Raw genomic sequence first — 72,089 nt, 5'->3', positions numbered from 1 at the left:
ACCAGAGTCGCGACCAGGAAAAGGGTCGCGACCTGGCTCTCATGAGGTCGCGACTACTGACGCTTCTGGAGCCGAATTTTCCAATTTTTTTCCAGTTTATCCCAATTTTTCGCCATTTGACTGAATTTGAACTTTAACACTCCGGGAACCTGAAATAATGAAAATCAAGCGTAAAACTGCTCCGAAAGACACCAATAGACGAGATAATGCTAACTTTAAAGACCCAAAACATAGGCTAATTATAACCTAACAAAGTCCCCCAAACTAGATTCTTACTCGCCCCCGAGTAAGATAAAAAAAAAACTAACAACTACGCTATCAGATAATTACTATGCTACTGACTCATGTTCTGTTTTCTTCCTTGCATAAACTAGAATTTTGACCCTACTAACTCTAACAATTAACTCGGATGCTCAATTAATAACACTATGTACAACTGCAACACTTTATTCAAATGTGAAACATTGTTATAAAAGTTTTACTCTTTCCAACAGTTCCACAATCCGATAACTCATAAGCTTGCATGCTTACCTTTCTCCACTAATGTTGACAGTATTCTTTGGAATCATTAGGTCTTTTAAAGGCTTAAGTATAATGGCTCAGATATTCTGGGATAGGCAAAAGACAATTTTTTTGGCTCAACATATCATAAGCACACAAATAGAACCCACAAGCTTCTTACTTTTCTTTTTCTAGAATCCCATAATGTTCCCCACTTTACCAAGATTGATAGAAGACATCTCTATTATTTTTCCAACATCACTGAATCTTTTTTTTTTCAAACATATTTTTACTTTTTATTGTTCTTTTTTTTTCGTATTTCATATTTTTTTTTTCAGTGACATTGAATTACAATTTCTTTTCTTCTCAATCTTACAAGTTTTTCTCCCTCTCACTAATTCCTCTCACTAAATGTTTCTTCTCCCCCAAACTAATTATGTAGCTTATGATATCATGGATAACATGGTGAAGAAAAAATCATTAGTGTGGTTGCACAATTTTTCAAATCAACGGGTGAAAAACAAAACAGGTTTAGGCTCAAAAGGTTCACTAGGGATACACATTATTATGGTAGGCTTGAAAGGCTCAAACTATCCAACAAATGCCTAAGTCATATTCCAATTGAACACTATCAAGGATTTCGCCTCAAAAGAATAAACATGCAAGTTCTAAGCTATCCTGTCAATCTTACCACAAACCATAGTAAAACAGTTATAACAATTTTCACAGATTGAGTATTTGCAGAAAAACACAAGTTTCAAAACATCCGAACTAATCCAAAGAGTTAACAAAATCAAGCACACAGTTATTTTACAATTTCAGATCACATCACACTAATCAGCAGTATACAACTATCATCAAGCTTATTGCCATTCCTTAACTAAAACAGAAAATTAAAGTGTAGAAAATAAAATTTTTTAAATCTCTCCCCCAAACTAAATATGACATTGTCCCCAATGTATACAATAGAATGCAGAGAGAAGAGACTTACCTGAGATTCTCTCAAAAAGGGTTGGGTGGACCCTTTTCATCCAAAAGATCCCTCGTACTAAATGAAGAAAATTGACCACCAATAGTGTTGATTTCAGAGTTTTGCACAAGAGTAAGCTCCCCTTCAGAACTACCACACATCAATCTTTTCCAACGACACCGAATCGTTCGAAGTCGCTCTTTAGGCTTTGCTTTCTTCTTATCAGCTTTAACAAAAGGACCCTTCACCATCTCAATCTTGCAACAGGTAGCAATGTCGGTTGGGGCAAAAACATTAAAACTGACCTCCTCATCTTGCACTCGCAACTTTAACTCCCCCTTTTGAACATCTATTAATGCTCGGCCCGTGGCTAAGAATGGTCTTCCCAAAATAATGGGAATAGTTGAATCTTCCTCCATATCAAGAATTAGGAAATCAGCAGGGAACATAAACTTACCAACCTTCACCAGTACATCTTCAATTATCCCACGAGGATGAGTCAAAGAACGATCTGCCAGTTGTAAAGTCACTGTTGTAGGCTTTGCTTTTCCCAATCCTACCCTTTTGAAGACAGACAATGGCATTAGATTAATGCTTGCTCCTAGATCACATAGAGCTTTAGTTTCCACCGAACCCCCTATAGAGCATGGAATATTGAAACTACCCGGATCTTTAAGCTTGGGCGGTAATTTCTTTTGCAAAATGGCGCTACACTCCTCAGTTAATGCCACTGTTTCATAGTCCTCCATTTTCTCTTCTTAGACAGTATCTCCTTCATGAACTTCACATAACGGGGCATTTGTTCCAAGGCTTCAGCAAAAGGAATGTTGATGTGTAATCTTTTAAAGACCTCTAGGAATTTTGTGAACTGCTTATCTAGATTGGTCTTTCGGAGTCTCTGAGGATAAGGTATCTTCACATGATGATCAATACTGATTGGTGGAGACTGTTGTGGTGGTGCTGGGCTATCAGTAGCCTTCTCTACTGTTGGTGTTGGGGTTGGCACTGGTTGAACTTTAATCTCCTTATCTACATCAGCTGGTTGTGTCAATTCAGGCCCAACATATTTCTTACCGCTCCTCAGGGTAATTGCTTTGCAGTTTTCTTTGGGGTTTACTTCAGTTGTGCTAGGCAGATTCCCTTGAGGACGGGTTGCTACTTGAGTTGCTAGTTGGCCCATCTGTGTCTGCAAGTCTTTGATTGAAGATCTAGTTTCAGTCATGAATTGAAGCAATAAATCTGTTTGCAAACTAGAATTTCCACCAGAGGTTTGTTGCTGATTAAACTGTTGGTTCTGATTCTGGTTCTGATTTCGTTGTTGATAGAACCCACTGTTTCTTCGGTTATTACCCTGGTTAAACCCATAATTATTGTTGTTATTCTGTGAATAATTTCCAATGGCTTTAGCTTCATCCATTGGCAAATCATCCACATCTGCTTGACACTCTGAAAAGTGATGACTTCCTCCACATAACTCACAAATAACTTGGGCTTGTTTAGCTTGCCCTGCAATTAGCTTTGTCAATGCCTTAACCTGAGCTGTCAACTTTGTGATGGCATCAACCTCTAACACACCAGCTACCTTCTTTGATTGACTCCTTTCAGTTGGCCACTGCTGATTGTTTAGAGCCATCTCCTCCAATAGATCATAAGCCTCATTAGCACTCTTTCTCATAAAGGCTCCACCAGCTGCTGCATCTATCGGAGTTCTCGTGTTTCCCACCAATCCGTTGTAGAAATTGTGGACAAGCATCCACTTCTCTATACCATGATGAGGGCACTTTCTGATCAGATCTTTAAACCTCTCCCAAGCCTCATGGAGAGATTCATTATCTTGTTGGCAAAAGTTGTTGATTTCTCCTCTCAGCTTTGCAAACTTTGCTGGAGGAAAGAACTTTGACAATAATTTTGTTGCCAGATCATTCCAGGTGGCAATAGAGTTGGGTGGCAAGGAGTTTAACCAACTCTTGGCTCGTTCTCTGAGCGAGAATGGGAACAGTCTCAGTCGAATAGCATCATCACTAACTCCATTAACTTTAAAAGTTTCACAAAGTTCCATGAAGTTAGAGAGATGCAGGTTAGGATCTTCAGAAGGGAGGCCACCAAACTGAACTGAAGACTGCACCATTTGAAGTATGGCAGGTTTGATCTCAAAGTTGTTCGCATCCACTACCGGTGGCCTGATACATGACTGCACTCCCGTCAGAGTAGGGAGAATGTAATCTCTCAAGCTGCGGCCATTAGCTTGATCTTCCACGGCACCACCATTATTACCGTTATTACCTCCGTTGTTTGCAGCATTAGCATTCACATTAGCAGCCATGATTTCTGAAGTTTCAGCAGTTGCTGAAACTCCTTCTTGCCTCTTGTTCTTTCGGTTTCTCCTACAAGTTTTCTCGATTTCAGGATCAACTGGTAATATGACAGCTTGTCCTTGACGGCGCATACACTTAGGATTCCTGAAATGGATCACAAAAATATTGCAAGAAAAAGGTTAATAAAATCAGCAAGAGAAAAATATACCAAAGTAGAAGTTAGTATAATTTTGTGTAATATTAATCTTTAAACAATTCCCCGGCAACGGCGCCAAAAACTTGTTACGAAAATTATGTTTATTACGCAAGTGTACGAAATCAAGTAGTATCTCACGCAAGTGAGGTCGAACCACAGGGAATTGGATTAAGTACTACTAAACTATACTTATGATTCTATTTGGTAAAATAATAAGTTTGCAATTTGAAAGTAAATTACTCAGAAAATTAAAGAGAAAATAAACGAAGATTAATCAAGATGAGAGATTAGGGAGGTGAATCCTGTTGATAAGCTACCAATGTTAATACCTAATTGCTATCCTTATCTCAATGTGAATGACAGATTATGAATTAACCCTAACTCTTTTCAGATCTTTTAGGTTCTAAATAATATGTTCTCTAATTAACTTCTTAATTAAATCAACACAAAATTAGCATTAAGCAATAATCTTTTCGTCACTGAGGCTATGTAAATACTTTCGTTTCACATCAAAACCTAGACTATCCAAATTTTAGCATTCTCAATTCTCACTTTTCAGATTTCGAATTGAGATCATTGAACATGTAAAAGGTGATCAAGCTCGCACATGGAATTAAACACAAATAAAGATAGTATTCACACATAAGATGAAGGAATGGCAATTATTTATTAACTAGGCATAAACTTAAACAACATTCATCATCCTCCCTTATTGGGAAATTTAGTTCAACATAACTCTAAAAAAATCCATGATTAATTCAGAAACAAAACTAAACATCAAAGAAGAAATTAAGGGTAAAAGAAAGAAACTAGAAGGTGATATCGCTTCGGGTCTTCAAGATAGCTTCCTCTCCAATTGCATCCACTATTTAGGTCTATTTCTGCTTACTTTTGACCTTCAGTGTCGTATTCCTTATATAGGGATGAGAAGTGTGCCTCCAATTGAGAGAAAAATCGAAATTAGGTCAAAACTACGACGTCCGTACCAAGTCGCGACTAGCCCTTAAGCTGGTTGCGACTACAGGCAAACCTCAAAAATCAGAGGTTCTGCCAAATCTCGAAGTCGCGACCAGAGTCGCGACCAGGAAAAAGGGTCGCGACCTGGCTCTCATGAGGTCGCGACTACTGACGCTTATGGAGCCAAATTTTCCAATTTTTTTCCAGTTTATCCCAGTTTTTCGCCATTTGACTGAAGTTGAACTTTAACACTCCGGGAACCTGAAATAATGAAAATCAAGCGTAAAACTGCTCCAAAAGACATCAATAGACGAGATAATGCTAACTTTAAAGACCCAAAACATAGGCTAATTATAACCTAACATCTTCCCCCTTGTGTGTGATGCCAGTTATGGATTCTAGGGCTCGTGTTTGGGATTAGGTTAAATTCCTTTGACGTTTGAAGTCTAAAGGAGTGGATGTCCAAGAGTTGTTCCTTTATGCTTCGATTGTGGTGTACACGATCTGGAAAACCCGCAATGACAAGGTTTAGAATAATTCTATATGTAAAATTAAGCATTGTGTTTACTCTATCTCTATGTGTTACATAGATTATGGCTCTTGTTTGGTTCCTTTGCTAGTGACAGTTGAGTCTCTTGTGTAGTCTCCTCCCAAAAGATTGGGTCAAAATCAACTATGATGTGAAAGTTGGTTACGGTTCAATGTGCATGGTGGCTTTGGCTAGGGACAACACGGAGTCGATTTTGTGGGTGGCTACCAGCATGCTCAACTTCTCTGACCCACTTATTGGAAAAGCTACGACCTGTTTGTTAACCTTGGAATCAGTAGTCTCTTTGAAGCATACTTTTGTGTTGATTGAGTGTGACTCTGAGACAGTTATCAACACTCTGAAGGGAACTTGTTCTAGTTGGGGTATTGGTAACTTTGTGCTTCAATGTAAACATCTCTCTAGCATTTTTTTAAGTTGTAATTTTTTGTTTATTTCAAAACTTTCTAATTTTGCGGCCCATAATATGGCTAAGTGGGATTTTTCCAGAAGTAATTGGTATGGTCGATCCTTCCTCTATACCAGGTAACATATTATGTAATGACCATGAGGTGTAACTCTATTTGGTTTTAATATATTTACGCCTTTTATTAAAAAAAACCTAACTAGCATAATTAATAATAACTAACACCCCCTCAAATTGAGCTGGGCCAAGGAAGACAAACTCATTTTTCCTGTGAGAAACAAAAATCTAGTGTTAGAAAGGGTTTTAGTTAGAATATCTGCAACTTGATCATGGACTGTTGTGTGTTTAACTAGAAGTTGCTTGTTGAGTATTAGTTCTTTGACAAAATAAAGGGTCCAGCTCAATGTGTTTACTTCTGCAATGCAACACTGGGTTAGCTGACATGAGAACAAAACTCTGGTTATCATACCAAATAGTAGGGTAGGCAGCAGTGGAAATCTAATTTCAGCAAGCAAGGACTATAACCAAACGCGTTCAGTTGTAGCATTAGTAAGACACCTATACTCAACTTCAGTGTTGGACCTAGAAACAATCTTTTATTTCTTAGAGGTCCACGATACAAGATTGGATCCCAAATATATGCAAAAACTAATAGTTGAACGACTATCATCTAGATCAGATGCACAATCAACATCACAAAAACTAGTAAGAACCAAGTTAGAACAAGGCTGAAGATGTAGGGCATAATCAAGAGTCCCTTTGAGATAACATAAGATTTTCTTAAGCACTTTCTACTGAGACTCAAGAGGTTGATGCTTGTATTATGAGACTTTGTTAATGATACATGAGATCTTTTTGCATGCCATAAAGCACTAACCAAACTCTTGAAAAAATGAGGATCTATGATGGGATCACCATCATTGGTAATTAACTTCTCACTGCCTGCCATAAGAATAAGCAATAAATTGGCATTATCCATTTTAGCACGACAGAGTAATTCAATAATATACTTCTTTTGACTAAGGTGTAAACCTGTAGTGCAGTGATGAATCTCAATACCAAGGAAATAATCAAGTTCACCTAAGTCTGTGAAAGAAACAGAGGTATTGAGTAGAGCAATTAAGCTAGTAATGATTACTTGTGAGCGGTCAGTAACAAGTATATCATCAACATATACCAACACAAAATTTTTTTGAGAAGTGGTGATTCTAGTAAACGAGGACTAATCTGCTTTAGAACAATCAAATCGAAGGTGTTTGAGAGTTGATTTGAGCTTGCCAAACCAAGGAACGAGGTGCTTGTCTCATCCCATAAAGGGCCTCATTAAGTTTACAGACCAAGTTAAGGGAATTCTTGTTTATAAATCCAAGAGGTCGTTCCATAAAGACCTCTTCAGTAAGCTCCCAATTCAAAAATGCATTATTGGCATCTAATTTTCTAATGCACCAACCTTTAGTTAAAGCAATTGTCAAAATAACCCTGATAGTTGTAGGCTTTACCATAGGACTAAAAGCCAATTTAAAATTTTGGAATGGTCTACAAGCTTTTTTAGCGATGGCGTCAGAACATAAGGATTCTAATAGAAGAATCAAATGCTCTTGTGTGAGATGTATAAATAATAAGTTTGAAAAATTAGAGAATGTGACAGCACACGTGTTTGATCGAGGTTTTATGAAAGGATATGAGAAGTGGACTTATCACGGGGAGCCAGAGCATGTTGTTGATGATGAAGAGGTTAGGGATGATGGAGAGGATGAAATAATCCCTATTCTGCAAGACTTCTTTCCTCGGACAACAGAGGATGTACAAGAGGGACCAACCACAAACTAGCATTTTGATGACTTATTTGAGGAAATTGAAGCTGAATTGTATCCTGGTTGTGACTGGACTTCATCTCTCAACATTTTAGCGACGCTATAGAACCTAAAAGTTAGAGGAAAAATTCCTAACAACATATTTGATGAATTGTTGAAGTTGTTAAAGTTTGTATTTTCAAAGAAAAATAAAATTCCATCAACGTACTACGAGGTGAAGAAAAAATTGAAGAAATTAGGATTGGGTTACGAGTCTATCAATGTATGTCAATACAACTGTTGCTTATTTTATAATGAGAATGCATCTAAGGAGGCTTGTCTAGTTTACAGAAGTAGTCGCTGGGTTACTTCTGAGAACAGTAAAGGGAAAAAAGTTCCTTGCAAAGTGATGCAATACTTTTTGTTGACACCTCGACTCAAAAGATTACATAGTTTGAGGATTACAACAAAGAGCATGATATGACATCATACTGATAAATCAAAAGATGATGGAGTGATGCGACACCCAATTAATGGTCTTGCTTGGTAAGGCTTCTATGCCAAGCATCCTGAGTTTGCAAGTGATCAAAGAAATGTTTGATTGGGGTTAGCTACTAATGGATTTAATCCATTTGGCAACATGAGTCTTACATAGAGTATGTGGCCGGTGGTGTTGCCTAACTATAACCTACCACCTTGGTTATGTATGATAAAGACAATTATTTTATGTTAACCGTCCTTATTCCTAGTGCAAAATCTCAGGTAAAGACATGAATATATTTCTAAGACTATAGGTAGACGAGTAAAAGGAGTTATGGAATAATGGAGTACTTACTAGAGATAGTTTGACTAACACGATATTTACAATACGTGCATCGCTTTTGTGGACAGTGAATGATTTTCATGCTTGTAGTAGCTTGTTTGGATGGAGTGTTCAAGGTTATAAAGCTTTTCCTACTTGTAATGGAGACACAACTTCCATTCGAGTAATTGGGAAGACCTTTAATGTTGGCCATAGAAGGTTCTTGCCAAGTAATCATGCAATGAGAGGTGATAACTCTATGGTATAGAGTTAATTTTTATGCTTTTAAACTAAAGTATTGTGAGGAGAGTAATGAAAATGTGTTTATTTTGCTTAACTTTAATTAGTTTTAGTGTTATTTTCTATTTAGTAATCTAACCTTTAAGTTTTGTAAATATTGATATTGTTGGGTGTGTTTTTCCAATTAACTGTGCTTATTTTGTTGAAAAAGGAGGAACTAAATTGACAGGTAAAAGAGAAAGAAGCAAGGAAGAAAAGGAGTACAAGCTGGAACTGGGTTGATTGCTGAAGCGATGCTAAAGCAATGCTGAAGTGAATTCAGCATCCTGGCAGTGACGTGGAATCACGAATTTCACTTATCCACCTCAGCAATTTCGGTCCAATCACTCAAATTGCATCAGCTAGCTGACATGGAAGAAAGGAGTCTCACCCTAGTGGGCCAAAGTGGAAAAGTTTGGGCTTCTATTTTGGGTGAGGAGGTTGGTACCCTAAAAACCCAACATCAAAAAGAAAAGAAAAGAAACAAGTACAATATAGTCATCTTCATCATCTTGTATGTACAGTACGGGGCAGCTGCCATTTTTTCTATGGAGGAGCTTTAATTGCAGCAGGAAGTACACGAAGAAGAAAGAAGAGGGGACCAAGCCTAGTGTTTGAATTTTCTTTTACCCTTTCTTGATAGTCTTCTTTATTTTTCTCTTTGTTATTGTTGTTGTACTTAGTATTCAAAACTTCTTGAGATTGTAAAATTGGGCAGCAGCCATGGATGAAGTATTTTTAGCTTGGATTTTATCTTTTTATTTGAATATGAGCTAAGCTTTTGAGGCTTGAATGACTATGAACTTCTAAGTTGGGTATGATTAAATTTTAAGCTTACTTTAGTATTTGTTTGCCTTTGTTCATTCAAGTGAGTTTCATTTTAATTGATTGTTGTTTTTTTGGCCATGAATAACAATTTGCTAAGCTAGATCTTGTACTGGAAGGGCTAGATCTAGTAGTTCAACTTGAATGAAGCAAGTGAAAACCTAGATTTAGGCTTTTCTTTGTAAGTGGAATAGGAATATTTCATTTACCTTGCATAACTTACCAAATGAATGTTTGAATGGTGTCCTGCTCGCTGGTTTGATATAGGAATATATTGAGCTTGATGGTAGGATTAAAGTTGTGAGTGTTGGAAAATTCTCACAAGCCTAGAGGAATTTGTTGTTATCTCTGTGCAGAATGCTAAAGTAATGCTGAACCAATGCTGTACTGACTGTAAAAAAACCTGACTAGAAGGAATTAGTTATTCAAGCCATTTTTGCCATATTATATATTTTTCTTATCTTGCAACCAATTTTTCTTAGCAGCAGTAGTTTAATTCTAACAAGTTTAATTCATGTCATTTTTAATTTTGAACCATTACTTAACCATTTGCATATTATTTCTTTTTATTTTAAGTTGTAATTAGTTGGTTTTACAAGATATTTTTGTTTGCAATCCCTGTGGAGACGATTTTACTTATCACTTTATTACTTGTGTGACTGCGTATACTTGCGTATATAATTTTCACAACAAGTTTTTGGCGCCGTTGCCGGGGATTGAAACTAAATATTGTGTATTATCAACTATTTTGCAATTTATTTTCTGGTTTAAGGTTTTAATCCTATTTGGTGCGCTGAATTTTTATTTTTCAGGTGTAAACTAGTGTATGAACGAGCAAGAAGAAGACCTTGAACTTGCTCCTATTGACCCCGAAATTGAACGCACTTTCAGACAAAGGAGGAAGGAACAAAAGGCTAAAAAACACTGCAATATGGCCGATGGGTTTGAAATTGGAGGTGCTCATAATGAAGCCAATCCTATTGCTTTGGCCGATGATAGAGCCCGAGCAATAAGAGAGTATGCAGCCCCTATGTTCAATGAGCTAAATCCGGGTATTGTGAGACCCGAAATCCAAGCACCTCACTTTGAGCTCAAGCCTGTGATGTTTCAAATGCTCCAAACGGTTGGTCAATTTGGTGGGTCGCCAACGGAAGATCCTCACCTCCATATTCGCTCATTTTTGGAGGTGAGTGATTCTTTCAAGTTACAAGGAGTAAGTGAAGAGGCTTTAAGATTGAAGTTGTTTCCATTTTCCTTGAGGGATCGGGCTAGAGCATGGCTTAACACTCTTCCTCCCGATTCGGTGACTAATTGGAATGACTTGGCTGAAAAATTCTTGAGAAAGTACTTTCCTCCAACAAGAAATGCAAAGTTTCGAAGCGAGATCATGTCCTTTCAACAATTGGAAGATGAGACTACTAGTGATGCATGGGAAAGATTCAAGGAGTTGTTGAGGAAGTGCCCACACCATGGTATTCCCCATTGTATCCAACTTGAGACATTTTACAATGGTCTCAATGCGGCTTCTAGGATGGTGTTGGACGCTTCGGCTAATGGAGCCATTCTTTCCAAGTCTTACAATGAAGCTTTTGAGATTTTGGAAAGGATAGCTAGCAACAACTATCAATGGTCAACTAATAGAGCTCCGACAAGTCGAAAAGTAGCGGGTGTCCTTGAAGTAGATGCTTTGACCGCTCTAACCGCTCAAATGGCCTCAATGACCAACATTTTGAAGAATATGAATATGGGAGGAAGTGTACAACCAGCCGCTGCCATTCAAAGGGCAGAAATCTCTTGTGTGTATTGTGGTGATGGGCATACTTTTGAAAATTGCCCCTCAAATCCAGCTTCGGTGTGTTATGTGGGTAATCAAAACTTCAACTTCAACAACAATCCATACTCAAATTCCTACAATCCGGCATGGAAGCATCATCCAAACTTTTCATGGGGAGGTCAAGGGGCAAGTTCAAGTGGAGCACAAGGACAAGGAAAGCAATCATTCCCACCGGGTTTTTCTCAACAACCAAGACCTCAACAACCTCACCAACCTCAAGGCTCTCAAACTAGTTCTTTGGAGAGCTTAATGAGAGATTATATGGCCAAGAATGACGCTGTAATTCAAAGCCAAGCAGCATCTCTTCGGAATCTTGAAGTTCAATTGGGGCAATTGGCCAATGATTTGAAGAATAGACCACAAGGCACTTTGCCTAGTGACACCGAAAACCCAAGAAGAGATTGCAAAGAACATTGCAAAGCGGTAACCTTGAGAAGTGGAAAAATAATTGAGTCAAATGTGGCTGCAAGAAAAGAAAGAGCCCTCTTCAATCCAAAAAGAGGGGGAAATGAAGAAAAAACCAGCAACTTCAGCTGCTGAAATTCCCCCAGTAGTTACAGCATCCAGTCAGCATTCTACTGCAGAAAAGTCTTTGCAAAAGCCACCGCTACCATTTCCTCAACGGTTCAAGAAGCAACAAGACGATGGTCAATTCCGGAGATTTCTTGATGTTCTAAAGCAGCTCCACATCAATATACCTTTAGTGGAAGTTTTGGAGCAAATGCCAACTTATGTGAAGTTTTTGAAGGATATTTTGACAAAGAAAAGGAGGCTTGGCGAGTTTGAAACGGTCGCTTTGACGGAGGGATGTAGTGCTATGTTGAAAAGTAAAATTCCACCCAAATTGAAAGATCCGGGCAGCTTTACAATTCCTATTTCTATAGGGGGTCGAGATGTTGGAAGAGCTCTTTGTGACTTGGGAGCTAGTATTAATCTCATGCCTATGTCTATTTTTAGGAAGTTGGGAATTGGAGAAGCAAGGCCAACCACCGTCACTTTGCAATTAGCGGATCGTTCCATGGCTCATCCGGAAGGGAAAATTGAAGATGTGTTGGTACAAGTGGATAAGTTCATTTTTCCGGCCGATTTCATTATTCTTGGCTATGAGGAAGATAGGGAAGTTCCAATCATTTTAGGGAGGCCATTTCTTGCCACGGGAAGAACTTTGATAGATGTTGAAAAGGGAGAGCTTACCATGAGAGCTCAAGATGAGCAAGCCACATTCAAGGTCTTTCATCCTATGCGTGCTCCGGATGCAATAGGAGAATGCTTAGCAATTGGAGATATGGATCCTAACATGGTTGAGGAGTCCAAATTCAAAAATAGTAAGAAGGTGAGAAAGAAGATTCCCCTTAAAGAAATTGCTAAGGATCACGAGCCGCAAGAAAGCAAAGACAAAACATCATTTGACCCTAAAAAACCACCCAAAAAGAAGAGAAAGAAAAAGAAGTTTAGTAGAAAATTTTGGTCTCAAATGTTTGAAGTTGGGCAACAAGTGATTTTTGCTAACTCTTTAACGAAGGCTACTCATGGACGACTAGATTCAAGGTGTGATGGATCTTTCTTGGTGGTGAGAGTGTACCCCGATGGGGTGGTAGAACTACGTGATGCACTTTCAAGAAGAAAATTTTTGGTGAAAGGCCAAGGAGTGAAGTTTGGGAGTGGTGAGGTTGATCGAGCAAAGACCTCCATCACATTGGAAGAGGCTTGAGGAAGAAGGGTCTCGGGTTGTCATGGCTTTAGTGAATCACATTTGGGCAACCCAAGAGCGGAGGAACAGGATTATATTTAGTTATATATATGCTATGTAATAAGTTTGGGGTGTGCCACCCCTTGAAAAAAATATATATGTATTTACAATTAAGTTTGGGGTGTGCCACCCCTTGAAAAAAAAAAGAAAGAAAAAAGGAAAAGAAGAAAAAGAAAAAAAAAAGAGGAAAAGAAGAAAAAGAAAAAAAAAAATCAGTATATACATACTTATATAATTACATATATATATAACTTTTAATTTCTTACATTTACTAATGATTTTGCTGTAGTGTGGTGATCTTTATTGCTGGTGCAAAGCAGGGAATGACAGAAAAAAGGGGCTGCTGCAATATGGTGTGAGCAAATTTGTATGTTGAAGCAGTAGGTCCCAGTACAGCATTGGATCAGCATCGCTTCAGCATTTTGAAGCAGAGACTCTAGTGGGGAAGAGTTCAAATCTTGAGGGAGTTTTCTTTTTTTTTTTCCTTAGTTAAATTGTTATTGCTGGTTGTGTTTGATTGTTTACTTAGTTTACTTTTATTGTTGTCTTTAGTTGTCTGAGTAATAAATATTATGTGGATTAGATGTGTATTAATCATGTTGTTTTGTCATGTTTGTGATGTTATTTTTTAGCTTGCAAATGAGAAAAATACTGCATGTATTTTCAGCTTGGTTTAGGGTAGCGCTCGATGATGAAAAATATCTATTTCCCTCCATTTGTGGAGTGCCTTGGTTTGTGTGTTGAAAATGCTAATTTTAAGTGTTATTTTTGTCCAAATGCTAGCCTATGAGGAATGCTTTCAACAATTGTGTGCTTGTGTTATTCCACCATACCTTGAGTTTTTAGAATAGCTAATACTTTGAGAGAGTTTAAGCATCTAGAATTAGCTAGTGTAATCCTTGAGGCAAAATCCTAGCGAGCTTTATAACTTAGAAATGATTTAGGCCATCTTTGGACGTTTGAGCCTTTCTAACCTTCCCTATGAATTCAATTTTTCCCTAGTCACCCAAGTTTGAGCCATTTAGCCTATTATTTTTGTGCAACCCAATCCTACATCTAACACCAATCTTAATTTAGATTTCCACATATGTCCTAACTTAATTACTCACTTGTCAAGAGCCAAGTTTCACATTAAGTTTGGGGTGAGTGTGGTGAGTGTAACTTGTGGCGAGCTAATTCAAGGTTATACTTTTAGCCACATTGGGGATAATGTTGGGTTGTAAGTTTGGGGTGGGGGAATTAGCTCACAAAGTATATGAGTATGAATTTTCAATTAACCTTCTCTTGCTATTTATTATATAAGTATAATATAGTAATAAATGTCTTTCTAATATATGAAAAAAAAAAAAATCAGCAATGAAAAAGAAAACAAAAAAAAAAAAAAAAAAGAGAGTAAACATAGCAAGAGAAGTCAATTTTAATATCAAGTACTCGTGAGTATTGAATTAGGGAAGAGGGTCAAGAGAAAAATTTTTAAGGAAGAGGCTCGGTTTTTGACAAGTGAAGTGGTTAGGTGTTAAGCTAGTTTAAATACATCCTATACCATACCCTAACCCAAGCCTAACATTCAAGCCTAGTCAAGTCCTTTTGATCTAAGTTGTAAAGCTAAGCTACATTAGTGGAGAGGATTACACTAATTCAACTTATGGAAGCAAACTTTTTAAACTTGAGGATCGAGGGGTAGTTGTGATAGAAATTCAAAGTGTTGGTGGGAAGTATTTGCACACTTTATTGATTGAATTACTCTTGATAAGTTTTAAAGACATAAATAGCATGCAAAATTCTGTTGACACACACAAGTTCAAGGCATATTCACTACTGCCAATTACACTTCCATTTCATCTAATTCTGAGAGCAAATTTTGTCCCTAGACCAAGTGTGAAAGAGCAAGATTTTCTCTGCTGCAAGCATGTTAGTGTCGCTGTCATTTTCTGTTTTTATTGTTTAGTTCTTTTTGTTTTTCATTACTCGAGGACGAGCAATACTCTAAGTTTGGGGTGTGATAACTCTATGGTATAGAGTTAATTTTTATGCTTTTAAACTAAAGTATTGTGAGGAGAGTAATGAAAATGTGTTTATTTTGCTTAACTTTAATTAGTTTTAGTGTTATTTTCTATTTAGTAATCTAACCTTTAAGTTTTGTAAATATTGATATTGTTGGGTGTGTTTTTCCAATTAACTGTGCTTATTTTGTTGAAAAAGGAGGAACTAAATTGACAGGTAAAAGAGAAAGAAGCAAGGAAGAAAAGGAGTACAAGCTGGAACTGGGTTGATTGCTGAAGCGATGCTAAAGCAATGCTGAAGTGAATTCAGCATCCTGGCAGTGACGTGGAATCACGAATTTCACTTATCCACCTCAGCAATTTCGGTCCAATCACTCAAATTGCATCAGCTAGCTGACATGGAAGAAAGGAGTCTCACCCTAGTGGGCCAAAGTGGAAAAGTTTGGGCTTCTATTTTGGGTGAGGAGGTTGGTACCCTAAAAACCCAACATCAAAAAGAAAAGAAAAGAAACAAGTACAATATAGTCATCTTCATCATCTTGTATGTACAGTACGGGGCAGCTGCCATTTTTTCTATGGAGGAGCTTTAATTGCAGCAGGAAGTACACGAAGAAGAAAGAAGAGGGGACCAAGCCTAGTGTTTGAATTTTCTTTTACCCTTTCTTGATAGTCTTCTTTATTTTTCTCTTTGTTATTGTTGTTGTACTTAGTATTCAAAACTTCTTGAGATTGTAAAATTGGGCAGCAGCCATGGATGAAGTATTTTTAGCTTGGATTTTATCTTTTTATTTGAATATGAGCTAAGCTTTTGAGGCTTGAATGACTATGAACTTCTAAGTTGGGTATGATTAAATTTTAAGCTTACTTTAGTATTTGTTTGCCTTTGTTCATTCAAGTGAGTTTCATTTTAATTGATTGTTGTTTTTTTGGCCATGAATAACAATTTGCTAAGCTAGATCTTGTACTGGAAGGGCTAGATCTAGTAGTTCAACTTGAATGAAGCAAGTGAAAACCTAGATTTAGGCTTTTCTTTGTAAGTGGAATAGGAATATTTCATTTACCTTGCATAACTTACCAAATGAATGTTTGAATGGTGTCCTGCTTGCTGGTTTGATATAGGAATATATTGAGCTTGATGGTAGGATTAAAGTTGTGAGTGTTGGAAAATTCTCACAAGCCTAGAGGAATTTGTTGTTATCTCTGTGCAGAATGCTAAAGTAATGCTGAACCAATGCTGTACTGACTGTAAAAAAACCTGACTAGAAGGAATTAGTTATTCAAGCCATTTTTGCCATATTATATATTTTTCTTATCTTGCAACCAATTTTTCTTAGCAGCAGTAGTTTAATTCTAACAAGTTTAATTCATGTCATTTTTAATTTTGAACCATTACTTAACCATTTGCATATTATTTCTTTTTATTTTAAGTTGTAATTAGTTGGTTTTACAAGATATTTTTGTTTGCAATCCCTGTGGAGACGATTTTACTTATCACTTTATTACTTGTGTGACTGCGTATACTTGCGTATATAATTTTCACAACAAGAGGGGACACTCAATTTGATGGAAATGTTGAAAGAAGACCTCCTCCAAGACAATTTACTTGTGAGGAGATATTAGAACAAGTCAATGCTCTCAAACCACAAATTTGAGGATATCATCAAGATTTTAGGAGCGTAAAATATAGAAGAGTTGCGGAAGATGGTAATTAGAGGAAGAAAAGTATTTTCTACGAGCTTGAGTATTGGGGAACAAACATTTTAAAGCACAAAATAGATGTCATGCATCTTGAGAAGAATGTGTGTGACAGTCTCCTTGGCACCATCTTAGATAATGATAAATCTAAGGACATGCAAGACATGATTTAAAAAAGATGGGTGTCAGAGAATTGTTGTGGATTTATGAAGATAGGAATGGAAGGTTAATGCAACTTATTAAGGTTATTTTTATGAATTTTTTAGAGTCCAATTTAGGGAGTGTTGTAGGAAAAATGTTTGGAGATCTTCAATTGTAGTAATTTTAGTGTTCATCAAGTCTTTTTGAGTAAAAAAGAGAATATCTATTGAAGAAAAGAAACTTCTTTTAGCTTGGAGTAATTTCCTATTTCTTAAAATGGGTGAAAGATTGCATTTTCAGCCCTTATTTTCGTGGTCAAGAGTCAATAGTGACCACTTTCTAAAAATAAATTAAAATTTCTATGTTTTGGATGTTCAACATGCTCCTTTTGTGTTTGAAAATAAAGTCTGAAACTTCAAGCTAATTTTTCACTATGATCCATTAACTTTTAGGAAAAACTTTCATAATGAAAGTTCTAGATCTCTCTTTTATCTTTCTAAAACTTCTTTAATCGTCTAATTCCTAGTTATATTGAGAGAGTTATGACCAAAATACTATTAGTCGTCACAGTAAGAAATTGAAAATGGGAAATTGCAAAAATTAGTGCAGAAAATGGGAAATTGCAAGCAAGGTTGCGGCCTTAGTGAGAAAAAAATGAGAAACTTCAATTTTTGGCTCAATTTAAAGGGGGTTGATGGCAAAGCTTTGATACCATTCAAAAATTAAGAGGACTCTGAGTGTAGAAGGAGAGCAAGGAATAGAAGGCACCGGTGGAGGACTCCAAACAATGTTCTTTCTCTTCCATCTCTATCTTTTATGCTTTTTTATTGAATTTCTTTTGTTTTAGAATGTCTTTTAGTAGCTAAGTTGTTTTTAAGGATTATTATGCGGACCACTTCAGATTATTTTATGGATTAATGTGATGATTCAATTTCTTCTTCTTCTCTTTATTCAATTCCATTCAATTTGTTCTAATTTTGTAATTATTGACTGATCAACTTTAATTGTTATTTATGAATTCAAGTCAAAATTTTGAAAGGTGAACTTTAAATATGCTCTGATTGATATGGATGTAAATTGATTTAGGATGAAAGTACCTAGGTTGTTTGTATGATTTTATTAGTTGCTATGTTTATTGTTAATTATGTGATTAAACTTACCATAAAAATATAGGAAGTTTTCACATAGATTGAGTTTATAAGTCTTAACCAGACAATAAATTTCTTAACTCAACTTATCAATTGAATAGGAAGAAAAGAAATTAGGTAATTACATTATGAAGTAAAATAAAAGATAGTTGAGGATCATAACAATCTTTATTTTTATTATTGTTATTTTTCTAAAATTTTATTATTTTTTATCTTATTTACCTTCTATCCAAAAATTATTATTCATCAAATAGAACTAAAGAATTAATTAATTGGTACTTGGTAATCAATCCTCGTGGGAACGATACTTTACTTATCATTATATTACTTGTTTTGATTGCATATACTTGCGTATCAAATTTACCGAACAAAACTACATGCTCTTTATGTTTTGACTCGTGAAAAAAGACAACTATTTTGTCAATTTGTTAAAGAAATCAAGTTTCTCGATGGATTCTGTTTAAATTTTAAGCGAAAAGTTTCTACAGATGAGTCAAATGTTCTTAGGTTTAAAATCTCATGATTGTCATGTCATCATGCTGCGTGTTCTTTCTGTCGCAAATTTCTACCAAATGATATCGCAACCACTATTACTCAGCTATGTAATTTCTTCGAACAATTATGTTTAAGAACTTTAAATGTAACAGATATGGAGGGTGCTCAACTTATCAATTGAGTAGAAAAAAAGAAATTAAGTAATTACATTATGAAGTAAAGTAAAAGATAGTTGGGAATCATAATAATCCTTATTTTTATTATTATTAATTTTCTAAAATTTCATTATTGTTATGTTATTTACCTTTTATCCAAAAACTATTATTCATCAAATAAAACTAAAGAATTAATTAATTGGCACTTGATAATCAATCCACGTGGGAACAATACTGTACTTATCATTATATTACTTGTTTTGATTGCGTATACTTGCATATCTAATTTACCGAACAAGTTTTTGGCACCGTTGCCGGGGATTAAAATTATCAATATCAATTTAATTCATTTTTATTCTAATTTAATTTTTGTTTTCTCTTGTTTCTAACTTGTTTGGTTGAGATGTTTTGTCTGTCTCAGGTGAATCTATTATATGTGCAGTAGAAGAGGTGCAGAGAGCCTTGTTCCTTTGAATCCCGATATTGAAAAATCTTGCAAGCAAAACAGAAAGAACAAGAGAGAAGCAAAAAAATTAGAGAAGATGGGGCATAATGAAGGGAATGATCTAATTCTTAGAGTTATGCAAGGAGGTCAGGCTCACCCTAATGATGAAAGGAGCCTAGGAGACTATGTACTCTCTACTCTAACAGGGGTACAAAATTGTATAAAACCACCAGCAGTGTAGGCTAACAACTTTGAGATCAAGTTAGCTATTTTACAAATGGTTCAGTCCCCCCTCCAATTTAGTGGATTACCTTTTGAAGATCCTCACACTCACTTGGCTAATTTTCTGAAACTTTGTGGCACTTTCAAATACAATGGAGTGAGTGATGATGTTATTAAACTGAGGCTTTTTCCATTCTCTCTAAAGGAAAGAGCAAAAAGCTGGCTGAATTCTCTACAATTAAACAATTGTCACTTGGCAAGATCTGACTCAAAAGTTCTTATCTAAATTCTTCCCTCCTTCTAAAGCTTCTAAACTAAGGGGATAAATAAATAACTTTTGTCAGATTGATGGTGAGTCTTTGTATGATGCTTGGGAGCGGTTTAAAGATCTTCTAAGAAAGTGCCCTCACCATGGTATGGAGCAGTGGATGGTGGTTCAAAACTTTTATACTGGTTTATGTCCTACTACTAGGACCATCAATGATGTTGCATCTGAAGGTACATTCATGAGTAAAAGTGCAACTGGAGCTTATGAATTACTTGAAGACATGGCAATGAACAACCACCGGTGGTTTGATGAAAGAGCAACTGGAAGAAGAAAGCTGGTATTCATGAACTGGATGCTATTACTGCTTTGACAGCTCAGGTAGCTACTCTCACTAAGAAATTACAAAAGACAACTGAAGCTGCCAAAGTTGTACAAACTGGCTGTGAGATTTGTGGAGGACCACACACTTTTGACAAGTGTGAATCAACTGAAGATGTGATGACTCCTGCTCAAGTGCAAGCCATAGCCAATTTTCAGAGGCAATTCAACAAACCCTTCTTCAACTTATTAAATAATGGATGGGCAAATAATCAAGGGTAGCAACCTCAATTTCAGAACCAAGCTTCTACTTCTCAACAATAAAATCCTCAAAATCTACATGCTTCAGCAATTGATATACAAGCTGCTATTCTTACTCTCACCAATATACAAACTCAGTTCATGACTGAGACTAGAGCATCTATCAAAAATCTTGAAATACAAGTGGGAAACTGGCTAATATACTGCATAACTGACCTCAAGGAAATTTTCCAAGTAATACAGAGATAAATCCTAAATAAAATTGTAGTGCAATTACTCTTAAGAGTGGTAAAGAGTTAGAAGAACCAGTAAAAAAGCCTATTCTTGCACCAAAAATCAAGATCGAGAATGATGGTCTAGAGGAAGACAAGGTTACTAAGAACCATGAGAAAAAGCAGTCGCCAACTAATTATGACCACCACATCAAGATTCCATGTCCTCAGCGACTTCAAAAGAAGAAACTTGATAATCAGCTTTCGAAGTTTCTTGATATTTTTTAAAAGCTTCACATTAACATACCTTTTGCCGATGCACTTGAACAAATGCCAAGTTATGTGAAGTTTATGAAGAAAATCTTATTGAAGAAAAAAAATGATTGGAGGATTACGAGACTGTAGCACTTAATGAGGAGTGCAGTGCTATCTTGCAAAAGAAACTACCCCCAAAGCTCAAAGAACCATGTGGTTTTAATATTCTATGCTCTATAGGAGGCTCAGTTGAAACAAAGGCCTTGTCTGATTTGGGGGCTAGTGTGAATTTAATGCCTTTATCAGTCTTTTGGAAGCTAAAATTGGGAGAATCTCATCCTACAACTGTCTCCTTACAAATGGCGGATCACTTTATTATGCATCCTAGGGGAATGATTGAGGATGTCTTAGTCAAGGTGGGTAAATTCATCTTTCCTACAGATTATATTATTCTTGACATGGAAGAAGATAAAAATATCCCAATTATACTAGGGAGAGCATTGATTGATGTATAAAAGGGAAAATTAAAGTTGCGAGTGAAAAATAAAGAGGTAACATTTCATGTTTTTGCAGCCACTGATATTCCCACTTGTTGTAGAGTTGATGTGGTGGATGACGGTCTAAGAGTAAAAAGGAAAAAGAAGAAGACAAAGAAAAGATCCCATTTTGTTCAACATTAAAAAAAAAAGGCTAAGCGACTTGTAGTGCATAATGATGAGAAAATTCAGGTGGATCAACTAAATGGGTTGGTTGAGAGGCTAATGGTGAACCCCGCCATGGATAGCTTTTTCACTAATCTCATGCAGTACATATTGTATCAGTGGCCACTGCCGCCACCAACTCTGCCATATTGATGTGGCGCGTATCTCAAGTAAGTTTTTTCTCTCTATTTTAATAGTCACATTGGGAACTTACAAATAAAGAAATAGTAGCTTGGCTTAAATATGGACAGCTTTTAAAAGGCCTAAACTCATTTCTGTATTAGAAATCCAAGCTTAGTTGGATTAAAGACGGAGATGAAAATACGGCCATTTTCCATGCTAGTATCAAAGAGAGGAGAAAACTAAATAGGATTTTGTCCATTGAAGATCAGCAGAGGGTAAGAACTGATGAACCAGGAAAAATTACTGGTGCTTTTCTTTCCTTTTATCACCAATTACTTGGTTCTAAAATGGAAAGCAGGAGGAAGGTCAGTGCTGGGGTCATGAAACTCGGGCCTCTTGTCTCCAAAGCACAAGATGATTTATCAATGAAGGAATTCTCCAAGAATGAAATCAAGAAAGCTATTTTTGCAATCCCAAGAATCAAGGCTCCAGGACCAGATGGCTTTACTAGTTGTTTTTTCCAAGATAACTGGGATTTAATTGGAGATGGCATTAGTGAAGCTGTCGTATCTTTCTTGCACTCAAGTCCGATTCTCAAGGAAATTAATACTACTATGTTAACACTTATTACCAAGTGTAAGTGTCCTAATACAGTTAGTGACTTTAGACCTATTGCATGTTGCAATGTTATCTACAAAGTTGCAACTAAACTAATCTGCTCCAGGCTAAAAGCTATCTTACCTGATTTGGTAGCTCAAAATCAGGGGGGATTTATTACTGGCAAGTTTATTGCACATAATATCATGGTCTGTCAAGATCTGATAAGGCATTATGGAAGGAAAAGCTCCAAAGCTGGGTGTATGATCAAACTTGATCTACAGAAAGCTTATGATACACTTGATTGGGATTACTTGGAAGAAATACTTCAGGCTTTACATTTCCCTGATAAGTTTGTCAAGCTAATAATGATTTGTGTTCGTACTCCTAGATTCTCTCTTATGTTCAATGGATCGCTTCATGGATTTTTTAAGGAGAAAAGGGGATTACGATAGGGAGATCCAATGTCACCATTACTATTTGTTCTTGGTATGGAGTATCTATCAAGAATAATGTTAAAGATTGGAACCAAACCAGACTTTAAATTTCATGACAGCTGTGCAGAGCTTAAACTGAACCATTTGATGTTTGTTGATGATGTCATACTCTTTTGTCATGGTGACTTCAAGAGTATATATTATGTATTGCAACGTCTAAAGCTTTTCTCTTTCTCTTCTGGCCTGCAACCGAACCAAAACAAGTCTACATTTTATTGTTGTGGTATGGAAGATCATGATAGTTAGCGTATCATTGACAACTCAGGTTTTAGCAAAAAATATATACCTTTCAAATACTTAAGTATCCCTGTTTGTGCTAAACGTATATCTGGTAAAGAATGCATTGTGTTAGCTGACAAAATGACTTCTAGAATCAAAACATGGTTTCAAGGAATTTATCTCTAGTAGGAAGGGTTGTGCTTGTTAACTCAGTCCTTATGTCAATTCACTCTTATTGGACTCAAGTTATGGTTTTACCAAATAAGTCTATAAGAGATATTGAAGCCATTTGCCGTGCTTACTTGTGGAAAGGCCATCATTTGTCCTTGGGCTCTGGACCAATTACTTGGGACCATGTTTGCCAACCAAAAGAAGAAGGAGGGATCAGTTTGAAAATAATTGCAGAATGGAACATAGCAGCGATGACAAAATATGTGTGGGCAATTACGAATAAGGAAGACAACTTGTGGATTAGATGGATTCACTGTGTATATATTAAGGGTGAGAATTGGTGGAACTACAAAGCTCCACCCTAAGCTAGTTGGTATTGGAAGAAATTGGTTGTTGTCAAATATCAAGTTAGACCTTCTATGGACATTAAGTAATTTGCATCTGTTCAATACAAGATCTTTAATGGTTACAAAGCACTTTGTCCTTTCCAAAGGAAAGTGAATTGGAGCCATGAGGTATGGAATATACTTAACATTCCTAGACACAGTTTTTGCTTATGGATTGCAGTCCAAGATAGGCTCAGAACTAGAGAAAGGCTACATAAACTCAATATTATTGGTGAAGATTTTTGCTTGTTCTGCAAAAACCAAACAGAGTCTTCAAATTATCTTTTCTTCTCTTGCTCCTTCTCTAATCTTTGCTTATCTCAAGTAAAATATTGGCTCGACTAGAGAGTTAAAGCAATAGCCTTATGCAGGTTGTTAAGGTGGATAGAACGAGCCAAAATCAGCAGACTTAGGAAGGCGATCTTGGCTGCTGCTGTTGCTGCCATTGTGTATCAACTATAGAGGACCCGAAATGACCTATTATGGAATTCAGCAAAGCAATCACTGGAGCAAGTGGTTAGTGTTACAAAAGAAGATGTGAAGAGAAGAGCAAATTGCAATTGGCCCAAACAAGTTAACCCGACTGATACTTTTTGGTTTTCAAACATTTGTTAACAACTTTTGTTGCATGGTTATACATTGTTATCATATATTGTACATATAGAAGGAAATCAGATCTTCGGATGAAGATGCTTGTAGGATGTAAATTGATATTTGTGGAGTAATAAATTTCACTGATTGACTAAAAAAAAATTAGTCACATTGGGAACAATGTGAATCTTTAGTTTGGGGGAGGGACTTACAATTTTAATTACTTTTGAAGTTTTTTTTATTATTTTTATTTGTTAAGCCATTGTTTTTGTGTATATTGCATTGTTTTACCTGTGCAAAAGAAATTGCTAATAACTATGTGCTTGGTTTAATTGTTTTAGAGTTTTAATTTAAAAGGTTCTGTGGGAAATTTTTAATATGTTTCACAAATACAATATTTTGGATTTTATTATATATGCTTGACTAGGGTTGGAGGTATGATTGTTTGAATTTGATAGAAATTGCATTGTTCGGCCTTTGAGGTGAATTCTTTGATGACTTATGCTTTGAAAAATAATTTAGGAAATTTTTTTGGAACGTTTGTGCCTTTCAAGCAAACCTGTTGTGTAATTATCCATAGTTTAACCCTTTTGAGCCTTAAATTGATTTTTTTATATATATTACACACTTTTTGAGCTAAAAAAATTTGACCCATTTATTATTTTCCTTTGTCCTAACTATACCATGAGTTTTAAATAAGTTTGGGAGAAAATTGTAATTGGGTATTGTGTTTTGAGAAAGCTTAAATATAGTGAGAGAGACTGTTTTAATTTTTCGCAATCATTTTCTTAAATTTCTTATATTCTTCTCTTAAAAAGTACAAAAAAAAAAAAAGAAAAGAACAAAAAAAAAGAAGAAGAAGTACCGAACAAAAAAAAAATAAATAATAAAGAGTTATGGGTTTGGGTTGCAAAAATATAAATATCTCTAGTGTATTTTATTAAGTGGGGATATGGATAATTTTAGAATGAAATTGAGATGCTTAGAATCTAAAAAGCTTATGGTATAGTTGAGCCTAAATGACATTTTCATCTACCCTTACCTAAGCCTAACGTTGTAATCTGATTAAAGTTCTTTTGGTTTCAAAGCATTTGTTGTTGGCATTAGTGGAGAAGGTTAAATTATGCAAGCATATTAAAAATTTAGATTGTGATTTTGATTGGTATGATTTGAACATATATGGTGAAGTTCAAATTATTATGGTCATTTGTAAGTCCTATTATTTATTTCTCATTGAACTTTAAAGTTGAACTTTGAGGTAGTTGAGCTGAAATTCTGGTTAAAAATTACAATTAAAATTTCATGGGAAAAATAATGTAGTATAAATAACAATAGTAGCTTACTTTTGTGTGTTTTTTATTCTTCTTTTTAGTTATAGCTTAACTTGGTCTTTACTTGAGGGCGAGTAAAGGTTAAGTTTTGAGGAATTTGTTAAGGTTATTTTTATGCATTTTTTAGAGTCCAATTTAGGGAGTGTTTTAGTCTTTTTATTATTTTATTGTGCAGATTTATGCTTGGATTTTGTTTTTATTTGTTTTTTTAGGAAAAATGTTTGGAGATCTTCAATTTTAATAATTTTAGTGTTCTGCAAGCCTTTTTGAGCAAAAATGAGAAAATCTATTGAAGAAAGGAAACTTCTTTTAGCTTTGAGTAATTTCCTATTTCTTAAAATGGGTCAAAGATTGCATTTTCAGTCTTTAATTTCGTGGTCAAGAGTCAATAGTGATGACTTTCCAAAAATAAATTGAAATTTCTATGTTTTGAATGTTCAACATGCTCCTTTTGTGATTGAAAATAAAGTCTGAAACTTCAAGCCAATTTTTCACTATGATCCATTCACTTCTAGGAAAAATTAATGAAAGTTCTAGATCTCTCTTTTATCTTTCTAAAACATCTTGAATTGTCTGATTCCTAGTTATATTGAGAGGGTTATGACCAAAATACTATTAGTCGTCGCAACAAGAAATTAAAAACGAAAAACTGCAAAAATTAGTACAGAAAATAGGAAAATGCGAGCAAGATTGCGACCTTAGTGAGAAAAAATGGGAAACTTCAATTTTTGGCTTTATTTAAAGGGGGCTTATTCGAAAATTGAGAGGATTCTAAGTGTAGAAGGAGAGCAAGGAGCAGAAGGCACCGGTGGAGGACTCCAAACAGTGTTCTTTCTCTTCCATCTCAATCTTTTATGTTTTTTTTTTAAGGATTATTATGCGGACCACTTCAGATTATTTTATGGATTAATGTGATGATTCAATTTCTTCTTCTTCTCTTTATTCAATTCCATTCAATTTGTTCTAATTTTGTAATTATTGACTGATCAACTTTAATTGTTATTTATGAATTCAAGTCAAAATTTTGAAAGGTGAACTTTAAATATGCTCTGATTGATATGGATGTAAATTGATTTAGGATGAAAGTACCTAGGTTGTTTGTATGATTTTATTAGTTGCTATGTTTATTGTTATTTATGTGATTAAACTTATCATAAAAATATAGGAAATTTTCACATAGATTGAGTTTATAAGTCTTAACCAGACAATAAATTTCTTAACTCAACTTATCAATTGAATAGGAAGAAAAGAAATTAGGTAATTACATTATGAAGTAAAATAAAAGATAGTTGAGGATCATAACAATCTTTATTTTTATTATTGTTATTTTTCTAAATTTTATTATTTTTTATCTTATTTACCTTCTATCCAAAAATTATTATTCATCAAATAGAACTAAAGAATTAATTAATTGGTACTTGGTAATCAATCCTCGTGGGAACGATACTTTACTTATCATTATATTACTTGTTTTGATTGCATATACTTGCGTATCAAATTTACCGAACAAAACTACATGCTCCTTATGTTTTGACTCGTGAAAAAGACAACTATTTTGTCAATTTGTTAAAGAAATCAAGTTTCTCGATGGCTTCTGTTTAAATTTTAAGCGAAAAGTTTCTACAAATGAGTCAAATGTTCTTAGGTTAAAATCTCATGATTGTCATGTCATCATGCTGCGTGTTCTTTTTGTCGGTGTTCGCAAATTTCTACCAAATGATATCGCAACCACTATTACTCAACTATGTAATTTCTTTGAACAATTATGTTTAAGAACTTTAAATGTAACAGATATGGAGGGTGCTCAAAATGATCTAATTCTAATATTGTGCAAGATGGAATTGATTTTTTTTCTTGCCTTATTAGGCATAATGATATATTTGGTTTTACATTTGCTTGAAGAAGTTATACTGGGTGGCTCGGTATTTATGAGGTGGATGTATCCTTTTGAGAGGTACATGAAAAAGGTTAAAAAATTATGTGGGAAACAAGGCACATCCTGAAGTGTCCATCGCCGAAGTTTATGTCGCAGATGAGACGGTAACCTTTTGTTCAATGTACTTTAAAGGGTGTGAAACAAGATTTAATTGTCTAAATCGAAACGAAGATGTACATGCTGTCTCTCGCACTCTTACATTTTTTAATTCTCAATGTCATCCCTTGACCAAAGGAATTATAAAGCCTTTTGATCATAACAATCGTGAAAAACCCGAGTAGTACATACTTCAGAATTCTCCAAAAAGACAAGCTTATTTAAAGTAAGTTTGTTACCTCTCAATGATAAACTATCTTAAATATTAAGTTTTTCTTTTCTCTCTTTCTCTATCATACCTTGACATCTATCACATTTAACAGTGAACATTTAGAGAAGAAGAATATCCTAATAGTAACCACAATATTTTGCATAGAAAAACTTTTTGCCCGTGATTTTATAAGGTACAATGAGAGTAGTTTAAACTCTTATTTTGACAATATATAATTTTTCGTATTAATGCATTTTATGTATTTAGATATATCGGTTGCACAAGCTTGGCTCTTTACAAAATGGTGATGAATTTTTTTGCTTTAGCATCCAACTCAGATTATTTAACAACTCTCTACAAATGTTGTATAGTGAATGGTGTTCGATTTATTACGATCGAAAGAAATGAAAAGCAAAACACACAAAAATAGAGGAATTAGTGTTGCTGGAACTGAAGGATTTAATTATTACGACACACTTGAAGATGTGATAACCATATCTTATACTGATGCATATACAGTAACATTGTTTGAATGCAAGTGGTATAACACAAATCCAATAAGAAAGGAAATAATCACTGAAAATAATATAACCAGTATAAATATACAGGGATTTTAGTATCAAGATGAGCAATACATACTTACTAACTAAGCTAAGCGAGTTTCTATTTTCAAGATCCACTTAGAGGTTGTACTTAGAATGTTGTTGAAGATGTTAACCATTGACAAATCTGGGATTTTAGTATCAAGATGAGCAATACATACTTGCTAACTAAGCTAATCAAGTTTTCTATTTTCAAGATCCACTTAGAGGTTGTACTTAGAATGTTGTTGAAGATGTTAACCATTGAAAAATCTGGGATATTGATGACAATGAAGACAAGATAGATGTTGGTGTTGTACATGATTTGAACTCGTCAAATTTTGTGTTGCCGGTTGATCTCGGCGAGTTGATTTTGCAATCGGATGAACCAGCTGTAACTGTTGAACCTAATAGCCAATTAGTGGATGTTGAGGGTGAAAACAATTTATTTGATGAATATTACTTTGCTCAAGAAATCAATGACTTACTAGTTGAACTTGTTGAGGGTGAAAACGAGAACTTGGTGAATGATGGAAAAGATAGTGATTCCTCTTTGTAGCTTTAATTTTATTTTTATTTGTAATAAAACTCTAATGATTGAATAAGACTATGTTTTTAATTTGCATTTATGTTTGTGTCATCTTTTATTTATCTCATTTGTATTTCGCAGATTTTTTATTTTTGTAAAATAATTTTCACATTTATATATTGTTCTTCTCCAAAATAAAGTACAATGTCAGATGATATAGCGACATACCACGGTGGAGATGGTAGTGGTATGGACCCCCCTGATCCTTCTAAAGTACTGTCGTCCTGCCAATCAGGTTTCATATTTTTGATCTCAACAGTATTCTTACTATAAATACATGATTATTTTCAAATGTATTAATAGAATGATTTTTTCCTCAAACAAATAAAGCCCAGCCAATGATTAGAAAGGGTCGTGGCCTTGCTTCAAACAGTCAACTTGAAAAATGCTAATAAACCATTAGAGGTTCAGGTGGATCTTAGTATAGGCAAAGTAGTTGGGACTGAAACCAGTGCTTATGTTCGATTTATGGGCCAGCAAGTAACCATTTTTTTGTCCAAGTCATTATTAAAAATTTTCTGATGTACCCCAACAATATAAAGATCAAATGATTAATCGATAAGGGTGAGTGATTTTTAATTATCAATGGTTTTAATTTTTTATAAGGTCATTTAAGAATTACTATAAATCCTTATTTTTTTATCATGCAGTTTTATTTTAATATTGATGGGAATCCCTTTCAAGACCTACTAATTGGGACTCTATATACGAAGATGGCAAAGAGGTATAATGAGAGAAAGACCATTAGACATAGGTGGTTTAAGCAATATTACTCTAAATCGGAAGATTGGGAGAAAGTTCTTGACCTGACCACTTGAATAAGGAGAGTTGGAAGTCTATTTGCAAATTGTTCATTAGCAAAAAATTTATGAATCCCTCAAAAAAAAAAAAATAAAGCAATAGACAATTGATGAAATATTCAATGCAAGGTAGAAGATCGATGGCTTCTATACGTCACAACTTTGTAAGTAATAATATTTATCATTTATTTTTAAGATATAATTTATTTTAAAACACATCATATACTCTTTTATTTATTTATTTTTAAATAGGGTGGTCCTCCAGAAGAACATGTGGTCGATGCATGGAAGGTGGCTCATACGAAACAACCGTCTAGTCGTTTTGTCAATGAAGTCGCTGCAGAAGATTTTGTAAGTAAATAAAATATTGTATTGTTAAATTTTAAATATTTATCATTTATTTAAGTAAGAACTTTATAAGTAATAATATTTATCATTTATTTATAAAATATAATTTATTTTAAAACACATCATATACTCTTTTATTTATTATTTTTAAATAGAGTGGTCCACCAGAAGAGCATGTGGTCGATGCATGGAGGGTGGCTCATGCGAAACAACCGTCTAGTGGTTTTGTCAACGAAGTCGCTGCAGAAGATTTTGTAAGTAAATAAAATATTGTATTGTTAAATTTTAAATATTATATTAATTATATGTTCTAATAATGTTTATTTAAATAGAATGAACTGTGTAAGGAGCTTGATAGGAAACGACTCGAAAGACAATTTCAGAGGGATACATTTGGTACTGAATCTGATAGTAGTTATTAATTCTACGTACTTGAAAAAGTTCTTGGCAAAGACCTGACAATCAAAGAGGCATGGGCTATAGGATCAAAGGCGAATAAAAAAAAATCATACAATCAAAGTCAGTCAGTTGCGCCTCCTCCTCCCCTTAATAAAATATATAACACTGTGGCAAATATATTTACAATTATACGTGAGACATTAGGGAGTAGTCTGACACCTGAATAATGTGCCAATATATATAACCCACGATTTGATAACTTTATTCAAATGTACAGTCAATCGCAATCTCCTAGTAGTTTGTCTTCTCAGAGTTATGCGACTCCTCCACAATATCAACATCAGCCTTCTCCGCAGCAGAAACACTAGTCTGGCCGTCCGCAGCAGGGAAATCGGTTCGTATATGGAACCCCTTTGCTGTCTTCTCTGCTCGGCTCAAATTTTACTAATTTTAGGATATTTGGGATTTCTTTGCAAGAGCAACAATATTTTTTGACCCCTATACTCAACCAAGCTTAGTTAGGGGAACTTACACTTAGTTTATCGTCAAATCAACTATATGTTCCTTCTCCACCACAACCATTGGAACCTTCCAATAATAACAATACGAATCAAGACTTTTTCTTCAGAGACCTTAATGATGATATTATGGAATAATTAGTTTAAATTTGTTAAACTATAAATATTATGTTAATTTTATTTATTTAGTTTAATTTGAGACATTATAATAGTAAAGAATATTATTAGTGTTAAATTATAATATTTAGACTTGGTTAAATTATAATTCAATTTTAATTTAATTTATTATTTATATATTTATATTTATTAATTTATTTTTTATTTTTAAATCTTTACTATTACCGACTGGCATTAGCGGTGAGGCCCACTGCTATTGATAGTTATTAGCGGCGAGCTCAAAATCCGCCGCTAAGAACTATCATTAGCGTCCAATTATTAGCGACGGGTTATAATAGCGGATTCCCATCGCTAATAATCAATAGCAGCAGATTTTGGAATTATTAGCGGCGGAAAGAACAATGTACTCATACTCAAACTCTCTTTTGTGTTGGTTGATTCATTTATTCATAACATTGAACAAATTTCGCCAAGTCAAAATATGTTAGAAAAGTCTTACATTAATAAGTATAAACTTATGAATATTATGTATAATTAGTAGCAGACTCAGGATATAATTATAGGGTGGACTAAATAAAATTTATATTGAAATATAAAATAATGTTTTTAAAATATATATTATATTTTTTATTTGAATTTCGGATAAAGTTATTATATATATTGGAACAAATTTTGGCATCTGAATAATAATATGAGATTTTATAATTCTTGTTTTTTGTTTTTTGGAGAAATTACATTGTATACCCATTTTACTATACTTGTTTTAATTTTTACCTTTATTTTCGTATTTTTAAGATATACCTACTTTTATAGATGATGTTCCCATATACCCTTTAGGTTAATATAAATTATGTACTAGACTTAAGTGGAAGATGAGGATATATTGGACAACCCACCTACAAAAGTAGGTACATTTTAATGAAATATAATATGAAGGTATTTTTGAATAATAGATACAAAAAAAGAGGTATTCCTCAACTTATCTTTCATTTTTTATGTGGGAACTTGTGTTAATTGTAGATTAAATATAATTCAAAATAATTTAATAACATAATAATTTTTTTCCAACAGAAATGTTATTAGTAGTTTGAATGCTCCATGTTAATATTTTGTAGATTTTTTTTTCAAAAGAGTAGATTTACACACACATATTTATATATATATATTTATATATATATATATAAATAAAAGATAGAGCTAAGTGAATCATATTCAAAACCAGGTTTACCAAGTAACAAATAAATACTTACACCAATTATATTATGTGACAATTGTGTGTTATTTTTTCCATTAAAAAAATTATGTATTATTTCTATCTCTAATTTTATATTACTTGTTTTGTAATTTAAGGGCTCTCCTTAGGCTCTATGTAGTTCGCCTCTGTGTATAATATGATCATGGATAATTTTATTGTACATCCTTTAAGTTATGTTTGGAAGTTAGATTTTGGTAAGAAAAAAAAAATTGTAGGAAAAATGTAAGAAAAAAATTGTGAAGAACAAAAAAATAAATCAATTTTTTTAAGTTTAATATGAAAAATTTTGTTGAATTGAGTGTTTTTCTATACAATTTTTCATTTCATACAAAATATGAGAATTTATTATATTTTATTTCCACTTTTTTTTTTTTTTATATTTTCTCTACATTTTTTTTTCCTCTTCGAAATCCAACTTTCAAACATAGCCTTAAAGGGTCATAGTTTAGTATATATTTTATCTGTTTCGACATCTATGAGAGTTTTTTAATCTATTTTTTTCATGATCGTGTATGTTGTAATTATTTAAAACCATATGTAAACTTTCACATTATTTTGAATGGTTTACAATGTCGAAAATATGATTTAAATATTTTATTATGAGCATGACTATTTTTTTATACGTACGGTAATTGTTTGAACTTTTATTTCAGCATTGTAAGCTATTTAGAATTTTATAGGTGGTCCTAAGAAACTACAACTTAGCAATTATAAAAAATAAACATTAGACTAAAAAACTCTCATAGGTACCGAAACTAATAAAAATGTACCACAAAACAACCATTTAGAAGGTGTAGTATAAAATTGTCTTAAGATTACTCATTATTAGTTAATTTTAGGGAAATTACCCCACATACTATTTCTTTTAACTTTTTTTTTTTTCAAATTTACGGCGTGGGTTTCTAAAGTAGTTGCAGCGCTAGTTGCAATAGTGATTTTTATACGATTTTTGTTGCGATTTAAGTTGCAGTGTTAGTTGCAATAGGAATTTCTAAATAAAATTCCGTAAAAATGCAAAAAAAAAAAAAAAAAAAAAAAAAAAAACCCTTAATTTTATGATGGAACGACTCATACTTCTTAGTAAAAAAACCTTACTATTTCCTATTTTTTAAACCACGCTTCTACATCCTAACAAAGTAAAATATTGTGGAGTACATATATAAACGGATTGGGATTAGTACAAGGAAGACTAATATTTTTGTACAACATAGACAATGCCAAAAATGGCAGTTAAAATATCAACCTCGCTCGACAAACGATCGAGTAAATGGCAAAGGAAGACGACGAAGCCTAGGGAAGAGGCATTAATCTTTTTTATTTTATTTTTATCATTGTTTAAAATTTAAACCTCAAAATAATACCCATAAAATACAATGTTTTGGTCAGTGGGCTAGGGATTGAGGAATGGGTTGATTTGTTTGCATTGGGTTCGTGGCTGCACCAAAGATATATTGGTGGCAAGCATTGATTGAAGTTTTGTATATTTAGTGTTTCGAAATTAATTTATTGTATTGGAATTAGTTATTTGTTGTTTTGTTTTAATGCGTAATTGGTACATCAGTGTTTGATTTTATTCTCAATTGTGGCGCCGCAAGTAATCGAAAAATTCACTGTTAATGTTATTTGCAATGATATATTTTTGCAAATTTGTCGCCGCAAAAAATCATGGGAAATGATATTATTTGTCGCATTTTTTTGCGATGGCAATCTTGATCCGTCCCCAGGTTGAGATGACTATTCCAAATAATCACGGGGTGGGTGGACCATCAATAGGATCTCTAGCATGCATATCTTGCACCATTGAATCGATTCAGCCGATGTCATGGGTTAGGCAGGGGATGCTTGTTTCTAGACAAGTGCTCGATTTATCATTTTGATAACTTGCCATCACAGTAGATATCACTACTACAATATGGGTCTTTAGCTTTTCTTTTTTTTAACTCATTTTATAAAAAGGGAAGCTAAAGGGTGTGAAAACACCCACCTGATTCGAAATTGACATTTAGAGGCGATTTTTTAGTAAAAACCGTAGGTATATACAATAATAAACTCTATCCCGTCGGTTGGATCGAAATTGGCAAAGTTTAAGGGTTTTGGAGAAACCCTATGCCGTCGATTCCTAGCAAAGAACCGACGGCATAGGTGCACACTTTATTGACACGTGTGGTAGAAATCCTTGTGTGGACGGGATTGTAGAGGTGCTTGAGTTTGAGATTGTGCTGGAGGCGACATTTCCCTTTAACGTTGCACCCTACTCATTGCTCGTGCCCACTACGCTCAACCAAAACTTTACACGTTATGTCTTTCGTCAACCATTTGTGATGCCATGTGTTGTGTGTCTGGAATTTTAGTTCATTATACATCGACCGCTACCAAAAAACAGTTACTATTAGTGATAAATTTTTAGTCACAACATAATTTTTTTGTCACTAAATTATGACTTTTAGTCACAACAAAAAGTTATTTGTGACTAAAATATAGCATTTGAATACAAGTTGTCACTAATTTAGTTTGTCACAACAAGTATTATGACTAATCTAACAAATTGTAATTTTTGTGACTAATACATTTAGCCACGTACCTTTTAGTCGCAACATAAGAAATTATAATTTATAATTAGTTATAACTTTTTTACTTTTGGTTACAAGTTTTGCTGTGACTAAAAGTAAAAAAATTTATAGTGAACTCCCGTTGTAAGAAAAAAAAATGTGAAGTTTTTTTTTTTAATTGAAAAAAGTTGTACAACATGATTACTGGAAAATTTTCCAACAATTTCATTAGTAACTTACAAAATCTAGTTTTGCTAGATTGACGAACTGATGAGTTGCTATTTCTTTGATATTGCCTCCAGCCATTAGTTCTAAATATATGTATCTCATGCTAGCATGATTCCTATTTTTCGTACTTTTTAAAATACAGGTTGTGTCGTATTGTTTCAGATTATAAAAAAATATGAGACGTGTCGTACCTTGGCATAAGAAAATATGGGTCGTGCTGTGTCATAAAAAATATGAGTCGTGTCATGCTGTGCAACAATTTTATAGGGTAGGCGTAGGCCCGACACTACCTGCAAGTCTGATAATTTCATGTTGTGCTTGCATTCATATCGTGCTTTATTTGGGTTGACCCGTTTTTCTTAAATAGACCAACCTATTTTCTTATACGGGCTCAAATTTGTGCTCCATATTTTTGTATTTTTATTATAATTAATGAGCTAAATACTAAAATATATGTGTATTTTATAGTTTTAATTATTTTTATATTTTTTTTCAATAATAGTTACAGACAATCATATAAAAAATAATTATAATTATTATAATTTGAATATTACTATCATTTTAATTGATAAATAAATATTTATTATTGTTACTATTATCAAATTATTGGATATTTTAATGTGTCACGCTTTAGAGTTAATCTATTTGTGCTTATATATCGTGCTTTTGGGCTTGTCGTGTTGTGTCGTGCCTAAGTCCATATTTTTTGTGTCGTGTCGTGCCTAAGTTTATATTTTTTCATGTCGTGCCTAAGCACATAACTTTTCATGTCGAGTCATGCTTGTACCTCTCGGGCTCGTGTCAGTTCCATGTCGTGTCAAAAAGTCCGACTTATATTTGCAGCACTACCTCCAGCTATCAATATAGCTATATAACTCTAATTTTTTGGGTTCACCAAAATAATATAAATTTAAGAGAAATTTCGAAAGGCACTAATAGTGTCTATTATCCTCTTACGCTTCGATATTGTTATTGGTGCAATTAAGTATTGTGTCTCATATAATTTAATGTAATAACTTTTAAAGAGTATTGCTAATCAAACCTGTCAAATGAAGTTGATTTGGATCATTCGGTTTCTACAGTAAATGTGGATTCCAATGATCATTCAAACAACTCAGCGGTGATTGCTATGCAATCATGCAAATCATCATGAAAATAATCAATTAGAATGCACGGAGTTTGGGGAACCTGAGTGCATTCCGTCGATTACGTTTGCTTGTTCATGAGCAAACTCCTCATGTTTTGTTTCTTATGGAAACAAAAGTCATGGTTTTCTCTTTCTCATTTCAAGCAATCTTTTAATTTTAATAATGGACTTGAAGTCCCTCGTGTCGGTTTAAAGGGAGGTATTATGTTGCTACGGAAAGATAATGTTATTGTAACTCTTCTTTCAATGAATACAAATCCCTTTGACTGCTACTTGTTGTTTGATGATGCCCCCATTGGCGTTTCTCAGCTGTTTATGGATTTCCTGAAACTAAAAATAAAAAGTATACCTGGGCACTCATTAAAAAACTTGCTGATGTTTCTCCACAAGATCTTTGGTTATTTTTTAATTAATTAATAACATAATATTATAAACTTAATAATATATATATAATTTTTTTAAAAAAAATAATACCTACGTGTGTAGTTTTTTTTCAATTAAAATTTTTATTTTTTAATTTATTAATAACATATTATTATAAACTTAATAATGTATATAACTAGTAAGCATCGCGTGTTTTGCAGAGGATATATAAAATATTTTAAATTATGTATAAAAAATAAATTGTGTATTTTAATTAATAATAATTACTTAGTATTAAAATTTTAATTTTACTATTAAAAATTTGTGACATAAATACTTAAAATATTAAATTTATTGCTAATAAATACTGAAATTTGAAAAATAGTAGCATAAATCATCTTTTATGGTTTAATTTTTGTTCTGATGTGTGGGTTTACAAGATTAAATTCAATGCTGATGGGAGTGTGGAGAGGTTCAAGGCTAGGTTGGTTGCCAAGGACTACAACCAGCAGGAGGGATTGATACACAGATACCTTTGCTCCTGTAACTAAGTTGGTTACTGTCAAGTTGGTTTTATCTCTTGCAGCAATCAAAGGTTGGCATCTACATCAGCTGGATGTCAACAATGCCTTTCTACATGGTGACCTCCTTAAAGATATGTATATGTCTCTACCTCGAGGGTATAGACCTAAGGGGGAGTTTCCACCAAATGCAGTTTGTAAATTGCAAACATCAATGTATGGCTGGAAGCAAGATTCAAGGTAATGGTTTGCCAAGCTCTCGAGTGCTTTAACTGAAGAAGGATTTCACCATTCAGCCACATACCATTCTTTATTCATCAAACATTCCAATGGAAGTTTCATTTTTCTGCTGGTGTACATGGATGATGTAATCCTAGCTAACAACAACTAGGTTGAGCTTGAATATTTAAAAGTCATATTGCATGCTCGATTTCAGTTGAAAGATTTAGGAAAACTGAAGTATTTCCTAGGTCTTGAAGTGGCCAGATCAGAAAAAAGGATCTTTGTTTCTCAAAGACCATATGCATTGCAGCTATTGGAAGACCTTAGTTATCTAGGATGTAAACCTATGAATACACCATTGGAAGTTAATTTCAAGCTTATCCAAGATGAGAAAGAAAAACTTACTGACCCAACATTGTACAGAAGGATTGTTGGAAAACTTCAGTACTTGACAATTACAAGACCAGATATCTCCTACTAAGTTAACAAACTGAGCCAATTCTTGTCTACACCTAGAGTCACTCATCCACATGCAACACAAAGGGTTCTGTAGTATGTCAAAGGTAGTCCGGGATAGGGGATTTTCTTCGCTGCAAACTCAGAAGTAAGATTACATACTTACACTGACTCTGACTGGGCTGCTTGTCCAGATACAAGGAGAACCACAACTGGTTTTTGTATCTTTGTTGGGACATCCATCATCTCATGGAAAAGCAAGAAACAACACACTGTTTCCAGATCTTTTGCAAAGGCAAAATACAGGACAATGGCTAACACTACATGTGAAGTGGTTTGGCTTCTCTCAATTCTAAAAGAACTAAAGGTTGAGCACGAAGGGCCGGCATTACTCTACTGTGACAATAAATCTGCACAACATATAGTTGTCAACCTAGTGTTTCACGAGAGAACTAAATACATAGAAATAGACTGTCATTTAGTGAGGGAAAAGGTACACCAAGGTGTTATCAAGACAGTTCATGTTTCTACAAAAGATCAAATTGCAGACATCCTAACTAAGCCATTATTTCCTAACCAATTCAATGTATTCAAAGACATGATGAGACTAAAAGACATTTAAAGTCCATCTTGAGGGGGAGTATTAAGTGTTGGGATTTTCTGCCCTAAATAAAACCCATTACAATCTAATCTGATTTGTTATCAATAAGAGAATTAGAAGTGTTTTATGTTAACATGTAGTTTTCATGCTTACGGTTTAATATATGCACAAAATTTGTTAAGTCCGGAACATATAGTCATTCACAATTACAGTGATGTCAACACAGTAGAATGTGATTGTGATTATATGATTCAAAAGACTAAGTCCCTGTTTCATCAGTATTTTGGATTTACACTGATGTGATAATCAGCGATGAAGTATACTTACACTTTGCATAAGTGTTATGTTCTTTCCAGAACATTGGCAAAGTATACTAGTTTCGAATGTATGGAGTATACATTAGACTGGACCGATATTGATCTTAGTTAAGATATTATAATACTTACCGTTGTATCTTTCCAAGTCAATATCACTAGTTGATCTTAGATCAAAAGATCTAAATCCTGATATGCCTAGGCTCAATCTCATGAGTGTTATTCATGTTCTTTGATTTGTTAGTTAAGCCTACTTTTGGGTCAGGGTGATACGTACATTTTGAGAACATGGTAGTATGATTGAGTGGGAGTGCTAAACATAAATATGGAATCTATAGCTTCTATAGGTGTTTCGAAGTCAAGTGATGATTTCCTTCGAGCTTAGTCAAATAGAAGTAAATGGAAGAGCTCTTGTTTCAGTGATTATATTTTAGTTCACTTAAAATATCATTTACAGGTAGCTAAGTATTTTAAGGAGCAAAATACATTGAGGGGTGAAACGGTAAATTTATCCCTACTCGGTGTAAATCATCTATATAGAGGATCTTTGATCAATTAAGATTATAACGATGGTTAAATGTGATAGCGTATCTATATGGTGGAGCATATAGAGCGTTCTATATAACTGAGAGTGCAATTCCAAGTTCTAAAAGTGGATTCAACAAGGAATTAATAAGTTAGGGAATTTACTTGGTAAATTCGGTTCAACTTATTGAAAGCTCAGTAATATAGGTCCATGATCCCCATTCTAGTTGAGACCATACTTCTTGTAAGACTCAGATAATTGATTTTGATTAATCAATTATAATTCGTGAATTAGACTGTGTCTAGTTTATGAATTTTCACTAAGCAAGGGCAAAATTGTGAAGAAAAGAGATTCTAGGTTTTATTTATTAATTAAGAGACTCTATATGTCTAATTAATAATTATGTTAAATGACAATATTATTTAATAATTTATTTTAGTTATTAAATAATTAATTTTGGCATTTAAATGGTTAGAATTGGAAAATTGGCGTTTTTGAGAAAATAGAAATGAAAATTGTTAAAATTGCAAAATTCTAAGTAGGGCCCATTAACACCATGGCCGGCCACTTGGAGAGGGTTTTTCCAATTAATATTTTCATTATTTTAATGCCAAATAATTACTAACATAAATCTAGTGGTTACCTATAAATAGATAGTGATGACTCACACCAAAATAAGAGTTTCCAATGATTCAAGAGATTGCCTTCAGAAAATTGAGCCACTCACTATCCTTCTATAGCTGACCCCCTCTCTCTCTCTTTTCTTCTTCTAATTTCGAGTACCTTGAGTGATAGAGTAGTGCCCACACACATCAAGTGGTACCTCAATCATAGTCTGGAAAATCGTGAAGAATCCAATTGAAGAGAAGGACATTCGGACTCAGATCTTGGTGATACTCTGCGATAGAAAGGATACAAGGTTTAGAGATCTGAGTGGAAGGAGACATATTATTCCGCTGCAACCAATGTAAGGTTTTCTAAACTTTATATGTGGTTATTATCGTTTTAGAAATTCATATTTAGGATGTTAAACAACATACTTGTTAGTGAATCTAAGATCCTGGTAAAATAAATTCCAACAACTGGTATCAGAGCCATGGTAACTAATTTACTTTCAAGAAATTTGGACTTAAAACGATTTGTGTGTGATTTGGATGGTTTCAAGTTGATTTGTGTGTTATTTGATGATTGATTGATGTTTGTAAAATTTTATGAAAAATAATTGAATTTTTGTTTCTGGAATTATTTTTATTGGATATTTGGAAAAAATTAAGCAAATTATTTTTTATAGAACTTAATTTCGATTTTAATTGAATTAGTTATGAATTTTTGAAAATCGGGAAAAATTAGGGTGTCATCACCCCATGCACGCGCACTGATGAGGTTATTTCCTCGGACTCGTGGGCTTCAGACAGCCTACTATCCATTTTTTCTCGGTCAGGACACGGGCGCATGTCTAAAATCGACCTTGGGCGCGCGCGGAGAGGCTGCATGCAGCCTCCTGCACCGTGCTCTCTCGGTCAGAATGCCCCCCATGTGCGTGCGGATGGTATGCACTGCATACGGTCCGTACCACATGCAATTTTTTTCCAATTTTTTCATGCTTTTTCATGGAATTAACTTTCGATTTTTTGTGTAGTTTTGTATTTTGATTTTTACTTTTCATATTTCAAATCTAATTATCAGAAATAAATTAATTTGAATTTTTTAAAATTAATTTAAGATATTAGTGTAATTTGAACTTGAAAATAGGTAAAAATCAATCTTTTTGCTTAATTTTTTATCTAATTTTTAAATTTGATTATTTTATCTTAATTTTTAAATTTAAGGTCAGATATTAATATTCTTTTAAATTATTTGACCTTATTTAAATTTAAAATAAGATTACTATAATCATGATATTTTAAATAGAAATAAGATATTTTGCTAACTTTTAAATTTTGTTATTTTTTTTATTTAAATTAAATTATAAAATCAGAAAAGGATATTTAATTATCATTTTATTTTATTGAATATTTAATTTATAAAATAACATGAAATTTAAAAGATAGTTAGCATTTTTTTTAAATGATATTTAGGTTAGTTGATACCTAATTTTTCAAAATTGTAGGTTTTAATTTTAAACTTTTTATTTAAATTTTTTTAAACAAACCGAAAAATATTATTTTATTATTTTCGAATTTATATTTATATTTTTTATTAATTAATTTAAAATTAAATAAATCCTACATCCAACTATCCAAATTCAACTTGTTGTAGGAGTATGTGTTTTTAGCTTGTGTGTAAGTTTTATAAAACCTATTATTGCTTGATCTAAATTGTCATAGTTAACTTGTTGACAGATCCAATGATCTGATTTTAACCCATGGTTCAATTGTCAATAGGTCAAGTAAATAATTTGTAACAGGTAAATTTTACATTCTTCTTTCATCTGTGTATGACCTAGTAACATGATAGGATCCATCCACTGTGTGCCTGTGTGAGCCTATATGTTTACTTTAGTTTTTGGGCCTATTCAATTAATAATAGTTGTTCATTTTAAGGTTAAATTCCTCTCTTTTGAGTCTTGTGTGAGAGTTAGGGGGCCAATAGTAGTTGGTACAACATACTGAACCCAACTCCCCCTCACATGAATAACCCCAACTGTGAAGGCCCATTTGCCTGATTTGGATAACTGTACTAGGTTAATTAAATTAGTTTAACCTAATAAAATTGATTAGCAACATAATTAACTTTTAAAATATATGAAATTTATTTTTCATTTTAATATTTTAAAGTTAATTTTAAGAAAAACACTCTTAGTTTAATGAAATTATTTCTAGATAAACTATCTGTATTTTTCTTGTATTTAATTAAATAAAGAATTATAACTAACTAGATTCTTTCTGAAGCTTACTTTAATTATTTTATTAAATATTCCTATTTAAGTTATAAATTAGTTATTTCTAACTAATTTTCATATCAACTTAAATTTGAATATCTTTTGAATTTTAAAATTAAGTTGAGGAATTCTAGGAATCGGTTATTGAAGATTCTTGAGATATTTTTTAAGTTGATATTTTTTTAATCAACTTAAAATGGAATATTTTTTAAATTAGGTGGTTACAACTTAATTTTGATATTTAATTAAATTTTATTTGAAAAATATTTAAGTTGGATATTTTAGATTTTTTCAATAACAACTTAAATTAGTTTCTTTTTCAAATTTTAGAAAAACACTTAGTTAATTGAAATATATTCTAGATAGTTATTTCTATTACTAGTTATTTTTTTTTTCTAATATTACAATAGGAAAATATTTTAGATTGAAAATTAATTGCTTAATAATTAATTTTTGATCAGTTAAGTATATTTTTCTAGTATTAAACTAGAATTAATAATTAAGTCTCATCTATACTTAATTATTTCTTTCTTGTCTTTAATACATTTAATTAAATTGAAAATTTAAATATCTAAGTTGATTTTCATCATGATACTTAAATATTATTATTTTCATGCTATTTAATTGAAATAGAGAATTATTTTAAGTTGGAAATTTTCTTTAAAAATTTCATAACAGCTCAAATTTGAATAATTTTCAAAATATATTTTTTTTATTATTATTAATCAATTTTCGAAATTGCATTTAATTATGCAAGATATTTTTGAATTTTTCTTGAAAAATAGATTAAAGTTGTAAATTAATTATTTTAATTAATTTTGAACCAACTTAAATCAATGATTTTTTCATTTAATGATTAATGAACTAAAATATATTATGATTAGAAATTGAATTAATTAGTCAAAGAAAATCTAGATAGATATTATTTTTTTGCTTGAAGTATTTTTTCTAGTAATGTTTAATTTATTTTATTTTAAGCATTTCGAAAATTGTATAATTATATACTTTAATTTTTCGAAATGCAATATATATTTATAGAAAATTAAATTTGAGTTGTAAATTAATTTAAATTAATACAACTTAAATTAAATAATTTTTTTAATATTTATTGAAAAATTACTACTAAGATGGAAATAATTCATTTTATTTTCATATCCATCTAAGTATAATTTTATAAATATTAAATTAAATTTTATTTAGAATTTTATTCTAAATTAGAAATTTTAATTAAATAAATATATATTTAAAATAAATAGATTTAAATAAATAATAGAAGAAAATACATTTTAAATAATGAGCTTTATTATTATTATGAATTTTCACTAAGCAAGGACAAAATTGTGAAGAAAAGAGATTCTAGGTTTTATTTATTAATTAAGAGACTCTATATGTCTAATTAATAATTATGTTAAATGATAATATTATTTAATAATTTATTTTAGTTATTAAATAATTAGTTTTGGCGTTTAAATGGTTAGAATTGGAAAATTGGCATTTTTGAGAAAATAGAAATGAAAATTGTTAAAATTGCAAAATTCCAAGTGGGGCCCATTAACAACATGGCCGGCCACTTGGAGAGGGTTTTTCCAATTAATATTTTCATTATTTTAATGGCAAATAATTACTAACCTAAACATAGTGGTTACCTATAAATAGATAGTGATGACTCACACCAAAATAAGAGTTTCCAGTGATTCAAGAGATTGCCTTCAGAAAATTGAGCCACTCACTATCCTTCTATAGCCGACCATCTCTCTCTCTCTCTCTCTCTCTCTCTCTCTCTCTCTCTCTCTCTCTCTCTCTCTCTCTCTCTCTCTCTCTCTCTCTCTCTCTCTCTCTCTCTCTCTCTCTCTCTCTCTCTCTCTCTCTCTCTCTCTCTCTCTCTCTCTCTCTCTCTCTCTTTTCTTCTTCTAATTTCGAATACCTTGAGTGATAGAGTAGTACCCACACACATCAAGTGGTACCTCAATCATAGTCTAAAAGATCGTGAAGAATCCAAATTGAAGAGAAGGACATTCGGAGTCAGATCTTGGTGATACTCTGCGACAGAAAGGATACAAGGGTTAGAGATCTGAGTGGAAGGAGACATATTATTCCACTGCAACCAATGTAAGGTTTCTTAAACTTTATATGTGTTTATTATCGTTTTAGAAGTTCATATTTAGGATGTTAAACAATATAGTTGTTAGTGAATCTAAAATCCTGGTAAAATAAATTCCAACATTAAGATAGCTTGGTAATTAGTTGGTTAGTTATGAAGTTAGTTATTTGGTTGTTAGCTGTCCTTAGTGTTTATGTGTTGGTTTAGCTTGTAATAACAACTACTATAAGTAGTTGTTCATAATCATTTTGTAACTGATTTTGATCCACTGAATACAATTCTATTTTGACTCTTTCTCCCTCTTTCTTTCATTCTCTATTCTAGCTCTTTCGAGCTAATATTCCTTCCCTCTTATTGTGTAATTGATTAATAATTCTTAAAGTGTTATTAGAGTGACAAAATTATAATAAATGTGTCTTTTTCAATTCTGTGTGCATAGTTCGACCAACATAATGTAAATATATATATATATATTTAATTATAATCAGTTTTTGAGTTAAAGTGTATTGTATGTTTTCACTCATTTTGTTGTAGAATCAATTCTATTTAATTTATGTCTCAGTGTTGTTAGAACTGAATCCCTCTTATTTATTAATTAGAACTTGTTTTTTTAGTTATTGTTTGTTATTTACTTTTACTAATTTTGATGTGGAACCAGTTCTGTTTTAATTTATGTATTAGTATTTTTGGAACTGATTCTCTATTTTTTTGTATAACAGGTTTCTAAGTTATTTTGTGTTATTTGTTTTCAGTCGTTTTGTTATAGAATCGGTTCTATTTTATTGTATGTTTCTGTGTTTTTATTTTTCTCTTGTTTGTTTATGTTTTTTTTTCTATAAATTAATTTTATCTAGTTCCTAATATTTTTTATGTTGTTTTTTTTTTCAGCCAATATATTTGAAGATCGACCCAAACTATAGGTTTGCTAGTAAGTTACAAAGACCGTATTGTATTTTATTTGTATTATTTCTCATTCTGGTTATTGATTTAGTTAAACGACAAAAGTCTTGTTTCCAAGAGATTTTTAAGAAGTGCACTAGTTTTTATGATGTGATATGATTTATATCATTTATATATATTTTGTAACTATAACCGGTTTCTGAGCTATTGCGTGTTATTTATTTTTAGTCATTTGATTGTGGAACTTGTTTAATTTTGATTTATGTCTCATTTGGTTTTTAATTTAGTTATTTAGGAATCGATTTTTGATTTAGTTGATTCAAAGAACCGTTTATTTTTTTATTTAACTAGTTTTTGTGTGTAAGTTTTTATCTTGGTTGCTTTACGGAACTAGTTTCTTTGTCTCTAACTTTTAACTAGTTGATAAATATAACTAATTTCTTTCTCTTATATTTTTCAGTTATTATGTATTATTTATTTTACTTATTTTGTTATAGAACCGTTTCTGTTTAATTTATGCCGCGGGGTTTTTTTTTTTTTTTTGTTATTATAATCGATTTTTGAGGTATTGTGTGTTATTCGTTTTTTACTCACTTTGTTGTGGAAATAGTTCTATTTTTAATTTATATTTTAGTGTTTTAGGAACTGATTTCTCTTTTATTTTCTAATTATAATTAATTTATGAGTTATTTGTTTATTCATTTTGTTATAGAACAGGTTGTATTTTAATTTAACCGGTTTGAGTTATCCTATATTATTTGTTTTTATGCATTATGTTATAGAACCAATTCTATTTTAATTATAATCAGTTTGAGTTATTCTCTGTTATTTATTTTTATTCATTATGTTATAGAATAAATTCTATTTTAATTTATATCTAAGATATCTAATTCTTGTGACTTTTCTGATGATGATGACAATTCTGGTAACTTATTCAATGACTTTTTTAGTGACTTTTCTGGTGACGATGACTTTTTTAGTGACTTTTTCAACGACGATAACTTTTTTGGTAACTTTTTCGGTGACTGCGTCTTCTCCGATGACTTTTTCGGCAATTTTGTTATTAAAAATTTTATCAACTTTATTTATGGTCATTTGTTTGGTTTTCTATATTTTAAACTTTGGTTATTTTTTATTTTCATATTTTTTTAGCATTATTTATTTATTTATACCATATAAAAATAAACTCTAATTTTTTTTTCTTCATATTTATGAAAAATTCTCTTTTTTATACGATAGTGTACATTGTTATTTAAGGGATAAATATTATTTTGGACTTTGTGTTTTATAAAAATTATTAATTGGACACTCTATTTTGTTAAATGATAAATTGGACTATGTATTTTTTTAAAATAGTAGCTTAGCTAATTTTTTTATCAAAATAAAACTTAGTAATAATCCAATTTAAATGTGTTATTTTTCTACATTTTTTTGTACTATAAATTATTTTAAGTTGGTTGTATTAAAAAAATGTCAAAAATTGAGTTTATGATACTATTTTGTACCATTTAAGAAAATACAGTGTCTAATTTATCATTAAAAGAAGAATTTGATTTGTAAAATTTATAAAATATAGTGTCTAAAATGATAGTAATCCTTATTTAAAACATCATGCAGATTTAAAAAAATTATAATAATTTAACCTAACAAAAATAATATTTAAATAATTTATTAATTATGATTTTTTTAAATTTCATATGATATGTATAATATACACTATCATATTAAAAATAAGGAGATTATAGTATCGAACACGAAAAAAAAAAATGCAATATACTGAATGGTAATGAATAGTATGGTATTGATTCTGTTTACTAAATTTTGGAAAGAGGAAAACTAATGGGATCCACACAAATTAGGGAGAAAATAAAGGGAAAGATTTTCCTCCTATTTTTATAGGGAATGTCTTTCCCTTTCCTTACTTAATTTATTTTAATTTTAATTTTATTAATTAAAAATAAAAAAGACAAATATACCCCTTAAAAATCTATAAACAGAAAATAATTGCATGTTCTAATAATGACAATTTTGTTAAATTAAAACATTTCCGATTACCTTTCTTAGTTATGTAAACAAAATAATATGGTTCTGGTTTCTTTCCGGACAGTTTAGTAAACATCATAATAAAATATTGTTTCCGATTATTTTCTATTTTAAACCGATATATTTCTCTTATTGATTATTCTGATTCCAATTACAGTTTAGTAAACGCGCCATTAATCTCTAAGATATGTGTAATCTAACTTGACTATTATGCAAAGTAAATATTATGTCTAAAAGATAAATTTTTTATTATAAATATATGTTATAACTAATTAAAATGTACGTATTCTAATATTTTTTTAAGGACTGTTGTCCCTGCTCGCCTTTATGTGTGTCCATCTGTTGTTACTCCTATTTTTGGTAATAAAAACACCCTACTACTCGTACCTTGTTAATTTCTTTTCTATGTCTACATCATATGAACGTAAAAAAGGTCCAAAATATAACTTGGGGGTGGAAAGTGGAAAGTGGAAAGTGGAAAGCATTGTTTCTTTCATCTTGACAAATGGGGTAAAAAAAGGTTGGGTTTTGTTGTACAACTTTAAAATTCAATAAATGAAAGGAATTTTAAGCTGATGTCAGCATCTAAATTACGCAAATTCTTTTATTTGTGGCCTTGGGAGTTGGGGTATGGAGGAAGAGAGAAAGAGAGAGAGGAGGTGTTTCATATTTGTTTAGGCAGCACAGCAGGTAATATTTTTACATACCACCTTTTTTATCTTTTCAAAACAAAAGTAGAACTAGAAGAGAGAGAGAGAGAGAGAGCCACATCATAAATCACATTGAACAGTGACCCAAAAATGGAATCTGAGATTTGATTTTGGAAGAGAATTGGAGGAGGGGTTGAGAAAAATTTGTAAGAAAGAAAGGCCCACCTGAGCAAAATGCCAAAAACCATTTAGTCATCGTTCCTATCTTCCCCATGCTGCTTGTCCCCTCACCTCAGCTTAATTTGCAATCCCAATTCTAAAGTTAACAACTGAGATATCTAACTCAACTTACTAACTTCTTCTTCCTCATTCATGCCGTTTAAAACCAATACCAAAGTCCCAATAATATGACACTACTACTAGCCATAATACCAAATACCAAGAGAATCAGAATTAGAATCAGATTCGTTTCTACCCAACCTCATCCTTAATCCAATACTCATAACAATAATAAATTAATTACTAAACGGTGGTGCACATGCACATCACATACTTATCTTATTTTTCTCTTATTTTTTTATTCTAAATTTGTTAACTTATGTAAGAATATACACAGCAGTTATCTATATACGTACAAAAAAATGTATTTAGATATTATAAATTATAAAACACTTTTTTAGTAACAAAAAATGAACTACTTTTAACTTTAACCTCAAAAGTGATAAAGATAATGATGAATTTAAAGAAATTTGTCATCTTTATAAATATTCCACTCTATCAAGCTGAGTTGATTAAGGAAGGGCCTAGAGAGTGAGAGAGATAAGTGGGATTTACAATTTTTAGTGTTATAATTTTTCGCTTTGAGATAAGGAAAAAAAATAAAATAATAAAATAATGAAAAATCTTTGGAAATAAAAGTTGTGGCTATAGTTTATTTAGGCCATGTATTTGTTGTATCCCTTACTACATGAACCATTCCTCGTCACTCACTCTTCTTCTAGCTAGCTCATCTATTTCTCTCTCTCCTTCTCAAAGGGCCCATCTTTGTTGCCACTAGTCTAAGAGAAGATTAACCCTCAAAACTTAAAATCATTGGGGGATGAATTTCACCCCTAAAAAAAGTTGGGAACATAATCAGCTTCAACTTTTCTCCCTTAATGACTTAAAAATCTCATCTTTTATCTTCATATGACCAGAAAACTGTACAGACAGGTATAGGTTCAGATAAAATCACAGTCCCCTGGTGTGTCGCAAAGAGAGAGAAAGAGAGAGAAAAGAGAAAGTGGGATATGGTGTATAGTTGAGAGAGGAGAAAGATAGAGAAAGAGAGAAAAAAGAAGACAGATTTTCAATTTGCAAGCTCAGAGGGCGGTTAGTGGTGGATTAAGGAGATGTCAGGAGGTGGATGTAGCATAGTATGGTTCAGGAGAGATCTAAGGGTAGAAGATAATCCAGCTTTAGCAGCTGGTGTTAGAGCAGGTGCTGTGATTGCTGTCTTTGTCTGGGCACCCGAGGAAGAAGGTCATTACTATCCTGGGAGGGTATCAAGATGGTGGCTTAAGCAAAGTTTGGCTCATCTTGATTTCTCTTTGCGAAGTTTTGGCACTTCTCTCATCACCAAAAGATCTGCTGATAGTGTTTCTTCTCTTCTTGAGGTTGTCAAGTCCACTGGTGCCAAACAAATACTCTTCAACCACTTATATGGTCAGTATTTTCTTTCGTTATATATTTTTCACAGCATAATTAATCAGCGTGGAACTTGGAACTTGTGTTTATCATCAATCTGTTCAGTTTTAATAATCTCGTATAGATTTGTTTCATTTGGTTAGTGAATCTCCAAATCTTGTTTTACTTTCTTATTGAATAACCAAATATATCTTGTTATATATTATTTGATGAAATTGTTCATGGACTCCAATGTTCTTTCTTTGATTTTGATTAAATATTAACTGTTTGAAGATTTGGGTGTATGGTATTTCGCTTAAATTGAAAAGGGGGCATTCTGTAAACACTGCTTAAAGATGTTTAGCTTTTTCATTCTACAATTTTTGGAACTAAAAAGAAAAACCAGGTGTGCCCATTTTTAATGTTTTGTGAATGTGTTTGTTATTTCAGACCCCTTGTCTCTTGTCAGAGATCATCGAGCAAAGGAGGTTTTGACTTCTCAAGGCATAGTTGTGCGTTCCTTTAATGCTGATTTGCTGTATGAACCATGGGAGGTTAATGATGATCAAGGCCGCCCATTCACAACCTTCACATCTTTCTGGGAGAGGTGCCTTAGCATGCCATATGACCCGGAATCTCCACTTCTCCCACCTAAGAGAATAATTTCAGGTTTGAACATTGATTTTATCTTTTTATGTTCTTTGCTTACTTCTACAACAGTTTCAAGTTTATGTTTTCAGGTTGTGATCCATATTTTCGATGTTGTTGAATTTTTTTAGGTGATGTATCAAGGTGCCGTCCTGATACACTGGTGTTTGAAGATGATTCAGAGAAAGGAAGCAACGCTCTCCTCGCTCGAGCTTGGTCTCCTGGTTGGAGCAGTGCTGATAAGGCTCTCACAAATTTCATTAATGGACCACTCATTGAGTATGCAAAAAATCACAAGAAAGCTGATAGTGCTACAACTTCACTTCTCTCTCCCCACTTGCATTTTGGGGAGGTAAGTGTGAGAAAAGTGTTCCATCTTGTTAGGATCAAGCAAGTTTTGTGGGCCAATGAAGGAAACAAGGCTGGTGAGGAGAGTGTGAACTTGTTCCTAAAGTCTATTGGTCTAAGAGAATACTCAAGATACATGAGTTTTAATCACCCATACAGTCATGAAAGGCCCCTTCTTGGGCATCTAAAGTTCTTTCCATGGGTTGTGAATGAGGATTATTTCAAGGCATGGAGGCAAGGTAGAACTGGATATCCATTGGTGGATGCTGGCATGAGGGAGTTGTGGGCCACTGGGTGGCTTCATGATCGAATTCGGGTAGTAGTTTCGAGCTTTTTTGTTAAAGTTTTGCAACTTCCTTGGAGGTGGGGAATGAAGTATTTCTGGGATACACTCTTGGATGCTGATCTCGAGAGTGATGCTCTTGGTTGGCAATATATATCTGGTACTCTCCCTGATGGCAGGGAATTCGACCGCATAGATAATCCACAGGTATGGATATTAAAAATTCCAGAGAAGAGTTGAAACACACCATATTCTTTTGAGTTTAGATATATATATACTCTCTAGAGCAATGGATTAAATATATGATTTCATGTTTATTTGTTGTATACAGTTTGAGGGGTACAAATTTGATCCACATGGAGAGTATGTAAGGAGGTGGCTTCCTGAACTTTCGAGATTGCCAACTGAATGGATTCACCATCCCTGGAATGCACCAGAATCTGTACTGCAAGCTGCTGGAATTGAACTGGGATTAAACTACCCTCTCCCTATTGTTGGAATAGATGCTGCAAAAGCCAGATTGGAAGAAGCACTATCTGAGATGTGGGAGCAAGAAGCAGCTTCCAGGGCTGCAATAGAGAATGGAACCGAGGAAGGTCTTGGAGATTCCTCTGACAACAACGACGGTGTGATTGCCTTCCCTCAAGACATACAAATGGAGGAGAACCGTGAACCTCCAAGGAACAATCCTCCTCCTCCAACAACTCGACACTATGAAGATCAGATGGTCCCAAGCATGACTACTTCTTTGTTCAGGGTCGACGAGGAAGAATCCTCTGTGGATTTTCGTACTTCAGCAGTAGACAGCCGAGCTGAAGTGCCAACAAATGTTGTTGTGACACAGGAACGAAGGAGTGAAGTGTTGAACCGTGGACCTGTGCAGACTATCACTCAGCCACAGTACAATCCAACTGCAATGCAGTATGTTGCTGAGGATTCCACAGCAGAATCTTCAAGTACTACTAGGAGAGAGCGAGATGGTGGTGTTGTTCCTGTTTGGTCTCCTTCAGCTACCAGTTACTCGGAGCAGTTTGTTAGTGAAGAAAATGGTATTGGCGCAAGTTCTTCTTATTTGCAGAGACATCCTCAGTCTCATCAAATAATAAACTGGAGGAGGCTATCTCAAACCGGGTGTGAACTATTTTCTCTTATCTGAAAACAAAATAAAAATGCGCATTATGTGGCTGCTTTTTGCTGGATTAGTCTGATTGAAAAGTGATTAATATTCTCTCAACTAATAACTTTTTTTTTCTTTTTTTTCTTTTTCCTTATTTGATATGTAAAAATTAGGTGAAGAGAAAGAAAACATCCATACTTGGGATAGCAAAAACCGCAGGTGAAAAATGCAGTGTTGACTGTATCTAATAGGCGACGCGACGTAAGAGGTGGAAGTTTGCTCGAGATGGGATTAAGCAACGCATCGGACCTGTTTCTTCTTCTTGTTGGCTAGTTTGGCCTGGAACGGCAGTTGACCTCTAATCCGTATTATCTCCTTAGTGTAGGAAGCACCGGGGCAATCCTTTTGTCCCTTGTTGTATCATATTATGTAGCTTTGTTGTATAGTAAAACGTTGTTCTCATAAGAGAGAGTTTAGGTAAGTAAAAGATAGAATGTGTAGTCCTAGAATAAACTCAGGCTTGTGCTTTAATCCCCAGATGTTTTATCGTGACGTTTTTTATTTAAGTATCCAGGTTTTCTTCATTCGTTTTGCATCTAATTTATTGTCGTTACTTGTTTCATTAAGCAATTATTTCCATGAAAAGTATTGCATTAAAAAAAAAGTAAAATTACAGATGACATTTGATTGCAAAATGGAAACTTTTAATTCTAAACATCATCATCAAAAATCTAAACCCCAGAAGGGTACAATATAACTTATTCATTAAATCTAAACATCTTTTTGGTTTAACTTTAAACTGTCTATGGCTCAGCCTGCGTACACATATGATTGTTTATACTTTTGGTGGTGCTACCAGATATTTCTGGCTTAGGGACTCTAACAATGCTGTAGACCAATGTGGCAGCCATGGCTCCAAGAATAGGAGATACAATAAAGACCCAAATCTTTGTATAGATCCCCAAGACAATAGCAGGGCCAATACTCCTAGCAGGATTCATTGAAGCTCCAGTAATGGGTCTGCAAAAATGCAGTGTTGTCATGTGAATTATACCATTACATACTGAACAAATAAGACAGGTTTAGTCATAATTCTTGATTAGCACCTTATTCAAAACTAGTAATATCTCAATTTTTTTCAATGATGATTAAGTTATCCTAAACTAAATTATGACATTATTTAGGTTGTTAGATTATAAATTATATTATAAAAATTATTTAATATAGTCATAATTTAGTGGTTAAAAAAATGAAAAAAGTTACCCAGCAACAATAACATTGACCAAAAGTACAGCTCCAACTGCCAATCCTGAAAGATCTTTGCACTGTATTTTTTTTTTCATCAAAATGGAAAACAAAAATAAAAAGCTTATGTTAATGTGAATAGTGAAGTAGTGAAGTTACTGCAAAATAGACCAATCAAAACAATTCATACCCCCCTGTGATCAGTGGCAACACCACAGATTGTGAACATCAAAAGGAAGGTGATTATGAATTCCCATGCGATGGCTTCAAGGTCAGTAGTTGGAGCAGAGTAGTGAGTCATTATTGTACGAATATTATTACTATCTTGGTCATTGAATAAAACTCTGAGGGTCAGGCTAGCCAGGGTTGCTCCGACCAGCTGTGAAACGACATACATAGGTACCTATACGACAATAAAAAACTTTAATATTGAGAAGACAGTTTTATTAGTTATTTACATATGAATGAATGAATGTAAGTGTTGTTGTGGTGGTCGATCTCACATGTTTCAAGGGGAATTTTCTGGCAACAGCCAAGGCAATAGTGACTGCTGGGTTAAAATGGGCACCCGAGACATGCCCAAGTGCATAAATGGCTGCCATTAAAACAAGACCCCAAACTATTGCTATTCCCACAATTGTTAAAGGTTGTATTTTGTTGACAATTGCAGCAGCACAGCCAATAAATATGAGAAAGTATGTACCAATGAGCTCTGCAACCATCTACTTACACAAAGACAAGTCCCACCATTAAAACTAAAATATATTAATTAAATTATAGTATGAAAAAGAAAAGAAAAATGTTACCTTTTGAAAGCTAGAAGGAGGTTTCTCAACATTAACTGTGTATTGTTGGAAGCCCTTAGATTTGCCTTCCTCCATGAAAGATTGTTCAATGGATAATTCAAGTTTAGGGGAAGGCCCAACAAGAATTGAAGGTGAATTGGCCATTTTTCTCCTTTTTGGGTTCTTACAAGTTAAAAGTAATAACTGTTACTACTACTGCTACTAAACTAAATTATGTGAAATGCCACCCTTTTGGATATATTCTTATATGCTAAGTTTCTGGATAAAACAAAAAGAAGCATGTTGTTATGTCTTGCTAAGAATAATTACTTGAGACGTTAATGACTAAATCAACAATGAACTAATTTTTGGATGCCAATTGAGCTATTATATTATGAATAATAAAAAAAAAAGTGACGGTGTAGAGATTAACAAAGGGCATCAAAAATGGAATGAAACTTATTATTATTTATGTGGATGTTTCATTTGTTTCTTACATTGGTGTCTAGTTATAAGAATAAGACAATGATAGACAAATAGTTGTGCGTATAGAAGTTCTCATCTTGATCTGAATTTCTTTGTCACATCTTGGGTTGGCCTCATTCTCTTTGGGGTTTAATCAAGCACTTAAATAGTAATAGATATAGTCTATGGACTCTATAAAGAAGGGGCCGGCTGCTGGTGTTGATTGATTGACAACATCTGCAGCATCTTCAAAGGACTACTAAAATGGTGATATATTGATGTATTTTAGCATATCATAAAATAATAATCGGGCTTTTACACTTTAAAAGAGTTTTTTTTGCATTTTTACAGAATTCTACATACAAATCTCTATTGCAACTAACAAAACAACTTAAATCGCAACTAAAAATCGTATAACAACTCACATAAAAACCATTAGGGAAACCACTTTAGAAACTCAAATCGTAAATTTAAAAAAAAAAATTAAAAAAAATAGTACATGATGTAATTTTCCATAATATTATTAGTACTAATCTTACTAAAAATTTTATCAAAGTTAAAGCAAAATATAACGTAACCAAATTTACCACAGCAATAAAATTTATATTTCTATGTAAAAATATAAGTAATTACTTATATTATGCCCCCAAAGAAAGCATGATTCACAATACACAACACTCATCCATCCACGATTTCTCTCTTAGGTTTTTAATAAATATTGCTGCTTTTATTAAAAATTCAGAGAGAGGAAAAGAATTTTTTTATTGGAATTGAATTAATGATACAATGAAGAATCATATATATATATATAAGATAAAGCCAACTGTAAAAATAAAAAATAACGTTCTTTGACTGCAGGTATGCTCGATGCTGCTTACAAGAATTAAAAATATGGCTGCACTGGAGGATCAAAGCTGAATCCCTGCCGAGTATTTTGAGATGGATTGATTGAGCAAAACTGAGCAAATTCAAGGCAAGCTGTTACACAACTTGCATTGCTGCCTTGGTTTACAAGATTTGGCTAGCTAGGAATCAAATGTTATGGTCCCAGGAGACTACACAACCGCAAGCACTCTTGCAAAAAACTAAATGGCTGATAAAAAATAGAATTACTTGTGTAATGCCAAAATGTATAAATCAAAAAGAATTAGAATGGTTTCAAGATTTATAAGAATTTGTTCGTTTTTTACAGTAAGATGTATAGTTGTTTGCTCTTTGAAGAGCCATAGGTTGTAACATAAAAGGTTATTGTGCAACGAAATTCCTGATTCATAAAAAAATAAATAAATAAATAAATAACAGAAATAACTAATTTTCTAACTAATCTTCACAGCCCCCCTCAAAATAGAGTGTAGAAATCTGTGACACTCATCTTGGACAATATTTTTTTGAAAGGAGCAATGAATAAAGGCTTTGTTAGGATGCCTGCAAGGTTGGCTTTTGAAGAAACATGGTTCATCTTTAGGGTACCATTGGTTATTTTTCACGGATAGTGTGACAATCGATCTCGATGTGCTTAGTTTGTTCATGATAGACCAGGTTTTTTGAGATGTGGATGGTTGCATTATTGTCGCAGAATAGTATCGAAGGTAGCTTGATGTTGATGTTGAAGTCTTTAAGGATGGATGTGAGCCAAGTGAGTTCAGAGGTGGCGTTTGCCATTGCTCGATTTTCTGCTTCGACTGATGACTTTGAGATTGTTTGCTATTTTTTCGATTTCCACGAAATAAGTGAAAGGCCTAAGAAAATACAGTAACCTGAGATTGATCGTCTGGTGTCAAGATAGGCTCCCCAATCAACATCTGCAAAGGCTTAAAGTGGAAGAGTTGGTGGTTTAGAAGCATGGAAGAAGAGACCTTGTCTTGGGGAGTTTTTCAAGTAATGAAGAATTCTGGTTGCAGCAGTCATGTGTGGTTGGTGAGGAGTGAAGGAATCAACTTAATTTATTCACAAAAAAACTTATTTCAGGCCGTGTTATTATAAGATAGAGGAGTTTGCAAATTAGACTCCTATATTGAGATGGATTTTGGAGCGAATTCCCCTGAATTAGTACTGAGTTTAATTTTGGTTCCATAGGAGTGGAAACTGGTTTGGAACCAAGGCTACTAGAGTCTTGCAAGAGTTGAAGGGTGAAGGTCTTTATGATACTGAGATGCCTTTAGGACATCGAGCTATTTCGAGACTAAGGAAGAACCGAAGTGTGCCAAGGTCTTTTAATTTAAAACGTGCACCATTAGTGGCTACTATTATGTCATTGACATAGATGAGAAGAGCGAAAAAAACACCAGATTAGTGTCGAATGAGCAAAGAATGATCATTTTTAAATTGTGTAAAATGTTGCTGTAACACTATGGATCTCAATTTGGCATACAATTGCCTTAAAGCTTGTTTGAGACCATATCGACTTTTCTGCAGCTTAAATACAACATTGTGTGGTACATTCCCTTTGGGAGTGTAACCTTGGGGAAGCTTCTGTTGGGCTTTGTGCCCTAAATAAAACTCTATTTCAATGTAATCTTTATCATTCTATTATCAATAAAGAAACAAAAGTATTTTCATCACTTATTTAGTATGTCATTTGGTTCATGTTATCATTTATATGTTTATTTGATTTATAAATTCATCCAAATCCTTATCACATTGATATTCTTGTTTATTGTGTCGTCAGCACAGTGGAAAGTAATCAAGAATATGTGATTAAATGTATTCCTAGATTTATCAGTACACATGGTTTAACTGATATGATAATCTACAACATAGTTTACTTGCACCTTGGATAAGTGCTATGTCCTTTCCAGGGCATTGGTTAAAGTAAAGCTTGGGTTGGATGCATGGAGTATGCATTGGAAGGGACAGATATTGAACTTGGATTAGATATGATAAATTTACCGTAATATCTATTCAATTCAATATCACCTAGTTGATCCTAGATCAAATGATCTTAATCCTGACATGGTTAGGTTCGATCTCAAGAGCATTATACATGTTCTTTGATTTGTTAGTTAAGCCTATTTTTTGGTCAGGGTGATACGTACATTTTCGGAACATGGTAGTACAATTGAGTGGGAGTGCTAGTCATAGATATGGAATCTATAGCTTCTATCAGGACATAGGAGTGAAATGGTGATTTCCTTCGAGCTTGGCTAAACAGAGATAAATGGTTGAGTACTCATTTCAGTGATTATGTTAGTTCACTGAAATATCATTTATAGGTGGCTAAGTATTTTAAGGATAAAATACATTGAAGGGTGTAACAGTAAATTAATCCCCATGCAATGTAAATCATCTATAGAGGATCATTGATTATTAGGATTATAACAATGGATAATTAATAGCGTATCTATATCGTGGAACATATAGAGTGTTCTATATAACTGAGAGTGCAATTCCAAGTTCTATGGTGGATGCAATAAGGAATTAATAAGTTAGTGGATTTATTTGGTAAATTCTAGATCTGCTTATTGGAAGCTCGGATATATAGGCCCATGGTCCCCATACTAGTTGAGACAATACTGCTTGTAAGACTCAGTTAATTGATTTTAATTAATCAATTATAATTCTAAAATTAGACTATGTCTAGTTTATGAATTTTCACTAAGCTAGGGTTTAATTGTGAAGAAAAGAGATTCTAGGGTCTATTTGTTAATTAAGAGACTTTATTAAGTCTAATTAATAAATATATTAAATGGCAAATTTATTTAATAATTAATTTTAATTATTAAATAATTAGATTTTGGCATTTAAGTGGTTATATTGGAAAAAATGGCATTTTTAAGAAAATAAGATGAATAATTGGAAAAATGGCAAAATTACAAAGTGTGGCCCAATATCCATGGCCGGCCACTTAATGGTCAATTTACCATTTATTTTTTTCATTATTTTAATGCCAAATAAATATAACCTAACCCTAGGTGGATTCCTATAAATAGGTAGTGATGGCCTCAAAGGAAAAGATGATGCAAACACTTTCCTTCAGTCAAATTTGAGCCATCTTTTCTATACCTATTTTGAAACCCTCTCTCTCTCTTTCTTATTGGAATTATTTTACCAGGATCTAGATTTACTAACAAGTATGTTATTAACATCCTAAATATGAACTTCTAAAACGATATGAAATAAACACATATAAAGTATCAGGAACCTTACAGTGGTTGCAGCGGAATATAATGTCTCCTTCCACTCAGATCTCTAACCCTTGTATCCATTCTGTAGCAGAGTATCACCAAGATCTGAGTCTGAATCTCCTTCTCTTGAAACTGGATTCTTCACAGCCTTACACACTATGATTGAGTACCACTTGATGTGTGTGGCCACTCACTCTTTCACTATAGGCTTCGGTTTTGAAGAGAGGGAGAGAGAGAGAGAGAGAGAGAGAGAGAGAGAGAGAGAGAGAGAGAGAGAGAGGTTTCGGCTAGGTATAGGAAGAGAGGCTCAAAAATTTTGCTAAAGGAATGAGATGCATCATCTTTTTCCTTTTGCCATCACTACCTATTTATAGGAAACACTTTAGGGTTAGGTTAGATTTAATTAGCATTAAAATAATAGAAAAATAAATGGTAAATTACTATAGAGTGGCCGACCCATGGATTGATATTGGGCCCCACTTTGCAATTTTGCCATTTTCTCATTTTTCCATCTTATTTTCTCAAAAATGTCATTTTTCCAATTTAACCACTAAAATGCCAATTCTAATTATTTAATAACTAAAAATTAATTAATAAATAATATTGTCATTTAATATATTTATTAATTAGACTTAACAAAGTCTCTTGATTAACAAATAAACCCTAGAATCTCTTTTTCTCACAGTTAAGTCCTTGCTTAGTGAAAATTCATAAACTAGACATAGTCTAATTTTAGAATTATAATTGATTAATTAAAATCAATTAACTGAGTCTTACAAGTAGTATTGTCTCAACTAGTATGGGGACCATGGGCCTATATATCTGAGCTTCCAATAAGCACATCTAGAATTTACCAAGTAAATTCACTGACTTATTAATTCCTCGTTGCATCCACCATAGAACTTGGAATTGCACTCTCAGTTATATAGAACGTTCTATATGTTCCACGATATAGATACGCTATTAGTTATCCATTGTTATAATCCCAATGATCAATGATCCCATATAGATGATTTACATTGTATAGGGATTAATTTACCGTTACACCCTTCAATGTATTTTATCCTTAAAACACTTAGCCACCTATAAATGATATTTCAGTGAACTAACATAATCACTGAAATGAGTACTCAACCATTTATCTCTATTTAGCCAAGCTCGAAGGAAATCACCATTTCACTCCTATGTCCTGATAGAAGCTATAGATTCCATATCTATGACTAGTGCTCCCACTCAATTGCACTACCATGTTCCCAAAATGTACGTATCACCCTGACCAAAAAGTAGGCTTAACTAACAAATCAAAGAACATGTATAATACTCTTGAGATCGAACCTAACCATGTCAGGATTAAGATCATTTGATCTAGGATCAACTAGGTGATATTGAATTGAATAGATATTACGGTAAATTTATCATATCTGATTCAAGTTCAATATCAGTCCCTTCCAATGCATACTCCATGCATCCAACCCAAGCTTTACTTTAACCAATGCCCTGGAAAGGACATAGCACTTATCCAAGGTGCAAGTAAACTATGTTGTAGATTATCATATCAGTTAAACCATGTGTACTGATAAATCTAGGAATATAACTTTAATCACACAATCTGATTACTTTCCACTGTGCTGACAATACAATAAACAAGAATATTAATGTGATAAGGGTTTGGATGAATCTATAAATCAAATAAACATATAAATGATAACATGAACCAAATGACACATTAAATAAGTGATGAAAATACTTCTGTCTCTTTATTGATATTTAAATGATAGAGATTACATTGAAATAGAGTTTTATTTAGGGCGTAAAGCCCAACAAACTCCCACTTGCACTAATATAAAACAATCAGTACATTTCAATTAATCCTAGATTCTGACGGTGCTTTTCAAATGCAGTTCCTGCCAAAACTTTGGTGAATGGATCAGCTAGGTTGTCCTCTGTGTCCACTTTCTCCACCAGTACATCCCCTCTTGCCACATACTCTCTGATGATATGGTATTTCATTTCTATGTGTTTGCTTCTCTTGTGGCTTCGAGGCTCTTTACCGTTGACTATGGCTCCAGTGTTATCACAAAGCAAAACCAGTGGTTTTTCCATTCCAAGAACAACACCGAGTCCTGTGAAGAACTTTCTAAGCCAGACAAATTCTTTAACAGCCTCTGCAGCAGCTATGTATTTTGCCTCCGTGGTAGAGTCTGAAATTACGGTTTACTTAGCACTTCTCCAAACCACTGCTCCACCCCCAAGAGTAAAAATCATCCTAGATGTAGATTTCCTGTCATCAAGACATGCCTGGAAATCTGAATTGGTATAGCCTACGGGATTTAAAGCACCACCCATGTAGACTAACACGAATTGTCTTGTACTTTTCAAGTACTTCAAGATATGCTTAACAACATTCCAATGTTCCTGTCCTGGATTCGTTTGATACCTGATCATAATTCCAACTGCATAACAGATGTCAGGTCTAGTGCATAACATTGCATACATTAGACTCCCAACTACTGAAGCATAAGGAACCCTTCTCATGTCCTCTATCTCTTGAGGATCAGTGGAACACTGTTCCTTAGATAGATAGACACCAAATCTAGAAGGCATTTGTGCCCCTTTGGTGTTTGTCATTGAGAATCTCTCTAAAACCTTATCTATGTAAGTTGTTTGAGAGAGAGCAAGGGATCTGTTCTTCCGGTTTCTTATAATCTGAATACCGAGAACATAGGCAGCTTCACCCAAATCTTTCATTTCGAATTGAGTGTCAAGTCATTCCTTGATGTCAGTCATTTTCTTGATATTGTTGCCAATAATCAAAATATGATCAACATAAAGGACCAGGAAGACTACCACTTGGTTCTCCTTGAGTTGGTAAACATAAGGTTCATTTTCATTCTTAAGAAAGCCGTAGGTCTTGATGATTTCATCAAACCTTTTGTTCCAGGAGCGAGAAGCTTGCTTAAGTCCATAAATGGACCTATTGAGTTTGCAAACTTTCTTTTCTTGCCCTGGAAGAACATAGCCTTCTGGTTGCTCCATATAGATGGTCTCTTCAAGAATTCTGTTAAGGAAAGCTGTCTTGACATCCATTTGCCAGATTTCATAATCGAAAGCGGCTGCTATGGAGAGAAGTCGGATGGATTTGAGCATGGCAACCGGACTAAAAGTTTCCTCATAGTCCACGCCTTCTCTTTGGGTGTAACCCTTGGCGACCAGTCTAGCTTTAAAAGTTTCGACTTCGCCTCCAGCGCCTCTTTTCTTCTTGTAGACCCACTTACATCCGATTGGACGATAGTCATCGGGTGCATCTACATATTCCCAGACTTTGTTCTTTTTCATGGAATCCATTTCTGAATCTATGCCGGCTGACCATTGTTTCTGTTCGGGACTTGCCATTGCCTGTTTATAGGTTAATGGGTCGTCATCAATACCGTCACCAACGACCATCTATAAGTGTTGATTATTCAGGGCCATCTCTTCTAGCAATTCATAGGCTTCATTTGCACTTTTCCTCATAAATGCCCCACCAGCTGCGGCATCTATAAGTGTTCTAGTATTACCAACAAGCCCATTGTAAAAGTTGTGGACCGGCATCCACTTCTCAATACCATGATGAGGACACTTCCTGATGAGATCCTTGAACCTCTCCCAAGCTTCATGGAGAGATTCACTATCCTGCTGACAGAAATTATTAATTTCTCCTCATAGCTTAGCAGACTTTGCTGGAGGAAAGAACTTAGACAGAAACTTCGTTGCCAAATCTGTCCATGTTGCTATAGAGTTCGGTGGTAAGGAGAAGAAGAAGAAGAAGAAGAAGAAGAAGAAGAAGAAGAAGAAGAAGAAGAAGAAGAAAGAAGAAGAAAAAGAAATAAAAAAAAAAGTAAAAAAAATAACTTTTTAATTTTTTTAAATTAAAAAAAGTAAAAAAGTAAAAAAAAATATTTTTTTTTTCTGATTTTTTAATTTTTTTAAATATTTATAATTATTTTTTAAAACTAATATTACGTGGACCACTAAAATTTTTCCACGTGTACACAGTCCACCGTAGCACTTTACTGTGATTTTTGGACGGAGGTGTACAAAGCAAAACAGAATGGAAGTTTAGGTAGTTTTGCCGCCAAAATTTCAATTTTTGTGGTTAAGTATTACAAACCGTAAAGTTCAAATGGTTTAACCGCCAATATCCCTATATAAATTCACAGCCTTCAAAAAAAATCTATATAAAATATATATTATTTATAATGTGAAGAATAAGCTAAAAGGAGAATTGTATTGATAGATGAATCTGATCATATAATTTATATATATTATATATTTATGCTGAAACATATGTGTGAATTATTAAAAAATTAGCAATGAAGGAGGAGGAAGAAGGTTCAATAGGTATTTTTGAAAAGAAAAAACTTTTGAACTTCCTTTTTTGTCTTACTAAGCTAAAAATGTAAAATTTGAACCTAAAATACCTATTATAAAAAAAAATCCCAAAAAAACCTATTTGGTTCTATTAATTATATTATCTTAAAAAAAATATCATACTAATTAAAACCAACAAATCAATCATTAAAGAATTAAAAAGAAAAAAAGAATTTATTATACTAATATATAATTTCTTATTTATTTTTTTAAAGTATATCATATAAATCAATCTATATATCAATTAATCAATATATATAAGAGAAGTATGAAGTGGTCACATGACATTCTAAAATCACTCTAAAATTATTTTTCTATTCTCTGCTTAATTATCTCAATTTTAATATTTTATTAAAACATAAATCTACAAATTGATTTTAATAATTTTCTATAAAAAAAAAGCATAATCACTACAAGAAACACCATTAATAGGGGTGGAACAGTCCGCTGATAATAATGCTGAAATCCGCCGGTAAAGCCCATTAGCGGCGGGCATCTGCCGGTATTAATCCGCCGGTAATAGCCCGTCGCTATTAATCATTAATAGTGGCGGACTGACACATCCGCCGCTATTAATCATTAATACCGGCGGACAAATAGCGGCGGGGTCCGCCGGTGAATATGCGTGTAATTAATTGGTCTGAGGCATTATTACCGGCGGGTGTCCGCCGGTAATAATGGTGTTTTTAAAAAAAATATAAAAATTAAATAATTTTATTAATAAATATTATAAATAATTATTTAATTAAAAAATAGTTATATTTAATTAAATATTATAAATAATATTAGAAATATTTATTTAATTAACTTTTTTCAAATTTATATTATTAATAAATATCAAAATTAAAATTAATAAACCCACAAATTATCATCCATATATTATTTAAAATTTAAAAATTAAAAGATTATTATCCATACATTAATTTAAACTTAAAGAAATCCAAACATAATAAAAATTAAGATACACTAATTAATATTGTCTTGATTAAACAAATCATCTTCAAAGTTTGAGCCAGTAGCATTTAAGTTAATATCAGGATTTGGTGCATTGTCCTGAGCTTGCGATACTGGCGGTGATGGGTAATATGGTTCTTTGAGCGAGATAAAATCTCCAGAAATTGTCGAGTCTGTCGTTGTTGTGCTAAATTCGGAGATTGTTGTTGTTGCGAAACATTTGGAGATTGTTGTGGCGAGAAGTTCGGGGGTTGTTCTTGGCCCGACCGGGGAAAAAAATATGGATTTTGTGGACCGAAAAATTGACCGGAGAAGTTTCTTTGCATTGGACCCCCAAAAAACATTGGCTGCTGAGATGAACTCCCGAATTGGCCCAACATCGGTTGTTGGGACTGTGATCCTCCAAAAAAATCAGAGTAGAAAAATGGAGGAGACTGGGAGGAGCGTCCAAACATGTTCGGAATAAGAGGAGATTGGGAGGCGCTTCCTTGCACATTAGGAGATTGCTGAGTCTGCTGTAATGGTTGTTGTTGCGGCCTTGGACATGTTGCACTACCCTGAGGTTGGGTAGGTAAATATTCTTTGGAGGAATCTGTCAAATCGCGGGTCATACAGATCAGAAGTGTCCTGTCCCGGAGGAAAGCGTTCACGCAATCTCTGAAACATCTCAGCCATAATACCAACATCTTGAGAAAGAGTAGACCCTGCTTGAGATTGAGTCTGGCTTTGGCTGGAAGAGCTAGATGTTGTTGTTGATCTTTTCCCCTTCTTTGCTATGTTGTAACCGACTCCTCGAATATAGTCACTCCTGTCACCCATGACCTTGCCCATGACCTTGAATTGGATGTCAGACGGCACCTGCGAAGATCCAGAGTCACTGCCAGATTGGCTTTGAAGCCTACTTCTCGCCATCTCTTCCTCCATTTCACGAGTGAGTTCCTCCTAAACATGCATAAATAAATATTGTTAAATAATTAATTATGTGATAATTTTAAGAAAAAAATTGAACTATTAGTGTAACTCACAAATTTCTCTTTAGCAGCATCATTGACCCAAGTTTTGTCCTTCTTCAGATGGCTGTCTCTCCAAGTTGGTATAACATATTTTTCAGGCTCTTTCTGTAATAATATCGGTGTTAGATTCTGAAAAAAAAAATAATTTCAATAAATGAATTATTTGAAGTCTACTTACAAATTCATGACGCTGAGCTGCCATTGATTTTGTGCCTTGAGTTGAGGGGTACTTCATTAGTTTTCTGTTTTGCTTGTTTTGATTGGAACGCGCTATAAATTTTGGGCTCAAAAACAAATCAATAATCTCTTTCCAATGCTCTCTTGTTACATAGTGCTCAGGAGTAGCATTGAGTGCCGCCTCAAGATTATCTGGGTTTCCCTCATAATATTTTTGGAAGAAAGTATGCCTAATGTTTTTTCGTTCTGAGTATCTTTTGGCCATCTCATGGTAAAGAGTCCTCATCACTTTTTCGGGTTCAGCATGACCATCGATATCATAAAAATACTACATTTGAAGAATTAAATTATTACTTAATTTAATTATACATGAATACAATTTATTATGTCCATCAATTTATTACCTTCATTCTCTGTACAACTTGTTCCTTGTGATGTTGAGGTACATCACAAAAGTCCAAGTAGTTCCCCGGCAATAATGTGCTCACTTCGAAACCCAACTGCCGGATGAAAGCTTGGTGCTCCAAGCCAACTACTTTTCCTGTTGCAGGATCAAGCGTAAGCGGCAATGGACCCTCGTTCTTACGTCTGCGATCCTCTAGCGGTATATTAGTAGCAGCACCACGACCTTTCCTTTTGGGCGGTGGTGCTGCCTCGCAGGATGAGGGCACCCTACTAGGATCAGGTGGATCAAAACCACCACCATCTCCCCCGTGAGAAGAAGCTACATCAGCTGACATTATGACTCTTTAAAAGCAGAGTTGTATGACTAAATTAGTATAAATAAAGGTTGGAAGAAAAATATTTATAGTGTAAATACAATTAACGTCATCATATTCATCACTTATAATATTATTACAAACAAATTAATAAGTAGAGTAAACTAATAGTCACTATCACACTCATCATTTTCAGAATCAATATCGTCTTCACACCGATCAATTAGCAACTCGTCTACTTCGTCATCTATTACATCATCAACGTCACCATCCACAACATTTTCATCAGGTTGATTTACATTCAAATTTTGTGTAGGATCAATTATTGTTGCTACATCAGCATGTTGCAAAATTAACTCTCCTATATCCACAGTCAACCGAAAATTTGAGGAGCTTAAATCATGTACAATATCTTCATCATCTTCATCCTCCTCAATGTCCCAAATTTGTCGGTGGTTTACATTCTCGACTATTTTCCAATGTCTACCTCTAAGCAAATCATCGAGGTAAAATACTTGCTTAGCTTGAGTAGCAAGTATAAATGGGTCATCTTTGTACCATTCACCACTAACATTGATACTAATGATGTTATTCTCAATGATTGTTTTCTTCCTCTGTGGATTGGTATTGAACCATTTACACCGAAATAATGTCACTGAATACACACCACAAAAAGTGAACATCATCACATCTTCTAGGGTTCCATAATAATTGAATCCTTCTGTTCCCGCCACAGAGACACCGCTATTTTGAGTAGTACGCTTCTTGTCACGTTCAGCTACCATGTAACGAACGCCATTCACTACAACACCTTCATAATATGTTACTAAGTGATCTGAACCACATGCTAAAGCTAGCAACTCTTCACCATTCTCCCATGATCCAAGCTTGTGTAAATCATAGATCTAAATGAACAAGATTATATTAGAATGACTCATAATTAATCATGATCATGGTGAAATCATAATTCACAGTCTCATATCACCTTCTTATGAAACCATCGTTGGAAAAACTTTTTGTGTAAGATGTTATGATCTCCATCTGGGTACTGAAGTTTTATCTCTTCTAAGTGTTCACTGTAAGTTATATAACATCATTACGTTAAATGTTAAATAAGACTATGTAGAATAAGACTAAATATAGATTAATAAAGGAAAAAACTTACTCTAAATATGGTCTTATTTCAGGTGAATTGTCAAAGATGAACCACTCAGCATTTTCACGAGTCTTTCTATCTAGAGGCATTATATTTGCTCTTGTTAAGGGATGACATTGTGATTGGAAGACGGTAAGAATTCTAGGAATCACTTCATCTTCATTGCGATCAAGACGGTTAAATTTGGTTTCTACCCCCTTAAAATACATAGAGCAAAACGTCAATGCCTCATCTGCAACATAGCTTTCAGCTATTGACCCTTCGGGACGAGCTTTATTTCCAACATAATTCTTCAATTTTTTCATGTACCTCTCAAAAGGGTACATCCATCTCATAAACACAGGTCCACCCAAAATTGCTTCTTCAGGCAAATGTAAGACCAAATGAATCATGATATCAAAAAAAGCTGGAGGGAAAATCAACTCCAACTTACACAATATCAAAATTAGGTCTTTTTGTGCTTCCTCCATATCTTTAAAGTTTATGGTTCTAGCACATACTTGCCTAAAAAAGTTGCATAATTCAGCAATAGTTGTCGATACATTTTTAGGGAGAAACTTACGAACACCAATTGCCAATAATCTTTGTATAATTACATGACAATCGTGAGACTTCAATCCAAGAACATTTGATAAATCATTGCTCACTTTCTTCTTCAAATTTGAGCAAAATCCATCAGGAAACTTCACGTCATTGATAAATTGACAGAATTTCAATTTTTCATCAGCTTTGAGGACATACGGGGCGTGTGGCTTCATTAACTTGTCATTATCATCTTCATAAATCCACAACCATTCCCTTATTCCTAATTTCTTCAAATCATGTCTCGCGTTAGTTGTGTCTTTCGATTTATCGTTGTCCAAGATTGTGCCCAACAGACTGTCACACACATTCTTCTCAACGTGCATCACATCAATATTGTGTTTCAAAGTATTTGTACACCAATACTCAAGCTCATAGAAGATACTTTTTTTCCTCCAATTTTGATCTTCTGCAACACGTCTGCGTTTCACACCTCCAAATTGCTCATGTTTGCCTGGAATTTGTGGCACAAGTTTGTTTACTTGTTCCAGAATTTCCTCACAAGTAAAACGTCTCGGTGGATGTCTTCTTTCAATTTCTCCATCAAAGTTGGTGTCCCTTCTAAATCGATGATTACTGGGCAAGAATCTTCTGTGACCTACATAAGATGTCTTGCCAATTACTCGTATTGAAGTAGTGTCTTCGTTACATGTTGGACAAGCTTTGTATCCTTGACCACTCCAACCAGACAAACTACTTGGAGCAGGAAAATCATTAACAGTCCATAAAAGGGCTGCACGCAATTTGAACATAGTGTTTGTCGTACAATCTCTCGTATCAACTCCATCAACCCACAACTCTTTCAGCTCATCCACCAACGGTCTCAAAAATACATCCATGTCTTTACCTGGAGATTTTGGTCCAGGAATAAGTAGAGCCACCATGAAATTATTGTCTTTCATGCACATCCAAGGTGGAAGATTATAGTTCGCTAACACAACAGGCCACATACTGTAAGCTAGGCTCATGTTGCCAAATGGATTAAACCCATCAGCAGCTAAACCTAAGCGAACATTTCTAGGTTCACTGGCAAAATTAGGATGTTTAGCATCAAAGTCCTTCCAAGCTAATCCATCAACCGGATGACGCATCAGTCGTTCATCCTTAGATTTTCCAGTATGATGCCATACCATATATTTTGCTGTATGTCTTGAACCATATAATCTTTTCAACCTTGGTGTCAACGGAAAATAGCGCAACACTTTACGAGGCACTTTTTTTCCATTAGTTTTTGTTGAAGTAATCCATCGACTACTTCCACAAATTGGACAAGCATCTTTGGTTGCATGCTCTTTATAGAATAAGCAGCAATCATGCTCACACACATGAATTGACTCATACCCCAACCCTAGTTTTTTCAGTCTCTTTTTAGCCTCGTAGTATGTTGATGGAACTTTATTTCCTTTTGGAAAAGCAAGGTTCAACAATTTCAATAATTCATCAAATACGCTAATAGGTATTTTTCCACGAACTTTCAGATGCAATAACTTTGCCAGAAAGTTAAGTGAAGAAATCCAATGGCATCCAGGGTACAATTCAGCTTCAATCTCTTCAAATAAGTCATCATAATACTGAAAAGAGTCGGGGTTGGTTTGAACTTCTTCAGTTGTTGGTCGAATAAAATCTTCAATGATGGGAATCATCTCGTCATCTTCATCATCTAAAATTGACTCAAGAACTTCATTTCGTGAAACTTCATTTCGTGGCACTTCTACTTCTGGCTCCCCGTGATAAATCCACTTTTGATAACCATTATCAAAACCCCAATCAAATATATGAGCTTCTACAATATTTAAAGGCTCAAATCGAGTATTTAAGCATCTAACACACGGACACCTAATTTTTCTATCAGAATTTTTATATGCTGAAGCCATTGCCAAAAATGCTTGTAGACACTCCCAATATTCTTTACCACGTTTTCTCCAAGAAGTCCAAGATTTATCCATAGTTATCTAAAAGTGTTTTAAAACTTTATGAGTTAAAGCAATGGCAATAAAATAATTATGAAAATTTTATGCTATTTTATGAAAATTTTATGCTATTTTATGAATATTTTATGCTATTTTATGAATATTTTATGCTATTTCAATTTACTTTGTCTTTTATGATTTTATATTTAATTTGTATTATTATTATTTCAAGTTTCATACATTACCATATTATTTATTATGTTTTCATAAATAATTTTTATTGTATTTTTTTTTAATTAAATAAATAGTTGAAGTTATATATAAGTATATTAAAATTACTTTACTAAGTATACTAAAAAAATATTTTAGTTGAAAAGTTTTTTTTTTAACCATTTAGTATATTTTAGTAAACTTAGGTAGCGTTTGGTAACACTTTTTTAATCAGTTTTTTGTTTTTAAAAGTAGAAAAGTGGAAATATTTTTCAAAAACATGTTCTATAAAACTGTTTTTACTTTTCAATTTTATAATTAGAAATCAAAATTTTAAAAACAACAAAAATCACTTTCAATATTTTTTTAAACAGTTTTTTTTTCTTAATTAATCTTTTGGTTTACGACCAGACTCGGACCCAAATCCCCTCCCCACGGCCCTGGCGCTGAACTCGGCTTTTGATTTGAACCCGAATCCGACCCCGGACCTAGACCCGACTTTAATAAAATCAAAAAATAAAAATAAAAATGAACTTTACAGAACACACTTTTATTTTCTGTTTTTAAAATTGAAAAACAAAAGTAGTTACAGAACGCATTTTTATTTTTCAAAAATAAATTTTTTAAAAACAAAAATTTTACTTTCATTTTGTGATTAAAAAATTAAAAAACAAAAGTGTTACCAAACGGCACCTTAGTAAGTTATTTTAAATACATTAAATTAACTTTACAAGATTAAATTATTTTTTTTAGAAAATTAAATAAAAAAATCTTCCTAATTTAACTAATTTAATTATTTTTCTTCAAAAAATTAAATTAAAAAATCGTTTTTATTTTTTTTATTAAAATATATAAAAATTGATTTATGAATTAATTAAAAAAAATTAATTACTAAAATTATTTTTATTATTTTTTATGATAATATAAAAATATATTAATTCATTATTAAACTTCATTATTAATATTTAAAATTCTAAAATATTTATATGAATCTAAATTAAATTTCATACTAAAAATTTATATTAAATTCTTTTTTTTTTGTCACATTTTTATTCTTCTAAACTTCTAAAATTTTAATTTTAAATAAATTTCATAACATAATATCATATTGTAACTTACAATCAAAAGTAAACAACAAACCAATTATATATAAAATTATACATTTCACACATACACATAAATAAAATACCAATTTAAAAAAATTAAATAAAATTCCTAATAATACTAAATAAAATAAATTTAAATACACCATATTTAAATAAATATTTATATATAATATTAAATATATAAATATTATATATAAAATATTTTATATAATAAAAGTTTTATTTATTTCATTTATAAAATATAAAAATATATATAACATAAAAATAATTTTTGAACATTTTAATTATATACAATAAATATATATTTATATATTTATATATAAATATAATATATACAAATTTATATATAAAAAAATAATATATACAATAAATTTATATTTATATATATAAAAAATAATATATACTTATATATTAAAAAATATATAATATATAAAACATATATTTATATATAAAAACTATAATATATACAATATAAAATTATTCACAAATTAAAAAATACAATATATATAATACATATACTTTTACAAAAAAAAAAATATAATGTATATAATACACCTATTTATTTTATATATTAACAAAAAAAATATATACATATACTAAGAAAAAATATATTAAAGTGTAATATATACATTTTATATATCACAGCAAATAAAAAAACCCTAAAACTAATATATAACACAAATTTATATTACATACCAAAATAATAAACCCTAAAAAATCACAAATCACACATTTATATATAAAACTAATATATAACAAAAATTTATATTACATAACACAAAATTTCACAGAAAATTAATTTTATTTACAAATTTCAAACTAATTACAAACCTATACATATATTACACAGAAAATCTATCAAAAATAAATACAAAACACATACTTGAAAATAAGATCCGACGGTGACGGTGATGCGACGGTGATGGTTCGAGGAGGTCCACTGCCACAGTGCAACCGAGAGAGGAACCAAAAAAAAAAAATATGAAACCAGAAAAAAAAAATAAGTTTGTAGAAATGTAGAAAGTGGAAATGTAAAGGGAAAATTAATTACCTGAAGCAGTGGTGGAGCAGAGTCGGTGGTGGAACAGCCGGTGGTGGAACAGCCGGTGGTGGAGCAAAAATGCTGTTGCAAACCGAGAGAGAAAGGGGGAAAATGGCTAATGTAAATTGAGAGAAGTGGGAAAATAGGGTATCTGGGTTGGGGTTTTTTTTTATAGACATATTATTACCGGCGGGAGCCCCGCCGGTATTAATTAACCCGCCGGTAATAATATAATTAGCGGCGGACCCCCGCCGGTATTGGTCCGCCGCAAATAATAATAGCGGCGGACCCCGCCGGTATTTATCCGCCGCTAATAAATTTTGAAATACCACATTATGTTTTCCCGCACTTATCAGATAACTTCAAATT

At 33.0% G+C, this 72,089-nt stretch overlaps 4 protein-coding genes and 4 non-coding genes across 9 annotated transcripts; 4 read left to right on the top strand and 4 right to left on the bottom strand.

Moving 5' to 3' along the window:
* The first annotated feature begins 3,234 nt into the window (after window positions 1-3,234).
* Window positions 3,235-3,341, top strand: LOC115703461 (small nucleolar RNA R71). The gene has a single exon (XR_004009223.1). It is a non-coding gene; the product is annotated as a small nucleolar RNA R71 (small nucleolar RNA).
* A 7,076-nt stretch (window positions 3,342-10,417) lies between these two features.
* On the top strand, window positions 10,418-12,340 carry LOC133032366 (uncharacterized). The gene is made up of 4 exons (XM_061106285.1): window positions 10,418-10,714; window positions 10,796-11,848; window positions 11,940-12,205; window positions 12,310-12,340. Exons 1-4 carry the CDS (start codon window positions 10,418-10,420, stop codon window positions 12,338-12,340), a joined length of 1,647 nt encoding a protein of 548 aa, XP_060962268.1.
* LOC115703402 (small nucleolar RNA R71) lies at window positions 10,961-11,067 on the bottom strand. Its single transcript, XR_004009168.2, has one exon. It is a non-coding gene; the product is annotated as a small nucleolar RNA R71 (small nucleolar RNA).
* Window positions 12,341-19,790: 7,450 nt separating the features above from the next.
* On the bottom strand, window positions 19,791-19,897 carry LOC115703459 (small nucleolar RNA R71). Its single transcript, XR_004009221.1, has one exon. It is a non-coding gene; the product is annotated as a small nucleolar RNA R71 (small nucleolar RNA).
* A 28,662-nt stretch (window positions 19,898-48,559) lies between these two features.
* Window positions 48,560-52,406, top strand: LOC115699248 (cryptochrome-1). Of its 2 annotated transcripts, XM_030626563.2 has the most exons (5): window positions 48,560-49,465; window positions 49,877-50,095; window positions 50,206-50,912; window positions 51,037-51,836; window positions 51,996-52,406. In XM_030626563.2, exons 1-5 carry the CDS (start codon window positions 49,153-49,155, stop codon window positions 51,997-51,999), a joined length of 2,043 nt encoding a protein of 680 aa, XP_030482423.1. In that variant the 5' UTR covers window positions 48,560-49,152; the 3' UTR covers window positions 52,000-52,406. The 2 variants fall into 2 exon arrangements, with proteins under 2 accessions (XP_030482423.1, XP_060962458.1); XM_061106475.1 differs by having other exon boundaries at window positions 51,037-52,406.
* A 209-nt stretch (window positions 52,407-52,615) lies between these two features.
* On the bottom strand, window positions 52,616-54,857 carry LOC115696216 (nodulin-26-like). Its single transcript, XM_030623122.2, has 5 exons — window positions 53,874-54,857; window positions 53,571-53,789; window positions 53,258-53,470; window positions 53,086-53,147; window positions 52,616-52,842 (listed from the first exon to the last, which is right to left on the bottom strand). Exons 1-5 carry the CDS (start codon window positions 54,015-54,017, stop codon window positions 52,626-52,628), a joined length of 855 nt encoding a protein of 284 aa, XP_030478982.2. The 5' UTR covers window positions 54,018-54,857; the 3' UTR covers window positions 52,616-52,625.
* Window positions 54,858-62,042: 7,185 nt separating this feature from the next.
* On the top strand, window positions 62,043-62,149 carry LOC115703449 (small nucleolar RNA R71). Its single transcript, XR_004009212.1, has one exon. It is a non-coding gene; the product is annotated as a small nucleolar RNA R71 (small nucleolar RNA).
* Window positions 62,150-65,878: 3,729 nt separating this feature from the next.
* On the bottom strand, window positions 65,879-69,398 carry LOC133032365 (uncharacterized). The gene is made up of 3 exons (XM_061106284.1): window positions 66,880-69,398; window positions 66,700-66,790; window positions 65,879-66,619 (listed from the first exon to the last, which is right to left on the bottom strand). Exons 1-3 carry the CDS (start codon window positions 69,396-69,398, stop codon window positions 65,879-65,881), a joined length of 3,351 nt encoding a protein of 1,116 aa, XP_060962267.1.
* Between the last annotated feature and the right edge of the window lie 2,691 nt (window positions 69,399-72,089).

The sequence above is a fragment of the Cannabis sativa genome, chromosome X (assembly GCF_029168945.1).
Source record: "Cannabis sativa cultivar Pink pepper isolate KNU-18-1 chromosome X, ASM2916894v1, whole genome shotgun sequence".
Classification (NCBI taxonomy): Eukaryota; Viridiplantae; Streptophyta; class Magnoliopsida; order Rosales; family Cannabaceae; genus Cannabis; species Cannabis sativa.
Note: the sequence above shows the minus strand (reverse complement) of the source record. Positions and strands in the feature narration are given on the sequence as shown.

What these genes read in the sequence shown, in the direction of transcription:
- LOC133032366 (XM_061106285.1), top strand. Translation starts at nt 10,418, where the DNA reads ATGAACGAGCAAGAAGAAGACCTTGAACTTGCTCCTATTGACCCCGAA. An exon ending in TGTTTCAAATGCTCCAAACG is followed by an intron (nt 10,715 to 10,795) that starts GTTGGTCAATTT and finishes GATTCTTTCAAG; the next exon opens with TTACAAGGAGTAAGTGAAGA. An exon ending in GCAAAGAACATTGCAAAGCG is followed by an intron (nt 11,849 to 11,939) that starts GTAACCTTGAGA and finishes GGGGAAATGAAG; the next exon opens with AAAAAACCAGCAACTTCAGC.
- LOC115699248 (XM_061106475.1), top strand. Translation starts at nt 49,153, where the DNA reads ATGTCAGGAGGTGGATGTAGCATAGTATGGTTCAGGAGAGATCTAAGG. An exon ending in ACCTAAGAGAATAATTTCAG is followed by an intron (nt 50,096 to 50,205) that starts GTTTGAACATTG and finishes GAATTTTTTTAG; the next exon opens with GTGATGTATCAAGGTGCCGT. An exon ending in ACCGCATAGATAATCCACAG is followed by an intron (nt 50,913 to 51,036) that starts GTATGGATATTA and finishes TGTTGTATACAG; the next exon opens with TTTGAGGGGTACAAATTTGA.
- LOC115696216 (XM_030623122.2), bottom strand. Translation starts at nt 54,017, where the DNA reads ATGGCCAATTCACCTTCAATTCTTGTTGGGCCTTCCCCTAAACTTGAA. An exon ending in TTGCCACTGATCACAGGGGG is followed by an intron (nt 53,148 to 53,257) that starts GTATGAATTGTT and finishes AAAAAAATACAG; the next exon opens with TGCAAAGATCTTTCAGGATT. An exon ending in GTCAATGTTATTGTTGCTGG is followed by an intron (nt 52,843 to 53,085) that starts GTAACTTTTTTC and finishes GCATTTTTGCAG; the next exon opens with ACCCATTACTGGAGCTTCAA.
- LOC133032365 (XM_061106284.1), bottom strand. Translation starts at nt 69,398, where the DNA reads ATGGATAAATCTTGGACTTCTTGGAGAAAACGTGGTAAAGAATATTGG. An exon ending in GAAATAAGACCATATTTAGA is followed by an intron (nt 66,791 to 66,879) that starts GTAAGTTTTTTC and finishes TATAACTTACAG; the next exon opens with TGAACACTTAGAAGAGATAA. An exon ending in AACGATGGTTTCATAAGAAG is followed by an intron (nt 66,620 to 66,699) that starts GTGATATGAGAC and finishes TTGTTCATTTAG; the next exon opens with ATCTATGATTTACACAAGCT.